Here is a 72,089-nt window from a genome sequence, read left to right as displayed (position 1 = left end):
TCATTTTACTTTTTCTTTAACAAAAAAAATAAAAAATAAAAAAAATCTTCTTAAACAAAGCTAATTTAACCAAGTTAAATTAGCAAAAAAATTAAAAAAACTATTCCCAAACAAACCTATTCTCAAATGTAATGGTAGAAATAAGTTCAGAGAACTCTACCAAACAGAGTCGTGTTTTAAGTTGATAAAAAATTAATTTTTTTACTTTTTTAATCTATATAAAAGATAATGTGCCGTTTTGGCAAGTAAACAAAAAATTGCGTTTTTCCAACTTAAACAAAACGCCAAACCCTCCCAAAACGCTGAAGATCCGGAAAAATCCAAAAAAGTCACTTAAAAATTTATCAAACTATCCTCTGGATGAGTTCAAAAAAAACTACCCTCTGGAACATTGTATTTAATTAATTCAAAAAAGTATTTTTAATTAAAAAATAAGGATATTTTGGTCATTTTAGAGTGATGTGATATTTTTAAAAAATATTAAATCAAAAATCAAAAAAGTCAATTTTTTACCAACTTTCTAAATCTCTTTCAAAAAAATCAAAAAATTAGATAAAAAGCAAAAAATTAATTTTTTACCAACTTCCCAAAACATTCCAATGTCATTCAAAAGGGATGAAAAACTAAGACTCCGTTTGGTATGACTCTCAAAATTTAGTTTCACCAATTGATTTGAGTGTGTTGTTTGTTTAGAGCTTTCAAATCATAATTTTACACTCATTTCTCAAAACTCAATTCAAAATATAATCATTATTTTTCAAAACTCATAACCAAACACATAATTTAAAACTCTTTTCAAAACTCAATTCAAATCAATATTTTAATTTTTTAAATATTTTAATATTTAAATATGTTACGATTTTTTAAATTTTTTAAATTTTTGAATATTTTAATTTTAAAATATTACGATTTTAATTTTTAAAATTTTAAAATATTTTATAAAATAAATTCAAACTCTATTTTATAAAAATATTTTTAAATATTTTAATTTTTTTGTTATGTATTTGGTTACGATTTGAGTATAAAGCTGTGAAAGTAGTATGAAATTTCGAGTTATGTGTTTGGTTATGAGTTTTAAAAATAATTTCTTAATTGAGTTTTGTTTTATGTGTTTGGTTACGATTTGAGTGTAAAGTTATTTTTAAATTTAAAATATTAACATTTTAAATTATTTAAAATTTTTGAATATTTAAATTATTAAAATTTTTACGATTTAAATTTTTTGAATATTTATTTTAATTTTTTACTTATTAAATTTTTTAGATTATTTAAATTATTTAAATATTTGTGATTTAAATTTTTTGAATATTTATTTTGAAAAAAAATTATTTCCTTTGCAGTATTTTCAATTAAAAAATTGATTAATGTTATTTTATGTTAATAATAATATTTTTTTAATTGAGTTTTAAAAAGAGTTTGATTATGAGTGTTGATTAGAATTTTCAATAGTGTGAAAATAGTTTGTTTTGTTCTGAGTTAAAATAATTTGAATTAAGTTTTGAAAACTCTTTCCACAACTCATAATCAAATAAATTTTCTTACTTCACATGTCAAATCAAACTTTCAAAAATCAATTTCACACTTAATTCAAAACGCAATTCAACACTCTATTCAAAAACCATAACCAAACAAATTTTTTACACTCAAATCATAATTTCACAACTCACAAACTCAAAATACAACTCATACTCTCGAATCATATTTACAAAATTTTACCAAATGTAACCTAAAAACTTTAAACTTTTTTTTTATACTTCCCAGAGGACCTAAATCTTTCCACCAATCTCTTACAATTACTCGTACTAGTGGTCTCGGCAAAGATGCCTCCCAACGTCTTGTGTTTGACTTTTATTTCCTGTCTTTAATCATTGACAATTCATATTCATCACGGATTTCATTTGATCATTTTGTCTTTATTATTATCGTTTTATGTATATTAATACAATAAAAATTATATTTGTATATATACGATTTGAAAATGTTATATATAATTTTAGTTTTTATTTTATTTTATTTTTTTAGACATAAATAGGTGAGTCCTATATATATATATTGATATGGATCTTATTTCTTTATATCTAAAAATGATAAAATAAAATAAAAATAAAATTATATATAACATTATTCATAAAATCTGCATTATTTAATAAAGGAAGAATTATAATACAGTGGAATAAATAATTTGCGCATTTTTTTTTAGCATTTGTGTATGATAAGAACTAGTATTTGTGTATTTTAATAAAGGGAGAATTAAATAATGTGCACATTATTTATCCCACTAAATTATAATATACAAATGTTTAATATATATATATATATATAAATTATATTGTTAGTTCTTATAATTTGATTATAATGTCATTTTGATTCGTAGAATTTTAATTGAATCAATTTTGATCATGAAGTTTTGATTTTTTCTTAAATTGGTCCAATTGATTCTAATTGTTAACATTTTTATTTTTTTATGTTTTATAGTTTATGTACATATGAACAACATGTGTTATGCTTTTAGAAGTAAAAAATTATAAACTTGATCAATTCAGTAACTTAATTTCATCCAATATAGTAAAAAAAAAATTAGGAAAATTACAAATGCACTCCCTAAGATTTACTTAAAATACGGATTGCCCCCTATAAATGTAGGTACTATAATGACACAAACAGTAAAATATAGAGACAAACAATGTAATTTGCTCAAAACAATGGTAAACAATTCAGATAATCTTTACCAAACAACTTTATACAAATTATTATGTGGCTTTGGGATATCACATGACAATACTCTCACCCATCACCAAATGCCATGTGTTGGACAATCTTCACTGTATTTAAAAAGATTTAATTCTGTTGTGTACAAAACAACAACCAGAATATAAAGAAATAAAGAAAAGGAGAGAATATGTTTGATTACAAAAATCAAACTCGAAATAAAAATAAATAAATAAAAACAAAACAGATTTTATTTTGTTACAAAAACAAAATTAAAATCTGAATAAAAAAACAAATAAAAACAACACTGAAAGTAATTAAATAACTTACTTGATTTAATTTCTTCGAATTATTTTTCTGATCAAGTCCAGTGTTTAACACTGTCTCCTTAAGACAGATTCGTCCTCTCCACGGTGCTTTCAGAATTCGGACGTCTATCTCCCAGGATGAAATGATCTTCCACAAACAATAGCAGCACTACTAATTGTTTGCCTTACGAACACACTAAGTGTTTACACTCTTTCTTTTGAAAATAAAATGCAGCAAGATGAAGAATAGAAAACAGAAGTGAAATACGAAATTTCTGAATGCAAAATATCAAATGAGGGTGGTCCTATTTATAGATGTGAAGGTGGCTCTTGGATTTGAAATAAACAGGTATGTAACTCTTGGTTTTGAATTGAACAGGTATGATACCTGTTGGATTTGAATTCAAACAGATAGCAAAACGGGAAGGGCCCTGTTTGGGTGTGCATTAATTCCAAAACAGTTTATTTCTGTTTGAAACCGGGAAGGGCCCTGTTTGGGTGTGCACTAATTCCAAAACAGTTTATTTCTGTTTGAAACCGGGAAGGGCCTTGTTTGGATGAACAAAAAATCCAAACCAATTTAATTTGAATTATGGATTTTATTTTAATAAAAAATAAAATTAAATTCAAATGTTTTTTGCCCAAAAAGATTAGAAGCCCAACCCAACCACACACCACGCACCCGCGCCCAAGCCCAGGCCCAGCCCAGCCCGCCCGACCGGACGGACGGCGGCGGCGGCGCGCGCGCGCGTGTGTGGTGATTTTTGGGTCCAATGGGTCTAGCCCATTTTGCCCATAACCTCTCCCTCTAAAACACTTGGGTACCCCTTGGGGCACACCCCAAGTATCTCACCCTAAGCCTTATAAACCCTTTCAAAACCTCCCACCAAATCAATGTGGGACAAGCCAATTTACAACATTAAGGAATTTCCACCAAAACTCCATTTTCATGGAGCACACTTTGGCTTCAATTTCCCATTCACTCGGTAATGGTTTTGAGCAACCAAATATACCACGTGAATCACAACGCGGCATAGAACGCGTTACCACTTTGACCCGAGTAAATCGACACTCGGGGCCCACCTAAAAAATAGACCGAACTTAGGAAAAAATTCTGGTTTTATCCAGAATTTTATAACCATTTCCAACAATCCCCTACATGAATGGAATTTGATGACAACGGAAATGCAACAATATGCAGACTTAACGAAAGAGTATAAGTCGAAAATATCTTGCATCAGGATAGGTAGTTTTCGGCTTTGAACCTTCCCTAGTGATAACCTATCGGACTTACTGGCTAACCAATGGACGCGATGCCTTGAATTGTTCAGCCGTTTGTGTAAGCCAAGACAATAGATTTCACACAAAATATCTTCTAACACATCGTGGTTCTCACTGTTGTGTTCATTTTGGCCTTGAACGCGCCTGGTTTTCATAAGTGTTTCTAGAGAATTTAGCCTTTGCATTCTCATAGAACCGGCCCCAGTTCAACACTCATATAGGTGATTCTTATTGGGAGTATCTCTTTATACTCGTCTTGATTTTATGCCTTAATCAAGATATAAGTAATCATTAAAAGCAAAGCTTATCCTTATACCCCTGCAGACAACATATGTTGCAGATATCACTCTCACCATAGGAATGGGTAGGAATTTTAATCCCTTGGTGATTTCTGGCGAGCCATACATAACTTAGTTGTCCCTTTGAACTTAGTTCTTGGGATCTCCAGTCATATAAGTAGGGTTACCATTATGACGACTCTTATGTAATAGGCTTTAAACCCATCCCCTTTGATGAACTATACACTAGCTCTTTTGTCAAACCTTTTGTTAACGGATCTGCAATATTCTCTTTAGATTTGATATAATCTATTGAGATTATTCCGTTTGACAACAATTGCCTTACGGTATTATGTCGACGACGTATATGTCGTGACTTACCGTTATACATGTGATTCTGTGCCCTGCCTATTGCAGATTGACTATCACAATGAATGCAAATAGCTGGCACAGGTTTTGGCCACATTGGAATGTCTTCTAAGAAGTGACGAAGCCATTCTGCTTCTTCACCTGCTTTGTCTAAAGCAATGAACTCGGATTCCATTGTGGATCGTGCGATGCAAGTTTGTTTCGTGGACTTCCAAGAAACAGCAGCGCTTCCTAGAGTAAAGACATATCCACTAGTGGATTTTGAATCTTTAGTATCCGATATCCAATTGGCATCACAATAGCCTTCGAGTACTGCTGGATATCGAGTAAAGTTCAAACCATGATCATGAGTAAATCTTAGATATCTAAGAACTCGAATGATCGCTTTCCAATGGTCTTCTCCAGGGTTACTAGTGTACCTACTCAATTTACTTATAGCATAAGCTATATCAAGACGAGTACAATTCATTAGGTACATTAGGCTTCCAATGATTTGGGAGTATTTTAACTGAGACACTGCATCACCTTTATTTTTTGATAAATAAAGATTGATGTCTACAGGTGTTCTAGCTAAATTCAAATCATCCTTGATAAATTTATCAAGAATTTTCTCAATATAATGAGATTGAGATAATGCATATCCGTCAGATGTTTTAGTAATTTTCATTCCTAATATAACATCTGCGACCCCCATATCTTTCATATCAAATCTTTTGTTAAGCATCTGCTTAGTTGATTTGATCATGTTTTGACTGCTTCCAATGATAAGCATGTCATCCACATAAAGACAAACTATGACATATCCTTGGTCAGTGTTTTTAACATAGACGCATTTGTCACATTCGTTTATCTTAAACCCATTAGAAAGCATTGCATGATCAAATTTTTCATGCCATTGCTTAGGTGCTTGTTTTAATCCATAAAGGGATTTTACAAGTCGACAAACTTTCTTTTCTTGTCCTGATACTACAAACCCTTCGGGTTGTTCCATATAGATCTCTTCATTTAGATCACCGTTTAAGAAAGCTGTCTTAACATCCATTTGATGTATTTCTAAATTAAACAACGCTGCTATAGCAATAAGCATGCGAATGGATGTTATTCTTGTCACAGGGGAATATGTGTCAAAATAGTCTAGACCTTCCTTTTGTCTGTAACCTTTAACAACAAGTCTTGCTTTATACTTGTCAATTGAACCATCTGCTTTCATTTTTCTCTTGAATATCCATTTATATCCAAGAGGTTTAGAACCTGGTGGAAGATCCACCAATTCCTAAGTATGATTTTGCATAATGGATTCAATTTCATTATTAACAGCCTCTTTCCACAAAGGTGCTTCAGGACCTGTCATTGCTGCCTTAAAGCTTTGAGGTTCATTTTCTAACAAGTATGTCAGAAAATCTGGACCAAAGGATTTTGATGTTCTCGCTCTTTTACTGCGTCTTGGTTCATCATTAGTTAAATCCTGTTGGTCGAGACTATTACTAGTCTCTTGTGTTTGATTGTCATTAGTCTCTTGACTTTGTGTACAATCATAAGTTCTTTTCTGTGAACTTAATTCCTGTCCTTTCTTGTAAGGAAAGACATGTTCAAAAAACACAGCATTCCTTGACTCTATAATAGTGTTCACATTTATATCAGGTATATCTGATTTATAAGTCAGAAACCGATATGCACTACTATTCTGAGCATAACCAATAAACACACAATCTACTGTTTTTGGTCCAATTTTAGTCTTTTTAGGAACAGGTACTTCAACTTTTGCCAAACACCCCCACACTTTTAAGTATTTGTAGGAAGGTGGTCGACCTTTCCACAATTCATAAGGAATGCTTTTTGTTTTCTTGTGGGGTATTCTATTAAGAACATAATTAGCAGACAATATTGCTTCCCCCCACAAGTTCTGTGGTAAGCCTGAACTTAGTAACATGGCATTCATCATTTCTTTTAGAGTTCTATTCTTCCTTTCAGCAATTCCATTTTGCTGTGGAGAATAAGGGGCTGTAGTTTGGTGAATAATGCCATGTTGTGCACAAAATTCATTTAATGGTGCATCATATTCACCACCCCTATCACTTCTAACCATTTTAATGGTTTTACCAAGTTGATTTTCAACTTCTGTTTTGTAGAGTTTAAACATTTCTAAGGCTTCATCTTTACTTCTAAGTAAATAAACATAACAATATCTTGTGCAATCATCGATAAATGTTATGAAATACTTTTTGCCACCTCTAGTTTGAATAAACTTTAAATCACATACATCAGTGTGAATTAATTCTAGAGGTTCGGTTTTTCTTTCAACCGATTTAAATGGAGCCTTAGTTAGTTTTGCTTCTACACAAATTTCACATTTATGATTAGGATTAATTTCAAACTTTGGTATATAATCTAAACCAATTAATCTACGCAAAGCATCAAAATTCACATGTCCTAATCTACCATGCCATAAATTTGACTCAAGAATATAAACAAAAGATGTGTTATTCTTATTTATAGCAACTTTCGGTACAACTGTCATTACATTTAACTTAAAGAGACCATCACTCATGTATCCCTTACCAACATACATACCACTCTTTGTTAATACAAACTTATCAGACTCAAATACAAGCCTAAAACCATTTTTACTTAACAAAGACCCAGAAACTAAATTCTTCCGGATGTCAGGTACATGCAGTACGTTGTTGAGGGTCAGTTCTTTCCCTGATGTCATCTTCAAGATTACTTTCCCTTGTCCAGCCACAGCAGAAGTAGAAGAATTTCCCATGAAAAGTTGTTCACCAATTGCAGCCTCATTGTAGGTAGTGAACATCTTCTTGTCCGCACATATGTGACGAGTTGCTCCAGTGTCAACCCACCACTCTTTGGGATTTCCAACCAAGTTAGCCTCAGACACCACAGCAGAAAGGTTGATGTCATTCACTCCGTCAGAGATGTAATCCAATTCTGTTACATTGGCCTGATTGGTGGTCTTCTTACTTGTACTTCCATGATTCTTTTTAGGGCGGCGGCAATCAGAAGCTCGATGTCCAGTTTTGCCACAGTTATAGCATTTTCCTTTGAACTTCTTGCTACTATCGCCTTGTTTAGGACCATCTCCAGTAAACTTTCTCTTTTTGTTATGTGGTTTATGAACTTGTTCAACCACATTTGCCTTGGACTCAATGGGATTTTTCCCATTCCTCTTTTCAGCCTTTCGGTTATCTTCTTCAATTCTTAATCTTACAATCAATTCATCCATAGTCATCTCTTTGCGTTTATGTTTTAAATAATTTTTGAAATCTTTCCAAGCCGGTGGTAACTTTTCCACTAAAGCTGCGACTTGGAATGACTCGCTAAGAGACATACCTTCTGAATGAATATCATGCAAAATTATTTGAAAACTTTGAACTTGAGATATTACCGTTTGGGAGTCTACCATAACAAAGTCCAGAAATTTACCGACGACAAATTTCTTCGTGCCGGCATCTTCTGTCTTGTATTTCTTCTCCAAAGAATCCCACAATTCTTTTGCTGTTTTCAGAGGACTGTATACATTATACAGCATATTGTCAAGGCCATTTAGGATGTAGTTTCTGCACAGGAAATCTGAATGTTTCCAAGCATCTACAGCGGCAACAACTTGCCGATCACTTTCACCCTCTTTAAGTGCTGGAGCCTCTTCATGGAGAAACCGGGCCAAATTAAGAGTTGTAAGATAGAACAGCATCTTCTGTTGCCATCTCTTAAACTCGGTACCATTAAATTTTTCCGGTTTTTCTCCATGATTGATTGGTACATGAACATGGTTCTGGATAGGGACCGATGTAGGTGTAACAATAGGAGTACCACTGCCAGATGCAGTTTCAGTTGTAGTAGCCATAATCTTTGATTTCAAAAATCAGAAAATATTAAAACACAAATTAATTTTCTAGTTACTAAAACCAGAAAATAATTATAATAACAAAATAATTTTATTTTCCTTGTTACTAAAACTTGAAAAATAAAATATCACAAGAATTTTCTGTAATACCAAATAATATTCTGAATTGTTAATGACACCAGTATCGTACTACTAGTAGTTGTCAAAGAAAAGAGACAGTATATTACTACTATCTGTCAAATAGCATAAATCACTATTTGTTTTTCCAACCAGAATATTAATTTGAAAACACAGAAAATTAAATACAATGAAGATACCCAAAAAGGATTCTGTCTTAAGATTGTTGGACAATCTTCACTGTATTTAAAAAGATTTAATTCTGTTGTGTACAAAACAACAACCAGAATATAAAGAAATAAAGAAAAGGAGAGAATATGTTTGATTACAAAAATCAAACTCGAAATAAAAATAAATAAATAAAAACAAAACAGATTTTATTTTGTTACAAAAACAAAATTAAAATCTGAATAAAAAAACAAATAAAAACAACACTGAAAGTAATTAAATAACTTACTTGATTTAATTTCTTCGAATTATTTTTCTGATCAAGTCCAGTGTTTAACACTGTCTCCTTAAGACAGATTCGTCCTCTCCACGGTGCTTTCAGAATTCGGACGTCTATCTCCCAGGATGAAATGATCTTCCACAAACAATAGCAGCACTACTAATTGTTTGCCTTACGAACACACTAAGTGTTTACACTCTTTCTTTTGAAAATAAAATGAAGCAAGATGAAGAATAGAAAACAGAAGTGAAATACGAAATTTCTGAATGCAAAATATCAAATGAGGGTGGTCCTATTTATAGATGTGAAGGTGGCTCTTGGATTTGAAATAAACAGGTATGTAACTCTTGGTTTTGAATTGAACAGGTATGATACCTGTTGGATTTGAATTCAAACAGATAGCAAAACGGGAAGGGCCCTGTTTGGGTGTGCATTAATTCCAAAACAGTTTATTTCTGTTTGAAACCGGGAAGGGCCCTGTTTGGGTGTGCACTAATTCCAAAACAGTTTATTTCTGTTTGAAACCGGGAAGGGCCTTGTTTGGATGAACAAAAAATCCAAACCAATTTAATTTGAATTATGGATTTTATTTTAATAAAAAATAAAATTAAATTCAAATGTTTTTTGCCCAAAAAGATTAGAAGCCCAACCCAACCACACACCACGCACCCGCGCCCAAGCCCAGGCCCAGCCCAGCCCGCCCGACCGGACGGACGGCGGCGGCGGCGCGCGCGCGCGTGTGTGGTGATTTTTGGGTCCAATGGGTCTAGCCCATTTTGCCCATAACCTCTCCCTCTAAAACACTTGGGTACCCCTTGGGGCACACCCCAAGTATCTCACCCTAAGCCTTATAAACCCTTTCAAAACCTCCCACCAAATCAATGTGGGACAAGCCAATTTACAACCTTAAGGAATTTCCACCAAAACTCCATTTTCATGGAGCACACTTTGGCTTCAATTTCCCATTCACTCGGTAATGGTTTTGAGCAACCAAATATACCACGTGAATCACAACGCGGCATAGAACGCGTTACCACTTTGACCCGAGTAAATCGACACTCGGGGCCCACCTAAAAAATAGACCGAACTTAGGAAAAAATTCTGGTTTTATCCAGAATTTTATAACCATTTCCAACAATCCCCTACATGAATGGAATTTGATGACAACGGAAATGCAACAATATGCAGACTTAACGAAAGAGTATAAGTCGAAAATATCTTGCATCAGGATAGGTAGTTTTCGGCTTTGAACCTTCCCTAGTGATAACCTATCGGACTTACTGGCTAACCAATGGACGCGATGCCTTGAATTGTTCAGCCGTTTGTGTAAGCCAAGACAATAGATTTCACACAAAATATCTTCTAACACATCGTGGTTCTCACTGTTGTGTTCATTTTGGCCTTGAACGCGCCTGGTTTTCATAAGTGTTTCTAGAGAATTTAGCCTTTGCATTCTCATAGAACCGGCCCCAGTTCAACACTCATATAGGTGATTCTTATTGGGAGTATCTCTTTATACTCGTCTTGATTTTATGCCTTAATCAAGATATAAGTAATCATTAAAAGCAAAGCTTATCCTTATACCCCTGCAGACAACATATGTTGCAGATATCACTCTCACCATAGGAATGGGTAGGAATTTTAATCCCTTGGTGATTTCTGGCGAGCCATACATAACTTAGTTGTCCCTTTGAACTTAGTTCTTGGGATCTCCAGTCATATAAGTAGGGTTACCATTATGACGACTCTTATGTAATAGGCTTTAAACCCATCCCCTTTGATGAACTATACACTAGCTCTTTTGTCAAACCTTTTGTTAACGGATCTGCAATATTCTCTTTAGATTTGATATAATCTATTGAGATTATTCCGTTTGACAACAATTGCCTTACGGTATTATGTCGACGACGTATATGTCGTGACTTACCGTTATACATGTGATTCTGTGCCCTGCCTATTGCAGATTGACTATCACAATGAATGCAAATAGCTGGCACAGGTTTTGGCCACATTGGAATGTCTTCTAAGAAGTGACGAAGCCATTCTGCTTCTTCACCTGCTTTGTCTAAAGCAATGAACTCGGATTCCATTGTGGATCGTGCGATGCAAGTTTGTTTCGTGGACTTCCAAGAAACAGCAGCGCTTCCTAGAGTAAAGACATATCCACTAGTGGATTTTGAATCTTTAGTATCCGATATCCAATTGGCATCACAATAGCCTTCGAGTACTGCTGGATATCGAGTAAAGTTCAAACCATGATCACGAGTAAATCTTAGATATCTAAGAACTCGAATGATCGCTTTCCAATGGTCTTCTCCAGGGTTACTAGTGTACCTACTCAATTTACTTATAGCATAAGCTATATCAAGACGAGTACAATTCATTAGGTACATTAGGCTTCCAATGATTTGGGAGTATTTTAACTGAGACACTGCATCACCTTTATTTTTTGATAAATAAAGACTGATGTCTACAGGTGTTCTAGCTAAATTCAAATCATCCTTGATAAATTTATCAAGAATTTTCTCAATATAATGAGATTGAGATAATGCATATCCGTCAGATGTTTTAGTAATTTTCATTCCTAATATAACATCTGCGACCCCCATATCTTTCATATCAAATCTTTTGTTAAGCATCTGCTTAGTTGATTTGATCATGTTTTGACTGCTTCCAATGATAAGCATGTCATCCACATAAAGACAAACTATGACATATCCTTGGTCAGTGTTTTTAACATAGACGCATTTGTCACATTCGTTTATCTTAAACCCATTAGAAAGCATTGCATGATCAAATTTTTCATGCCATTGCTTAGGTGCTTGTTTTAATCCATAAAGGGATTTTACAAGTCGACAAACTTTCTTTTCTTGTCCTGATACTACAAACCCTTCGGGTTGTTCCATATAGATCTCTTCATTTAGATCACCGTTTAAGAAAGCTGTCTTAACATCCATTTGATGTATTTCTAAATTAAACAACGCTGCTATAGCAATAAGCATGCGAATGGATGTTATTCTTGTCACAGGGGAATATGTGTCAAAATAGTCTAGACCTTCCTTTTGTCTGTAACCTTTAACAACAAGTCTTGCTTTATACTTGTCAATTGAACCATCTGCTTTCATTTTTCTCTTGAATATCCATTTATATCCAAGAGGTTTAGAACCTGGTGGAAGATCCACCAATTCCCAAGTATGATTTTGCATAATGGATTCAATTTCATTATTAACAGCCTCTTTCCACAAAGGTGCTTCAGGACCTGTCATTGCTGCCTTAAAGCTTTGAGGTTCATTTTCTAACAAGTATGTCAGAAAATCTGGACCAAAGGATTTTGATGTTCTCGCTCTTTTACTGCGTCTTGGTTCATCATTAGTTAAATCCTGTTGGTCGAGACTATTACTAGTCTCTTGTGTTTGATTGTCATTAGTCTCTTGACTTTGTGTACAATCATAAGTTCTTTTCTGTGAACTTAATTCCTGTCCTTTCTTGTAAGGAAAGACATGTTCAAAAAACACAGCATTCCTTGACTCTATAATAGTGTTCACATTTATATCAGGTATATCTGATTTATAAGTCAGAAACCGATATGCACTACTATTCTGAGCATAACCAATAAACACACAATCTACTGTTTTTGGTCCAATTTTAGTCTTTTTAGGAACAGGTACTTCAACTTTTGCCAAACACCCCCACACTTTTAAGTATTTGTAGGAAGGTGGTCGACCTTTCCACAATTCATAAGGAATGCTTTTTGTTTTCTTGTGGGGTATTCTATTAAGAACATAATTAGTAGACAATATTGCTTCCCCCCACAAGTTCTGTGGTAAGCCTGAACTTAGTAACATGGCATTCATCATTTCTTTTAGAGTTCTATTCTTCCTTTCAGCAATTCCATTTTGCTGTGGAGAATAAGGGGCTGTAGTTTGGTGAATAATGCCATGTTGTGCACAAAATTCATTTAATGGTGCATCATATTCACCACCCCTATCACTTCTAACCATTTTAATGGTTTTACCAAGTTGATTTTCAACTTCTGTTTTGTAGAGTTTAAACATTTCTAAGGCTTCATCTTTACTTCTAAGTAAATAAACATAACAATATCTTGTGCAATCATCGATAAATGTTATGAAATACTTTTTGCCACCTCTAGTTTGAATAAACTTTAAATCACATACATCAGTGTGAATTAATTCTAGAGGTTCGGTTTTTCTTTCAACCGATTTAAATGGAGCCTTAGTTAGTTTTGCTTCTACACAAATTTCACATTTATGATTAGGATTAATTTCAAACTTTGGTATATAATCTAAACCAATTAATCTACGCAAAGCATCAAAATTCACATGTCCTAATCTACCATGCCATAAATTTGACTCAAGAATATAAACAAAAGATGTGTTATTCTTATTTATAGCAACTTTCGGTACAACTGTCATTACATTTAACTTAAAGAGACCATCACTCATGTATCCCTTACCAACATACATACCACTCTTTGTTAATACAAACTTATCAGACTCAAATACAAGCCTAAAACCATTTTTACTTAACAAAGACCCAGAAACTAAATTCTTCCGGATGTCAGGTACATGCAGTACGTTGTTGAGGGTCAGTTCTTTCCCTGATGTCATCTTCAAGATTACTTTCCCTTGTCCAGCCACAGCAGAAGTAGAAGAATTTCCCATGAAAAGTTGTTCACCAATTGCAGCCTCATTGTAGGTAGTGAACATCTTCTTGTCCGCACATATGTGACGAGTTGCTCCAGTGTCAACCCACCACTCTTTGGGATTTCCAACCAAGTTAGCCTCAGACACCACAGCAGAAAGGTTGATGTCATTCACTCCGTCAGAGATGTAATCCAATTCTGTTACATTGGCCTGATTGGTGGTCTTCTTACTTGTACTTCCATGATTCTTTTTAGGGCGGCGGCAATCAGAAGCTCGATGTCCAGTTTTGCCACAGTTATAGCATTTTCCTTTGAACTTCTTGCTACTATCGCCTTGTTTAGGACCATCTCCAGTAAACTTTCTCTTTTTGTTATGTGGTTTATGAACTTGTTCAACCACATTTGCCTTGGACTCAATGGGATTTTTCCCATTCCTCTTTTCAGCCTTTCGGTTATCTTCTTCAATTCTTAATCTTACAATCAATTCATCCATAGTCATCTCTTTGCGTTTATGTTTTAAATAATTTTTGAAATCTTTCCAAGCCGGTGGTAACTTTTCCACTAAAGCTGCGACTTGGAATGACTCGCTAAGAGACATACCTTCTGAATGAATATCATGCAAAATTATTTGAAAACTTTGAACTTGAGATATTACCGTTTGGGAGTCTACCATAACAAAGTCCAGAAATTTACCGACGACAAATTTCTTCGTGCCGGCATCTTCTGTCTTGTATTTCTTCTCCAAAGAATCCCACAATTCTTTTGCTGTTTTCAGAGGACTGTATACATTATACAGCATATTGTCAAGGCCATTTAGGATGTAGTTTCTGCACAGGAAATCTGAATGTTTCCAAGCATCTACAGCGGCAACAACTTGCCGATCACTTTCACCCTCTTTAAGTGCTGGAGCCTCTTCATGGAGAAACCGGGCCAAATTAAGAGTTGTAAGATAGAACAGCATCTTCTGCTGCCATCTCTTAAACTCGGTACCATTAAATTTTTCCGGTTTTTCTCCATGATTGATTGGTACATGAACATGGTTCTGGATAGGGACCGATGTAGGTGTAACAATAGGAGTACCACTGCCAGATGCAGTTTCAGTTGTAGTAGCCATAATCTTTGATTTCAAAAATCAGAAAATATTAAAACACAAATTAATTTTCTAGTTACTAAAACCAGAAAATAATTATAACAACAAAATAATTTTATTTTCCTTGTTACTAAAACTTGAAAAATAAAATATCACAAGAATTTTCTGTAATACCAAATAATATTCTGAATTGTTAATGACACCAGTATCGTACTACTAGTAGTTGTCAAAGAAAAGAGACAGTATATTACTACTATCTGTCAAATAGCATAAATCACTATTTGTTTTTCCAACCAGAATATTAATTTGAAAACACAGAAAATTAAATACAATGAAGATACCCAAAAAGGATTCTGTCTTAAGATTGTTGGACAATCTTCACTGTATTTAAAAAGATTTAATTCTGTTGTGTACAAAACAACAACCAGAATATAAAGAAATAAAGAAAAGGAGAGAATATGTTTGATTACAAAAATCAAACTCGAAATAAAAATAAATAAATAAAAACAAAACAGATTTTATTTTGTTACAAAAACAAAATTAAAATCTGAATAAAAAAACAAATAAAAACAACACTGAAAGTAATTAAATAACTTACTTGATTTAATTTCTTCGAATTATTTTTCTGATCAAGTCCAGTGTTTAACACTGTCTCCTTAAGACAGATTCGTCCTCTCCACGGTGCTTTCAGAATTCGGACGTCTATCTCCCAGGATGAAATGATCTTCCACAAACAATAGCAGCACTACTAATTGTTTGCCTTACGAACACACTAAGTGTTTACACTCTTTCTTTTGAAAATAAAATGCAGCAAGATGAAGAATAGAAAACAGAAGTGAAATACGAAATTTCTGAATGCAAAATATCAAATGAGGGTGGTCCTATTTATAGATGTGAAGGTGGCTCTTGGATTTGAAATAAACAGGTATGTAACTCTTGGTTTTGAATTGAACAGGTAGCCCTGTTTGGGTGTGCACTAATTCCAAAATTTGAATTATGGATTTTATTTTAATAAAAAATAAAATTAAATTCAAATGTTTTTTGCCCAAAAAGATTAGAAGCCCAACCCAACCACACACCAGCGCCCAAGCCCAGGCCAGCCCGCCCGACCGGACGGACGGCGGCGGCGCGCGCGCGTGTGTGGTGATTTTTGGGTCCAATGGGTCTAGCCCATTTTGCCCATAACCTCTCCCTCTAAAACACTTGGGTACCCCTTGGGGCACACCCCAAGTATCTCACCCTAAGCCTTATAAACCCTTTCAAAACCTCCCACCAAATCAATGTGGGACAAGCCAATTTACAACCTTAAGGAATTTCCACCAAAACTCCATTTTCATGGAGCACACTTTGGCTTCAATTTCCCATTCACTCGGTAATGGTTTTGAGCAACCAAATATACCACGTGAATCACAACGCGGCATAGAACGCGTTACCACTTTGACCCGAGTAAATCGACACTCGGGGCCCACCTAAAAAATAGACCGAACTTAGGAAAAAATTCTGGTTTTATCCAGAATTTTATAACCATTTCCAATGTTGCATGCATAAATAAATAAAAAAAAGGGACAACTAAAAAAAAAAACAAAGATTTGAATATTTTAATAAAATAAACTTTGAGTTTTTAATTTATTAATTTAAATTTAAATTTTTTGATTTTTTTAAAATTTAAATCATTCATCTATTTTTATTGAGTAAAATCAATAGAAAAAAATATTTTAGTCATTAATCTCAATGTAAATATACAAAACATGCTGTATCATTTTTATTGAGTTTAATAACTAACACATTATTTTTTAATTGATTTTATTTAATAAAAATGGACAAATAATTTAGATTGAAAACAAATAAAAAATTTAAGATTTAAATTGACAAAATTAAAAATTTATTTTGATATATGAGTCAAACTTTAGATTTTTTTTTTGATTATTCCAAAAAAAGAAAAAAAAATCAAATCATGAGTCCCACTTCTCCCTCACCACCAATCATATAATGCTCCACACCTCTTCATTAGAGGTGTGTATTGTGCGATTCAGGCGGTTTAAAAGTAATATTATGAATTAAATGATAAATTGATGAATTAACGAATTAGCAAATTGGCAAATTATGATTTTGGTAGTTTTGGACGGATTGAAAAATATTCTAATTAATTATCAAGTATATGAGTAATATATAATATTAATTTGCATAATATTTTTCATATATATAACACAAATTAATTTTATATAATATTTTTCATATATATAATTATTAATTTGTAACAAATTTCACATCTTAGATCTCTCTTACACTCATTTTTATTTTGATATTTTATAAAAGGTTACAAAATATATATGTATTAACTATAATGGAGTGAAATGATTTTAAAGATAGATTATAAATTTAAAAATTTAATCTACAATTAACAAATTAATACGAATCGATATTATTATTTTAGTTAAATATGATAAAATATCACATCTAACTCATAATCATTTTTTTTTTCTCACAAAAATTAAAAAAGTCAAAAAATTTATTCAAAATAAAAATTTTTAATCTTAAATTAAAATAATTAAAAAAATTAAAAACCAACCCCGTTCAAACTAATCCAAAACCTAGCGAGTGTCGGAGATATCAAACTCTGAGCGAGTACAGCAACGATTTTTATAAGAACGAAAAAAGTGCACGGGAGCACCGTGCACACCATCAAGAGTAATGTTAGGGATACTAAATTTTTTATTAAACAAATGACTAAATATTTCACATGGGTGTGGGGTCCGCAATTTGTGGATCTCACACCATGTGAGACATTTAGTCATTTATTTGGTAGAAAATTTGAGACCTCTAGTATTTTCCCACCATCAAAATCCCATCGTACAAATACAGAGAACGTGTAAGCAAATCACGGCTTCCACGTGGCAAATAAATAAACCCACCAAAAAAGTTGGGTGGATAAGATAAGTTTATGTAGTTGGCAGCCTTTTTTTTTTTTTTCAAATTTTTATAGAGAAATAACTGTCCACTAAAAAAAATACAAGTAAATTACAAATATATCTATAGAGGTTTGTTTAAAACACAACTTATCTCTTGTAATTTAAAAAATTATAAATATTTTTTTATTAAAATTTTTTTAACAGAATTAACTAAAAAAAAATTTCATAATTACTCTTCTATACAATAATAAAATTACTTAAATAATTAATTGAAATATATTTTTAACATCATTAAAAACTGTTAATTGACTTGATAATTTATTAATAAAAATGGATAATTTATTATGAATTAAAAAGCTTAGAGGATGAAATGTAATTTTTAAAACAACGATTCGTATTTTAATCAAATTTTAAGAATATATTTATAATTTACTCTAAAAAGAAAAAAGTATAATATTTTTTAATTATTAAAATGTATAATTTTTTTCATTAATTTATAAATTTTTTTACCGTACTATTGTGCAGTTTTCTAAAAAATTATAACGTGGTGTAGGAAGGTCACATGACTTTAGGGAAATGATAGAAAGCTCTAAATATAGAGTTTTAATTTGAGCTCTAATGATGTGTCAAAGCAAAAAAAAATAAAAAAATAAAATAAAACAAGGCACAAACATCACATCAGGGTGGGACTCACCTTCCCATTAAAGCTCTAAAGCATTTTTGCATGACTTTATTCTTGACCAAATATAATTTAGGGTAAATTATAAATACACCTCTTGAGATTTGATTAATTATAAATCGCTCCTTATTATTCTGAAAATTACATTCCATCCCCTAAAGTTTCTAATTTTATAACAAATTGGTCATTTTATTACTAAATCATCAAGTCAATTAATAGTTTTTAATAATATTATAAATATATTTCAATTAATAATTTAGGTAATTTTATTATTATATAGGAAAGCAATTATGAGTTTCTTTTTTTTAGTTAATTCTATTAAATAAATTTTTTTAACAAGGGGATATTTGTAATTTTCAAACTGTAGAGAGCAATAATTACTTTAAGCAAATCTTAGAAGGTGTATTTGTAATTTATCCTATAATTTATCATATCCTTTTTGTCCCTCAATCATCTAATAAAAAATTGTAAGGCTAAGTTTGTCATCTTCAAAAAAAAATCAAAAAGTCACTATCCTATTTAAGTCACATCATCTTATTTAAGTCATATCACCTTTTTACCACATCACTTCAAACCCAACTCATATTTCATAAAAAATCAAAAAGTACACTTATTTAGAACATTCCAAACAACTCCTAAATCTCAATTTCTTCACCAATCATAACTCATTTAGAATATTACGCGATCGTGTCGTGATTTGTGCACCATTATCTCCGGACAATTAATAACATCATAATTATAAAATAATACTGACCACGCATAACATTACATTGAAATTCTTACCTCACAATCTTAAATTGGATCAAGTGTCTTACAGCATCTCCAATTCACTAGGCATATAATATTTATTAGTCAAAATGTCTAATATGACTCACTTTTTTTAACTCCAATGCATTAGGTATATGATTAGATATTTTGACTCAGCTCACATTCACTAGTTACATGTAGCTAACCTTCAAGACTAGGCAAAATATATTTAATCATTAAGATTCATTCCTTTCATTTTTGTTGTTCACGTGACATTCTATAAAGTTAATAGTATTTGAATGAATAGTTAAAATAAATAGCATGGTTGTAATAGAAATGTAAGACAGTTGACAGATAAAATAAAATGTATATTTTATAGTAATATTTCGATAGGTAAAATACTTACTACTGTTGAAGATGCTCTAGGCACACTAATCTAGCCAAGAATTTTTTGTTAATAAAAATAATTTAATTGTATTTTTATAGAATGGTAGGAGAGCAAATGAGAATTGCACCGTATATCACGAGTTTCATCTGTGCGGAATACAGGCCCACTTGAACTTTTAATTCAATTATTTAAAATTATTTCTATTTAAATGTACTTTTTTGGTAACACATTTAAAATAATATTTAAAATTATTTCTATTTAAATGTATTTTTTTGGTAACGCATTTAAAATAATCATATATAATATTTTAATTTTTGTAAATATTCATAGAACACATATAATAATCATATTTTATTTATTAAGGACATTGATTTAGTGACGGTGTAATATCATTTTGTAGTATCACTTTGCAGATTTAACTCCGACGAAAAGGAGTTCGATATCTTCTCTTATTGAGAAGGTGGTATAATGAGCATTGGACTGGGTAATTTCTTTGTTGTGGTTGTTGGGTTGAGCTAGATAGATTTTTTGAGGAGATTATTGAGTTTATAATTATTTAGTTTAATAATATGTATAATTAATTTCTTATCAATTACGAAAAAATCATACTCCCTCCGTCCCAAAATAATGGTCCCTTTTGGGGAATCCAACTTTTTTTGGTAGTACAATTATTGCATTTGAAAAAAGTTGATTTTCCAAAATTATCCTTTTGATAGTACATTTTTTGAGAATATCAATGCATAATTGTACTTTTTATGTTGTTTATTAATTTAAAAGAAGGTTAAAATAGGAAATTTATATTATTTTTGTACTTGATTTTTGAAGAGGGACTAATATTTTGGGACAATGAAAAATGGAATAAGGGACTAATATTTTGGGACGGAGGGAGTATTTTATTTATGCCAAATTTGGCAAGTTGTCAAAAAGTCAGATAGTCAAAAAGTTACTCAAAAAGTTAAAAAGTTATTACTATTCACCAAAAGTAAAAAATTACGGCTGCACAACTCTCAATCCTAATTTTTCTTTACACACTAATTTATACAATTTTTTAATACACATTTTTCCATAAAAAAGTCAAAAAATTAACCCAAACATCCATATTTTTTTCTCAATTTTTTAGTCTAAAAAGATAAAAAGTGTACTTATTTAGAATATCTCAAATAATCTCTTAGTATTATATTGGGAGAATTACTGTTCAATTGAGAGAAGGAAAAAAAATTATAAACACACGAGGCTACAAATGATTCTATGGCGGAGGGAAAGAAAGTTTGTGGGGGTGCAAAGTTTCCCTTGTAGCCCTTTATGTTTATGTAATTTTTTTTCTTCTACTTCTCTGGACAGTAATTTCTCCTATTGTATATGTCAACATTATATTGATAAAATTATAGATAAAATATGATTAAAAAATATAATATATATTATTTTTAAAGGAAAATAAATATTAGAAAAAACAATTAGTCGATGATATCAAAGCGGTTATTTTTTTTTTTTTGACTAAATCAAACAGTAAATCTAATAATTTTAATATAATTATATCAATATTTTTTTAATAAAATTAAAATAATCAGAATTAATACAAATACAAATGAAGTTGAGAAAGATACAAAATAATCAAGCTAATGCACATGGTGCCAAGATACGAAGATAACCAAGCTAAAATATATATTTTAATAAAAAGATATGATAATATATATATATACTAGTGGGTGGCACACACACGATGTGTGTGCAATTTAAATAAGTAGGAATAAAAAAAAATAATAATGAAATTGATGTTATAATGTGTACTTAGCTTAAGTGGTATGAGTCCTCAGACTTAAACCCATGGTCATGGGTTCAAGCCTTGCCCATCTCTTTGTTTAACTTTTTTTTCAAAAATAAAAAATACTGCCACATGGCATGAGGAGAGTAAAGCAAGCTTCAAGACACCAAAATTCCTGTTCACTTTATAATAGTACTAGCGGTTGGGCACACACGATGTGTGTGCAAATTAAATAAATAGGAATAAAAGAAAATAATAATGAAATTAATATTATAATGTGTACTTAGTTTAAGTGGTATGAGTCCTCATATTTAAACCCATGGTCATGGGTTCAAGCCTTGCCCATCTCTTTGTTTTTTTTTTTTAAAAAAATAAAAAACACTGCCACATGGCATGAGGACACATGGCATGAGGAGAGTGAGGCAAGGTTCAGGACACCATATTATGTGTTCACTTTATAATAGTATAGATAGATAGATAGATAGATAGATATATATATGACTAACATATAATGTATACTATTAAGTATTGTTTTCTATATGACTAACAAATTAGGAGGTTAAGTGTTACATAAGTTAAATTTTAAAAGAGTTTAATATAATTATACTAAAAATGTGAAAAATTTTAAGGGTGTAAATTCTCTCCAATACACTTTGTAGACTAGAGACGGTGCTGTTGACTTCGTGGAGCTCACTACGGGTTCCATTTCAGTTATTTGAACTGTCATGTGTTCCATTTCGATAATCCGAATTGTTAAATGTGTAAAATTCATTGAGTATTTTATCATTATAAAAAATCACGTTAATTAGATATTGATAGACAATCCATCAAAACACATTTTTGTCTTAAAATTATATTTACCATTGACAAAAACATGATTTGATCAAGGGGCTATCCATATCCAATTACTGTAATTTTTTATATGGATAAATTACTCGACAAACTATATATATTAACGATTCAGATCATTAAAACAAAACCCGTGGTGAGTCTTACGAGTCCAACACCAAATGGACTAGAGAGAAGCCTTATTTTTTTTTTTAAAGGGTTGAGCTTCTCTCTACATCTCAACACGAAAAAACTTGAGGGGCCCGTGGGACCTATCATGGGTATCTTTTTTTATAATTCAAATCGTTTATTTTGTAAAATTTGCAATGTATATCATCTGTAAAAAAAATTATGCTAATCTGATAATTATAACTTTTTTTATTTTATCGTATTTGTCTTTTAAATATATATGATATATTTTAAAAAATATATTTGTCATCTATTTTTCAGAAATAAATGCTACAAAATAAAATTGTTACAATTATCATATCAAACTAATTTTTTTTATAAATAATATATATTGATGGTATTACAAAATGAACTATTTAAATTATCAAAACGAGATTCGTAATGAATTTTTTAGGCTCCTCTAATTCTCTTGTGAACCTAAAACAAGTAAAATATTTTTTAAATCTCAAGGAGATGAAAGTTAGCGTAATTAACTCAATTTTTTTTGGAAAAGTATTTTTTAATTTTTTATAATAAAATATGCAAAAAAAAATAAAAAAAAAAATCAGCTTATTTGATTCCATTTTTCAGAAAATAGTTTTTAGAGAATTTTACTTTTTTATTTTTCGTATTCTAATGTTTTCAACGAATTTTTTTTTAATTTTTAGACACACCTAACATAAATACACTTAAAAAGTATAATATGTGTATTTTTTAAAAAAAATATACTAAATACCAAAGAATACAAAAAAAAATACATTTTTCATATTTTTGTATATTTATTAATTTTTAAAAATGTTTTTTCACGAATATTTTATAATTTAGATATATGTAAATAAGGTGTATCTAAAAAAATAAAAAAATTACTTAAAATTTAAAAAATATTCACTAAAACTAAAAAAACACAAAAAACAAAAAAATCAATTTAAAAAAAATTATATTAAAAAAACTGAAATCAAATAAATATAACCTATTAAAAAAAAATGCTAATATAGGACTAGTCAAATAATAGCTTATCTATTTTGCTTAAATTACTTGACAAACAAACCTGGCTACATTCCCGAGAAAAAAATTCGAACAAAAACTATGAAGTCCAAATTATCCATCACGTTAACATCAAAATCTTCATAATCTCTCTCTCTCTCTCTCTCTCTCTCTCTTCATACTCTGTATTTTGGGATATAACTGAAAGGAGAAGAAGCAAATGGCGGAAAATGAAGAATTGTTCATTGGTTCAATCGATCAAGGAACCACCAGCACCAGATTCATCATCTACGACAAGCTTTCTCGCCCAATTGGATCTCACCAGGTGGAGTTCACTCAGTTCTACCCAGAAGCAGGGTAATCCCAATCTCTCTCTCTCTCTCTCTCTCTCTCTCTCTGCAATTCCTCTGTTTTTTAGAGTAATCTAATTTTGATTGATTCGATGTCTGTGTAGATGGGTAGAGCACGATCCGATGGAGATTCTAGAGAGCGTGAGGGTTTGTATAGCGAAGGCTATTGACAAAGCCACTGCTGATGGGTTCAACGTGGACAGTGGTCTCAAGGCAATTGGTGTCACCAATCAGAGGGAGACCACCCTGGTTTGGAGCAAATCTAGTGGATGCCCTCTCTACAACGCCATTGTTTGGATGGATGTCCGTACCAGTTCTATTTGCAGGTCCATTTTTTGTTTTTGTTTTTGTTTTTAATCAATTTATTTTTGCAAATTGAAGATTGGGAACATTTACTGATTGTGATCATTGCCTGTTTCTTGAATTGTTTAGTTTTCAATTGGGTTTTGATTGATATTTGTTGGTTTTTTGGGAATGGGAATCTAGTTCTGTTCTGGGTATTCGTTGTTTTGGGGTTTTGATCAATACCCATTTGTTAAATGATCTACTTTGAAATGGTGTGAGTCAAATTTGGATTTTAGTAGACCCCTCTTTTGGAATTTTGCATCCTTTGTCTGCATTTGTTTTGGGTGATTATATTTACAAACCATGTTTTGTCACACTCACTATACACCATTTGTCTTGTTCAGATATCAATTTCTGAACCAGATACAAATGTTCAGATATCAACTATTGAATGGGATTTTTGTTTGAACAGTTAGTTTTTGTTGAGAAGTTGATATTTGAAAATTTTATTTTTATTTGAAAATGATATCTGAACAGTATAAATAGTGTTTGTTGAGATAAAGTATTGTGTGCGAATATAATTACCCATTTGTTCCTCCATTTTTTAACGAAGGGGCCTACGTTATGATCAAAAGGGAAGAAGGGTCTATGTCTGTAGTTCTATTAATGTAAATTTGGTGAAAAAAATTCAATTAACAGTGATATGATACCATATCATCATAGAATGACCATTCAATTCAATAATAAATTACCATGAGTAGTGAACCCACTATACAAATATGATAGTTATTAGATTGTATTGGGTGGTAGTTATATTTAAATTATGGGATTCACTCATCCGATCAGGGATGAAGCGAGATTATGGCATGGGGTGGCCATGGTCCTTGTTAACTTTTTGAAAATCCATCTCATATATGATATATATATATATATATACTGCTCATAAATATGTTGTGTTCAGTAGTGGCCCGGTCAAGAATTGGATTAAATATTAGGTATAATGGTGATATGAGTGATAATATTACCAATTGAAAATTTTCACATTACTGTAGCGAGACTATACGATTGGGTTAATGGAAGATAAGTAGCCTCCACCTGATCCCATTTACATTTTTTAATTGGCTGCTAATAACACCACGTAATCTGATCGTTACTAATTGAGGGTTCTTGATTTATTGGCTATTTATTGTTTGTCTGTAACATGCAACTTTGTTTTTTTTTTGTTTTTTCTAATTTTCTTATTGTATTTGTGTTTTTTATTCATGATGACTTCTAAGATTTTTATTTTGAAAAAAACTTCCAATTATTTTTTGTTGAAAAAAGTTATAGGTGAAAATTTGATGAATTTCTTGAAAAAAGAAAAGAAAAGAAAAGACATGTGGAGTACCATTTTCATAGTGGACCAAGTGGTTTTGTATCAAAAATTTATTCATTTATTTTTTTCATGTATATATTTACATTGAATATTTTGTCTAATATATTTTTATTCATTGAAACTAGGGTTTGAAAAATATAAATATAGTCATTTTTATTTGTCTAAATTTTACTATATAATATTTGCCCTCCAAAGATAAAATCCTGACTCCATCCCTCCATCTGATGCGTCTATTATTGACACCACATGTTAGTAATGATATGGTGTTATACTGTTGCACTCAATTTACTTTTAATTTTGGAATAAACAACTTTTTATTTTATTTTATGTACCTCGCTATTTTGTATTTTGTACAGGAAATTAGAGAAAGAGTTATCAGGAGGACGAACCCATTTTGTTGATACATGTGGTTTACCCATAAGCACATATTTTAGTGCATTAAAGTTGTTATGGTTGTTGGGCAATGTTGATGCTGTTAAACAAGCTGTGGCAAAAAAGGATGCCCTGTTTGGAACTATAGACTCCTGGTTGATCTGGAATTTGACTGGAGGTGTTAATAATGGTTTACATGTCACTGATGTTTCAAATGCATCACGAACTATGCTCATGGATCTGAAAACACTTGATTGGGATAAATCCACATTGGAGACACTCAAAATTCCTGCTGAAATTCTACCCAAAATTGTCAGTAATTCTGAGATTATTGGAAAAATATCAACTGGATGGCCAATCCCAGGAATCCCAATTGCTGGATGTCTTGGTGATCAACACGCAGCAATGCTGGGGCAAGCTTGTAGGAAAGGAGAGGCAAAAAGTACTTACGGAACTGGGGCTTTCATACTTCTCAACACTGGTGAAGAGTTGATTCAATCTACTCATGGTCTATTAAGCACTTTAGCTTTTAAGCTTGGCCCAGATGCTCCGACAAACTATGCTATTGAGGGCTCAATTGCCATTGCAGGAGCTGCTGTTCAGTGGCTCAGAGACGGTCTTGGGTTAATTGGAACTGCTAGTGAGATTGAGGACTTGGCTATGCAGGTTGAATCCACTGGTGGAGTTTATTTTGTGCCGGCATTTAATGGATTATTTGCTCCATGGTGGCGTGATGATGCTCGTGGAGTTTGTATTGGGATTACGAGGTTTACAAACAAGTTTCACATTGCTCGAGCTGTGCTCGAGAGTATGTGTTTCCAGGTGAAAGATGTGTTGGATTCGATGCACAAGGATGCAGGGGAGAAGGGTGAGGTCAAAAATGAGAAGGGGGAATTCTTGCTTAGAGTGGATGGTGGTGCTACTGTTAACAACCTTTTGATGCAAATTCAGGTCAATTTTTCCTCACATTTTCTGCTCTATGCTGAATTTCATTGCTGTTTAATTGAATCTAAACTAGGTCAGCTTAGGATAAGAATGACTGTTTTTTTTATTGATGTGTTTGAAGTTACTTTTTTATGTTGGAAAGTTATCTAGTTCTGGATTGAATTGATTCTGAATTGGAAATGAACCCAACCAATTTGATTTTAGTTTTCCCATCTACTATAGAATTGGATAATTACAAACATTTCTGCTGTAATCATATTGTTCCTTTATTGTAGTCTTAGAAAATATTTTTCCAAACTTTTTGTCGTGATCTTGTGTTATTCACGCATGATCTTCCTTAGGTAGTTAAATTATAAGTCTACTCTATTGTCTTTTTAAGTTTTTTTGGGCATATTTTCTTATCAGTTCATAAATGGCCGCTAATTGTTTTTCTCTCTATGCCAGTCATATATGTCACGGTTTCATTTTGAACTTGTGATTTGCAGGCAGACTTGTTGGGTAGCCCAGTGGTAAGACCAGCTGACATAGAGACAACGGCTCTCGGAGCAGCCTATGCTGCCGGTTTAGCTATTGGGGTTTGGACAGAAGACGAAATTTTTTCTTCTGGGGAAAAGAAGGAAAAAGCTACCATTTTCAGTCCAACATTACAAGAAGATCTGAGGCAGAAAAAGGTGGAGTCTTGGTGCAAGGCTGTTTCAAGATCTTTTGACTTGGCTGATCTATCCATGTGACTGACTCTTCTTCATTATGTTTATCTTACTAGCCTTTTCATTTTATCATTTTCTCCTCCCAGTTTACTTTCTATAATGCTTATGCAGGTGCGAATGCTAGAAACCTTACTTTGATTTTAGTGGTGAAGTTTATATCATAATAAAATGTTGATTTGGGAGTATCTCCACCATTACATCATCCAATGGTTGTAAAATAGTCCTGTAAACTTATCTTTATTTCAAATTCAGAAAAAGTCATTACAACTGATGTGGCTTAAAAGTTCAAAGATAACCCGGGTTGCATTAGCACTTGGAAGCCTATAATAATTGAGAAATTCAAGAAGAAATTGGCCTTGTGGAAGCAAAAATACCTTGCTAATCTGCCCATTTATTATCTGTCGCCATTCAAGATTCTTGTGGACGTTGCGAAAGAATTGGAGAAATTTCAAAGACAATTCTTATGGGGGAGATAATAGTGAATTGGAGAAATTTTAATATGATTTTGCTTTGAAAGTCTGGTTGGTGGGGGATGCAATGGGCATGCTGTGGCTCTTTGGAGACTTAAATGCTATGGTGGAAACTTAATTCATATTGTATTGCTAATTTGCATCATCATCATTTTCAAATAACGTATTTTCTGCAATGACATCACTAATAATGCATGCTAAAGGCGTGCCTACTACACCTGCAACTCCCATCATAAATGTCCAATTATGAAAGAAAAGTCTGTTAAAAGTGACAGAAAAATTACAAAAAGTACTTAATTTTTTTTTTGGGCGAAAATCACCTTTTACTAATTGATGGCTAATTTTTTTGTATTATCCAAATCTAACGATTAGAATTAGTTTTTGATATGGTACACATCTTTTTATTTTTTATTTTTATCAAAGAAAAATCCGCAATTGAAATTGGAGATTTCCACTGTCACGACTCAAATTATTTTAGAAATCAACGGCTCTACTTATATAGAATAAACCATGTAATCAAAGAAAATGTTATTAAGTGTTGGCATGAGTTGTAAAATGAGAGTGAGTGTGGCATGAGTTGTAAAGCAAGTGTGCATGTGGCATGAATTGTAAAGCAAGAGTGCATGTGGCATGAGTTGTAAAGAAAAGTGATTGCAGGGATTGTCTAGAATAAACTCTGTATGATAGTCTATATATATGGACTTGTATTTCATAGAAAAAATGAATAAGAGCTATACAGTTGTTCCATGTCTCTACATGGTATCAGAGCAGAGATCCTAGGCTTTCTGCTTCACACTTTACACCTTCACCAGACCTAGCCGACTATGGCAACTCCATCCACAGACCAAACATCCATTACCAACCCAACCCTAGAAGACCTAACATCCAGAATGACAGATTTACTGTCCCAGACCCTGACTCAGAACCAGACACCAACCCATGAAATTTCCGCTGCACCGATCGGCATCAAGTTGGATGGCACCAACTATGCTCTGCGGTCCCAAGTTTTGGAGATGTATATCTCCGGCAAGGATAAACTTGGATACATTAATGGAGATCTCCAGTAGCCCCAACAAACTGACCCAATATGGCGAAAATGGTGGACTGAAAATTCGATTGTGAAATGGTGGTTAATTAACTCCATGGAATCAAGCATGATTGGTAATTTCATTCGATTCCCAACGGCAAAAGCAGTGTGGGATGCCATTGCCACAACTTTTTTTGATGGCACAGATACATCGCAGGTTTATGATCTCAAGAAACGGGTGACCAAGATGCGACAGGGCGGTGAGCAAATTGAAACCTACTACAATGGCCTTCAGGCCTTATGGAGGGAGATCGATTTCCGACGCCCCAATTCGATGGTCTGTCCCAATGATATTCAGAAATTTACTTCCATTCTACAAGAGGATCGAGTGTATACCTTTCTTGATGGCTTAGACGATCGGCTTGACAAGGTTCGTAGCGACGTACTTCTCAAGAACCCGTTCCCCTCAGTCGAACAGGCATATGCCTATGTTCGCCGTGAAGATTCACGACAGTCCGTGATGATGGTCAGCACAGATGGACAGGTTGGCGCTGCTATGGCATCTCGAGGAGGAACCCGCTCCAATCCGCAGCCTCTGAAACAGCAGCTATCGATGGTCCCAACTGGGAAATCTGCAGTTAGAACTCGGCCTGCAGCTGGAACTCGGTCCGGTGCAGCGCTACCCAAATCTGGTTTGTCTTCTTCCAGCCGTAGCTCTGGGCAGCCATCTACTGAAGGTCATGGATGTATTTATTGTGGCAAGCCCAAACACACCTGTGAGACTTGTTTTAAATTACATGGGTTTCCAGAATGGTGGGACGAGTTCAAAGCCCGGAAACAAAGTGAAAGTGAAGCTGCTGTCAATAGTGTTTCGGGACGGGCTGCTTTAGCACATGCGGATCTCGAGTTGTCTCTTCTAACGTCCACAAGTACTTCTCATCTCCTAGATGGCTCTACCCCTTTCAGTGCTTCAGGTAACTGTGGTTATGCTTTATTTAATTCCACTCCGGATGCCTTTAATGGTTGGATACTTGATTCGGGAGCCACCGATCATATGACGTTTGATCCCAATGACTTTACTTCTATTACTCAACCAAAACGGGTAAATATTGCTAATGCTAATGGGGTCACTTATTCGGTTACAGGAGCCGGCACTGTTTCTCTCTCTTCCTCACTCTCATTGTCAAACACTTTACTTGTTCCATCCCTATCAAGTAAATTAATATCTGTGGGACAAGCTACTGAAGAATTCAATTGTTGTGCACTAATATATCCCAAGTTTTGTTTTCTTCAGAATATTCTCACCAAGGAGATCATTGGTTGTGGTACTAAGAGGGGGGGGGGGGGCTATATGTTATGGATGATTTCAGTCCCGACCAAGCTCATCATGTACAACAAGTGCCCAATGTGAAACGTCAACAGATTTGGCTTTGGCATCGTCGCTTGGGGCATCCATCCTTTAACTACTTAAAGCATTTGTTACCCGATTTATTTTCTACCATTAGTGAGTCTGATTTTAAATGTGACACTTGCATTTTGGCCAAGAGTCACCGTGTGCCTTATCCTTTGAGTTTGAATAAAAGTAATGTTCCATTTACTTTGGTACACTCCGATGTTTGGGGACCTTCTCCAGTTTTAACTCCTTCCGGGATTCGTTGGTTTGTGACCTTTGTGGATGACTGTACTCGCATGACTTGGGTTTATTTGTTGAAACATAAGAGTGACGTATTTCCTCTTTTCCAATCCTTCCATGCCATGATTCAGACTCAATTCTTTGCCAAGCTTTAGATTCTCTGCTCCGATAATGGTGTCGAATATATGAATGATGCATTCAAGAGTTATTTTAACACTCGTGGTCTCATTCATGAGACCAGTTGCTCTGCCACTTCTCAACAGAATGGTGTGGCGGAACGGAAAAACCGACATATCTTGGAGACTGCTCGGGCCCTTTTGATTGGTGCCCATGCCCCTCGTAGTTATTGGGCCGATGCCATTGTTACAGCAGTTTATTTGTTGAATCGCATGCCTTCCAAAGTCTTGGACTTTCAGACACCGCTTCAGGCTCTCTCATGCCATGGCTCTTTACCCTCTGTCCTGATGCTCCCACCTCGGATATTTGGGTGTGTTCCTTTCGTACATCTCCCGAAACCTCAACGTACTAAGCTTGATTCTTGTGCTCTACGTTGTTTTTTTCTGGGCTATGTAACGCATCAGAAAGGGTATCGATGTTAACATCCTCCCACCCGACGTACTTATGTTACCATGGATGTCACATTTCTCGAGTCTGAGTTCTTTTTCCCTAACCCCATGACCGATTCTCCTCTTCAGGGGGAGATACGACATAATGAAGAGCAGAATTGGGTTGTTTTCAATTTCCTAGCAATGTGGACAGAAGTAGCTTATCCCGAGCCTACCGTAGCTTCTACCACTACTACAGCCACCGTTCCTACTGATGTATCAGGAAGGACTGCTGACCCTGGAATGGAAATCATAACTACACCAGCTTGTATGGCTGACTGTAGAGAAGAACCTGGTAGAAGTCTCGACGATGAAGACCCCCCTCATCAACCTCTAATACCCGAGACTGATCAATCTCTTGAGAATATTCGTAAGGTAACTACTCCTCCTCCTGATAATGCTTGTGATACTTCTGTTGGTTATCAATTACCTTTCAGGCATAACCGTGGAAAACCACCAGACCGATACTCTCCAGATCATGTGAGTAAGAAATCCATATATCCGATTGCCAACCATGTCTCATCTCAGAGGTTATCAGATTCAAACATTTGTACGCCAGTTGTCTGTTGATCATATTCCTAACCAAGTACCCAAAGCCTTGAGTGATCCGAAATGGATGCATGCTATACAAGAGGAAATGGCGGCTCTTCAGAAAAATCAAACATGGACACTTATTCCTCTGCCGAAAGGGAAGAAGACTGTCGGATGCAAATGGGTCTTTTCTATCAAACACAAGGCTGACGGATCTATTAAGAGGTATAAGGCAAGACTTGTGGCGAAGGGGTACACACAGACTTATGGCATAGATTATCATGAGACGTTCTCTCCAGTGGCGAAGCTGAACACAGTCAGGGTATTATTGTCTCTTGCAGCTAATCTAGATTGGCCACTGCATCAGTTTGACGTACGGAATGCCTTCCTTCATGGTGATCTCAAGGAGGAAGTATATATGGATGTTCCACCTGGATTTTCATCTTCTCAAAATGGAGTCGTATGTAAACTGAATAAGGCACTATACGGCTTGAAGCAATCTCCCCGTGCATGGTTTGGACGGTTTAGCATGGCTATACGACAATGTGGTTTCAAGCAGAGCAATTCAGATCATACACTATTCCTAAAACACTACAAGGGAAAGATAACAGCATTGATTATTTATGTTGATGATATGATAATTACTGGAGATGACGTTGGGGGGATTTCTAAACTCCAAGAATATTTGGCGACCGAATTTGAAATGAAAAATTTGGGTGGGTTGAAGTATTTTTTGGGAATTGAGGTGGCTCGGTCAAAGCAGGGCATCTTTCTATCCCAAAGAAAGTATGTGTTGGATTTACTCGCAGAAACTAGAATGCTTGATTGTAAGGCTGAGGACACTCCAATTGTTCAGAATCATCACCTAGGAGAGTATTCTGATCAACTACCTGCGAATAAAGAGAGGTATCAAAGGATAGTTGGAAGACTAATCTATTTGGCACATACTCGACCGGATATCACATATGCTGTGAGCGTTGTAAGTCAATTCATGCACTGTCCTAGTAAAGATCATATGAATGCAGTTGTTCGAATACTTCGATACTTGAAATCAGCCCCAGGGAAAGGACTTATGTTCTCTAAGAATAATCATCTAAATATTGGTGGTTACACAGATGCAGATTGGGCAGGCAACAATACTGACAGAAGATCTACTTCGGGATATTTCACCTTTGTAGGAGGAAACCTTGTTACTTGGAGGAGTAAGAAACAAAAGGTCGTGGCTCTTTCTAGTGCAGAAGCTGAGTTCAGAGCGATGAATAAGGGACTTTGCGAACTCCTTTGGTTAAGGAAGTTACTTACAGAATTTGGTTTCCCACCTGCTTCAGCAATGGAGTTATTTTGTGATAACAAAGCAGCCATTAGTATTGCTCACAATCCGGTCCAACATGATCGTACAAAGCATGTTGAAGTGGATCGACATTTCATCAAGGAAAAGCTCGAGACTGGGATAGTTCAGTTTCCGTTTGTTAAATCAGAAGATCAACTGGCAGACATGCTAACTAAAGGCGTGTCAAGTAAAATGTTCTACAACTCACTCGACAAGTTGGGCATTGGCGACATCTTTGCACCAACTTGAGGGGGAGTGTTGGCATGAGTTGTAAAATGAGAGTGAGTGTGGCATGAGTTGTAAAGTAAGTGTGCATGTGGCATGAATTGTAAAGCAAGAGTGCATGTGGCATGAGTTGTAAAGAAAAGTGATTGCAGGGATTGTCTAGAATAAACTCTGTATGATAGTCTATATATATGGACTTGTATTTCATAGAAAAAATGAATAAGAGCTATACAGTTGTTCCATGTCTCTACATTAAGTGCACTATAAAAAAGTACATATGGTATTTTTTTTTTCATTTTTTTTTATCAGCAACAAAGAAATTTTATTGATGAATAATGAATTACACCATACATCAATGAAAAGGATGGATGCACAAGCATCATAGCTAAGTAGTATGATCCCAATTAAGTTGGCACCATAGAACAAGCCCAATCATCTGCAATATCTCATCAAGTTGGTGAGTGACCAACCAAAAGAAAAACCACAAAAAACACCAACAATAACAACACCACTATTCCCTAGCACTGGTGCTCCGATTTCATAACACTTCCCACCCACAGAATCTCAAAATCAGATTTACCTTCTTCTTCACCCCACCACCAGCCCACCAATGCAGCATTTTAACAAACTGACCCAATACTGCTACATCTGCTACTCACCAGGCCATTGCAAAATATATACCAAAACCATGACCGAATACTGCTGCTGCTCTCCCCCCCTGCTACAGAAATGCAGAGCAGATTATGAACCAGACCCTCCCACACTGCTGCTGCTGTTCTCCATGGATAGACGCTCCTACTGCCCAGGCACATTTACATCCTCTCTGATTTTAAATGCTTTTTTTCACCAAATGAAAGTTACTCACAATATCATTTACCGAATAAAGGCACCCAGAATTATGTGATTTTCACCAAAGTGCTAACCTTACCTTAATTGTCTCACATAACTCCACCAAATCTAGATGCTTATCAGAAAAAATACGTTCATTTTTGCATTTCCAGACAGACCAAATCACTGCTGAGGGAATAGTTCTCCAAAACATCCTTTATTTTTTATGAAAATTCCAGTTCAACTACCATTGTAATAAACACTCTACTGAACCAGGTGTTACCCACTCCAGCCCCCACCACTCAATTATGCATACCCACACATTCCATACAAAAGGGCATAGCAGTAAAATATGATTAGAGGATTCAAGTTCAGATTTGCAGAACACACAATGTAAATCCACATTTCCCCTCAATACTCCAATTCTGTGCAGCAAAGCCTTTGTTTTAAGTCTACCCTTCTAGGCCAACCAAGTAATGAATTTGGCTTTAGGTGGAGATAAGTTGTTCCATATCAGCCCAGCGGAGCTGTGTAAAGAAACAGAATCATATCACACCATTTATATGTACTACAAACCTTGAACCCACCTATTGGATCAACCTTCCATTTCACAGAATCCTCATTCTCCATGCCTATCCTAGGCCCTGTTCCCAACAAATCAATGAGTTTTACTAACTCATCTTCTTCCCAAGCATGTAGATTTCTTCTAAAACTAAAACACCACCTGTCTGAATTACAAAAAAATCACAAATTTTTTACAACATGTCTATTTTTAAGTATGCATATCATAGGTTTTCTTGACAAACAATCATAAAATACTCTTTCGTGTGAGCCTCACAACAACTGTCTAAAGTGCAACCATTAATATTTTCGTGCAAATTGACGGAGCGGGAATTTGAAAGAGCATACAAAAATGCTAGGGGAGATTATAAAAAAAAAGAACCTTTTTAAGTCTTAACAAAATGAAGTCTGAGTTTTTAATTTTATCAATTTAAATCATAATTTTTTTATTTGTTTTCAATTTAAACATTTGTTTAGCTACGTTAAGCAAAATCGATGAAAAAAATGAGTATTTTTGTCATTAAACTCAATAAAAATGGTATTTTAGACATGGTAACTTATGTATACCTCCATTGAGTTTAATAATTAAAATACTCTTTTTTCGTCGGTTTTAGTTAACGAAAAATAGGCGAATAGTTTAGATTAAAAAAAATCAAAAGATTAAGGTTTAAATTGACAAAATAAAAAATTCAGGATTTATTTTGTTATAAGGCTAAAACTTTGGGGTTTTTTGTAATTGTCCCAAAATATTAAATTAATCAATTATTTTTTTTATTTGTATTTATCATTTAATGTGATATACTCTATTACTCTTAAATATTAATAATATATATATATCAATAAAAATATAATGTGACACATTAAATTGTAAGAGTGACATACTTTATATGCTTGTCGTAGGTTCTTTCTTAAAAACCATATCCTCCTTTGCTTACTTTATTCATAGAGTTCGAATGAAAAGAAAAAGAAATGATTTTAATTAAGATTCAGTAGGGTTGGAATGCAGAAAAGGTTGACAGATTCACAACATGATTTTTTTCATTTTCACGAGGTACAAGTCTCTTTTGTGTATTGTGTCAAGTCTTTGTATGCTTACACAAAAATTCATATATAGTATAATTATTCTTTCACTATTCGACCAAAATGTAATTACCACTATTTTGTTTCGATTGAAAATTAAGGTTTGAAAAAAGTGAAACAGTGACTTGTCATACTGCAATTACGGTATAGTTCACTTATATTATTATCCACACATAGATTAGTTGAAAACAACAAAAATTGTTAATGTAACAAATTAATTTGACAATCCATCTTGCTATGTACCGTAATGACTATATAAGATGGTATATGTGGGAGGCAAAATTCAAGTTAGAAGTCACGTGATATTTGTTGAGGCTGATCAGGGTCAGAAAGGAGAGTCAGACTAGAAGGTCGAGTTAAGAAGTTGAGCTAGAGATAGCTCGTCACCAAGCTAGATTTCTCGGACTAACGGTTTGAGCCTTAACCAGGCCCACACTTACTCCACCCAACATGGATTTTTCCACTCTAAAAAATTCGCAAATGTGAGACACAATTCCCTAAAAAGCGGAACAAAATGGAGGAGTTATAGGGACCTCTCAACCGCCTCCAATGGTTGGAACACTACAACAAATTTGGGATTTAAAGACGAAACAAATTTGTCCCAAAATATATATATTTCGTCACCCAAACTAATTACGACGAAAATTTTTCGTCACCCGTTTTGTCGCCAAAGCCTCGTCGCTAAAGGGTCGTAGAGACGAAAAAACAATTTCGTCATTGAAAATGATAAATTTGTAACGAATTTTTTTGTCTCCAATACGCTCTGTTGGGAACATACTTGTAAGCAATTAGCGACAAAATATTTTGTCATTAAAGGAAGAAATTAGAGACAAAAGTATTTCGTCATAAATATAAGAAATAGAGACGAAATAATTTTGTCACGCTTAATATAAACGAAGACGAAATTTTTTTGTCAAAGAAGCTACCAATAGAGATAAAAACAAATTTATCATTAAAAATGATAAATTTGTGACCAATATTTTTGTCTCTAATACACTCTGTTGGAAACATACTTGTAAGTAATTAGCGACAAAATATTTTGTCATTAAAGGAAGAAATTAGAGACAAATATTTTGTCATAAATATAAGAAATAAAGACGAAATAATTTTGTCACGTTTAATATAAGCGAAGACAAAAAAATTTTGTCAAAGAAGCTACCAATAGAGACAAAAACAAATTCATCATTAAAAATGATAAATTTGTGACGAATTTTTTTGTCTCAAATACACTCTGTTGGGAACATACTTGTAAGTAATTAGCGACAAAATATTTTGTCATTAAAGGAGAAATTAGAGAAACAATTATTTTGTCATAAATATAAGAAATGGAGACAAAATAATTTTGTCAAAGAAGCTACAAATAGAGACAAAATTCATCATTAAAAATGATAAAATAATGTTAAAAAAAATTCGTCACACATTGAGAATAATAGTGACAAAATGTGACAATATTTTTTGTTACGACAAATGCATTTAGTGACGAAATAAAAAATTCATGACAAAATTAATCATCCACCTAAGCGAAATAAGAGACAAAAGAACCTTCTTTAGGGATGGAAAATTTTGTCAATAATTTCATAATATTTTTTTCCATATTATATACCTATTTTATCAAAATCTAAATTTTAGTTCAATAAATATAACCCTGTTCATGTTGAAACCTGTTGAATATAACAATTCCATCACAACTTAACCTAACCTGTTATCAACACATTTACGAATTAACAAAATGAAAATATCCATTCATCATCACAAATAATTTCATCCTAATACAATAAAATAGTGAAATATCCACAAAATATCCAAAAGTTATAACTTGTTCAATTTTACCAAAAATCCAACAATAACTAGTGCAACTCCACAAAGTATGTGTATCCTTATCAAACAAAAATGAACATTCAAGCAAATTAGATCATTGTTGCACGTCAAAAATGCCACCCCAATCCAATCTGCAAAAAAATAAATTAAAAGCTTTAGTAATTAATTAATTATACAAAAGATTAAAAACATTAGTAACTCATCAATTCACAAATGGTGCATCCCATTAATGTGCCATAAGTTCATATAGCTTATATTGGTCCATTTAATTCTTAAAGTGCAAGGATACGTACCAGTTTTTCTACTCTAACAGGGATTGACCTAGAACCACACCTGTGTTTTGTATACATCCTTTCTCTGTTCGCGATGTTACCCTTTGATTGCTCCTATAAGAAAGAATGACCAATATAATAATGAAATGTATCATTAGTAAGACAAATATGTTACCTTTTGATTGTTCCTGTAAGGAAAATGAACCAATATAACAATGAAATGTATCACTAGTAAAACAAATTTAATGCTTGATAATAAAGAATTGCATTGTTCATATCTATCCTTTTCCTATATATCATTTCAACTTAAAAGATGTTTCAAATTATTCACTAGTTTCATTCAATTCTTTGAAATATAGATTAGAGGACTTGTTGAGATTTCATTATAAGATGATTTTTCTGGGTGAAAAAAGAAAAACGAGTAATTTACACCGTTTACAATTAGGGGGCATATAAGCGTAGGCAAGATAGATTGTGAAAAAATCCATTTACATTTCACAAGATATCGAACAATTACTGATACCAAACTCATATCCCTTTCTTTCTTCCACAACTATATCAAATCTAAAGTTCTGTCTTAATACCCTGTATTAGTTACTCAGCTAGTTGCTTACCATTATCATGAAACTTCAGACCAAACTCAAGAACAAACAGAAAATACAATCATAGAAACTGAAATCTTAGTTCTTTATTCTATGATGTGAAAGATGCATTTTAAGGAATCATAAATTAATCTCCTATTATGTGAGCCTTCCAATCCATGTTTAATAGTTTCCCTTTCTCATTTTGCCACTTATTTGGTTTTTATTATGTTTCACTTACATGCTGAGAGGATAAGGAAAAAAGAACACATCAAATTTCACAGCAAATTAATTGTGTTTTTTCTAGTTTTTTTTGAAATCTCTCCCTATTCTAATCAAATTTTATCTAAGTTACAAGCAAAAGAATATGAAGTTGCTACAATTCATCCAAATTAATAGCTCTCTGTTGATCTTCTACCTCAATGCTTTCTGAGAGGCCTCATCACAAAATATACACAAAAGTAAAATGACACTACTACAAAAACATATAAAAATCACACTTTTTTTGTGTGATGTATGTTATTTAATCACACATTTTAGTTTTGTTAAAGTGTGATCTTTGGAAGTGTGATTAAAAGGGGTCATTTTTAATCACATATTTTAAGTGTGATTAATAACATTTAGATCACATCTTTTAAGTATGATTAAAAATATTTAGATCACATATTTTAAGTATGATTAAAAATATTTAGATCATAGCTTTTAAGTGTGATTAAAAATATTTAGATTACACATTTTAAGTGTGATTAATAACATTTAGATCACACCTTTTAAGTGTGATTAAAAATATTTAGATTGCATCTTTTAAGTGTGATTAATAATATTTAGATCACACATTTTAGGTGAGATTAATAACATTTAGATCACACATTTTAACTGTGATTAAAAATATTTAGATCACATCTTTTACAGATTTTAAGTGTGATTAATATCTAATAAAACATGTGATTAATAATCAGATAAGATCACATGTTATATGTATTTGAAGAATGTAATGCGCACTATATACTATATTTTGAATCACAACCATATATTGAATGGAATAACGTCATATATTTCATAAATGAAAGTTAAATGTTTAAAAGTATATACAAAGGAATTAATAAAAAGTTTTTAACTGTGCTTACATATATTAAAAAATAAAAAAACTTGAAAAAATGAAATTGTTGAATTCTTTGACCATATTTTGCATTTCTCCAAGAAATTTCTGACTTGAAAAATAAAAAATACAAATTAATTCAGAAACCACTAGAAGCATATGAATAAACTTAATATTTTTTGTAGAGATTGTTCTTGTCTTACAAAAGACAAAATCGAACATTTTCTCATCACACTGACTCGTCATCTACTGCATCAATAGAAAATGAATAACAACTTTGATTATTATTAGTATAAAATGTTTGGATTACCATATATAAATATGACATATACATAGAATCAATAAATCCAAAATGAAAATCTTCAATGTATGAGCAGATATTTTAAAGTCATAAAACCAAATATACATAGAATCAACAAATCTAAAATGAAATCTTGAAGTGATTATATATTCCTTACCAACTAAAGAAATTGTTGATTAGCAATTTAAATAACGGAAGTTATATCATACTTACATTGGATTTCAACTCATATTCTTTAGTACGAAATTAATCCATTCAACTCGCACTTCATCAAGTTCGGTTTCCGTGTAAGTCTTTTTTCCATTGAATTGCAAGAGGTTATTTACAAACAATTAGATAATATGAAGAAGATGTACAAGTATCATGAATATAATAGTAATAAAAGTATAGAATTTATCTCACATTTTGTTTTCCAGCTGTTTTATTGTCACTCTGATCAGAGTAGGGGACATACTGCTGAGTTTGGTGATCATAAGAATACCAAACCCCATTGTTACCATCATAATATAATCCTGCACATTTATAAAAAAAATAAAAATAAAAATAATAATAATATAATCCTGCAAAACACAAGAATAAATAAATAAATAAAACATTGATCTTCATCAGAAACTAGACCAAATTCTATTTGGTCTACTCCACTAGCACTAGTACCCGTCCAGTTCATTAGCAGCAAAATAAAGCATGCTTGCATAAAAATAGAATACATATTATCATAGATATGCTTCACCTGATCATGGCACTAAAAATTAAAAAAAATATTAATACTTTATGTTACATATTTGTTTACCACTAACCCAATTTTAACTAACAAACCATGCCTTCATTGATTAGTATTGTTTTGAATTTTCAAAGTATAAAACAGAATATGAAGATATACGAATATTTCACAAGTTTTCTCACAATTATAAACACAACAAGAAGATGTTGAAATCAAAACAATAATGACATTTTCTATCTGAAAAGTTGCGAATGTCAATATAAAATATCATCATTTCACTCTGTTTATGACAATATCATGGAGTTGGGGGTTTAAGGCTTCTTGTGGCCATGACTCCATATGTTCATGAGAAATGACATCTGTGAATGAACCGACAATAAATACACAAGAAGAAATTGGTAGGAGTAAATATTTTTTATAAAACAAAAATATTAATTATTTTCAAGAAATATTCCTCATGAAAACTTTTGTATATCTCCACAAATTAACCCTCTGTAAACCTCAAAATTTGGAAGAAAGATCCCCCATCAGTATATTGGATAGGTTTGTTAGCAGCACCCAACAAATACTGCTCTCAAAGTTGTACAATTCTATTGAGTGATGTCTCTCCTCTCATCTCTCTGAATAGTGTAGAAATATCGGGGCTCTGCTCAAAATTTGAAATATAAAAACCTTGTAACAATTACTAAAATTATATTTTCTTAAAATAATCCATACTGAAAACCATCAACAAATGCAGAGCAATCCAAGCCAACCATAAACTCCAAAATAGAAATGCTGTCACAATGTAATGGTCAGTTGACAACAGAAATCCAAACCAGAGGCCCTTTAAAAATTGAACGCCACCACAAGACCAATGATTAATGAAACTAATTATTTGATGCACACTGAATAAGATTGTTAAAGATTTAGGATGCCACACTAGTGCACCAGTCCAGTTGCATGAGAAACACATATCAGAACTTTCACTTATAGAACACAACATTGATATCACGGGGGCTATGGCTCACATGATACAACACTTGCAACATTTGCCTACATTATGCATAAACATAAAATCAAGACAGCTTTTATAGTAACAATGAGGAAAACAACAACTAAAATGTAGCTTCCAAATAAATAAATACCTGTATTTCCATCATAATAGAATCCAGAAGAAGCATCATAATAATAGCCAGATGCTTCATCCCAAACAAAGCCAGATTGTAATGAATAAGCATCCTTTGGACCTGCAACCTCTCCACCACTTGGCTCCTGCCCACTAGAGGGCTGCTTATTGTCTGGATTATACTCCTTTGGTGCCCATCCAACAGCATCATACTACAAGGATTGAAAGGAGGGAATGTATTTATTCAATCAGGTTCGTTAACAATATAGACTGATTGCATCTAACCAATACAGGAAAATAAGAAGAGATCAGCCAGGTAGAATGTGTGCATGTGTGCATACACGTGTGAGTGTCTTTGGAAGCAATCATGAGCATTCAAAGTGTTTGCTTCCTGAGTTACCATTGCAATGAATCCTCTCCTTAAATTACATAACACTAAAAACAGCTTCAGGTCAGCAAAAGGACCACAGTGGTTTTCTAGATAGCAGGGATAAAGAATGGGATGAATAAACTATGAAAAATCCAAGAACAAGCACAAAGTGTATCCTGCAACGTATATGATGCTACGTAGGGGCAGAGCCAGGATTTCTCCATAGGAAGTCATACGGCAGATCTCGCCGAGCTGTTAATGGATCGGCATGAATTTTATTCGATTAAATCATTATTGAATATTACTTAATAGAGGCCAATTGAACCAATAAAATTATAAGAGATTAATCTCAATTAAACATTATTTGTATAGTTTTTATAGTTGAAGGGATCAAAATGTATGAATTTATAGATAAGCGGTAAGGTGATATTTGCTAATAGTTGAGGGGATCTTAATGTTAGGATGATCATATTTTTTTTTTACCACAATTTGTTTATCACCTTAGCCATTCATGCTTAATACTAACGTAGAATTGATACATAAGATGGTAAACAAAACATTGTAAGAAAATATGCCTATCATAATATTATTGTAAATGTTTGAGACCACTATATGAGTTACTAAATTTTGAAAGCCAACTCTAATACAATGTAGACTTCACAAATTTTTTGGGAGTGCTACATTGAATTTGGTGGGCTATCATGTAATATGAAAAATAAAATAAAAATTAGAAATAGCATACATATGTACAAATGAAAATTTTCAGAACCTTGAAGGGGCCACAAACCCCCCTCCCTCCCTCCGCCCTTGGTGCTACACATCATAAGATCAAGTTAACTAGCACTAGAGAGCAGAAAAGAGCAGGTTGCAACATGATGGCAGTGTATATACATATAACGAAGAAGTGAACATCCAAAATTGCCACACTAACATATTTAGTATAGAATAGACCATTATACATTTATAATAAAAATGAAACAATACATGCCTACCTGTTGAGCAAATGATGCTGCCTCAATTGCAGCAGCCACAAGACTGCTTGACTGAGAAGATCCTGATGGCCCTGATCCCGGTCCAAGAATGCTTTTTGCATATGGTACTCGCAGAATCTGTCCGTTCTTTTCTAGAGTTGCCCCGTTTGTTGCTCCAAGAGCTTTGGTAGCATCCTCAACCTGGAGAACAAGAAAACACATAAAAACCATAGTTTGAGCATGAATATCAATATGTTTCAACAAACAATAACATGATAAAAAAATATTTATATTTATAAAAACCTAACTTTTATTAAGAGTGGAAAAAAATACGACAAAAATAAAAAGCACAAAGACTGAGATGACCACAATGCCTTTACAATTGCAGTTTGCATCTTACATAGTTTTTAAAGTGAGCCCCGTTGCAACTCATAAATCAGCTAAGCAGTCCCATTTGTCTAATCAAAATCAAATCAGCGTGACAAAATCAAGTGACATTTTGAGAGCAAAAATGAAATATCATATAGTCTTTATGCTGGGTCATTGTGGTAGACTTGGTAACTAATATCTGAAACTCTAGAAATGGGAATTCCTTAATTGACCACAAGCCCATTACATGGTTATCGAGAAAAATACACATAAATTATGCTCCTCAACAGTTCTCATTCTTTGACACAATTCTACGTTAAGAATTCATCAATCTAAAATTTGATTAGTGAATGTAATGTGTAATCTTTCTTGGTCTCCCTTTTCTTTTTTAAATTTCAAAAGATCACGTCTAAATTTATCACTTTTCCCTTCTCATTTCCTTTCCATCCATAAATCCCTACTCAAATATCCAAACACCATAGTTAGAAGATTAAGTCCACCCACAAATTGGAAACTACAACTAACACCAATAACTTGTTTATTGGAGTTATCGGTGTCACAGAGAGAGAGAGAGAGAGAGAGAGAGAGAGAGAGAGAGAGAGAGAGAGAAGGAAAGCATTGTAATGTGTTGTTATCAAGATAGACATGATGTAAAAGATACAAAAAAATAAAAAATAAAAAATAAATAAAAAAGCACCAGAAGACTACTTAAGCTGCAGCACTGGTTGAATGAAAATTAATTGAAGGTGAGATGCTCTTCCATGTCCCAATCTCTGTTGTTAGAATCTTACGATTCACGATTCGATTCACGATTCGGTTCGCAATTTTTACAAAATCGATACGAATCTATTGGTGAATTTATTTTGGAAGTGAATCTCTAGTGAATCGCACGATTTACAATCGATTCACGATTCGATTCACTTTCTACGATTCATGCAACTTTTGAAATTATTGTGTCCGACATATTTTCGACTCTTTTTTTCTCCATCTTTTTAGTGAAAATGGCATAATACAACTTTTAATAGCGTTTAATACCAAAATAACCAACATATATACATGATTTATTATTATTTTAGCGATCATAGAGTTTTCAATAGGATCCAATCAAATTCAATCAGACCCAATATATTTTTAACCTTTCTTCTTATTTTTTTTCTTTTAAAAAATCATAATATATCTTATAAAGATGTTTAAGATTAAAGTTACACTATAAATTATCTATTACTATTTTATTAAATTGAATATTACATGTGTGTGGTTAGTTATACTTTTTAAAATGTTTTAGGCTTTAAAATAAAAGATTCTAAATAATTCTTTCTTATTATTTGCTTACTGTTACTTAGAAAAGTATATATGCTTATTGTCCAAATATCAACATTGCTGTTAATTATTGTTACTTTGGAAATTGATAATTTGTCTATTTGGTTACTATCTTTATTAAGAATGGCTGATAAGAAATATTTAAAAAAGAAAAAAGGCAAGATGATGATATTACATCTTTATTAAGAATGGTTGATAAGAAATATCTAAAAAAGGAAAAATGTAATATGGTGATCTTACATAGGAACCTTTGTTAACTTCTTACCTATTAAACTACGTGATTATTATTCAAAATAACATTTTCATTGATTTAAGTCTAAATATTTTATATTCATAAGATATATTTAACATCTAAATGTATAGATATATATTTTTAAGTAATTTAGAAAAAGTGACTGAATCTTTACGATTCACGATTCGATTCGATTCGCGATTCGGTACAAGGCCATTTCGATTCACGATACGAATCTCGATTTGACAACTATGGTCCCAATACCTATATAGTAGCTTTGTGAAATTAAATTCAATAATCAAGCCTCCAAGTTTTGCAATCAGAATCAACAATAATAACCCACCAGCCACTTCGCTATACTTTAAATCAATTTTTCTTAGAAAAAGGTAGATGCAATGTTGATTACAAATTCACAACTGCAATGAAATGCAAAATTTTGTTTGACTTAAAAACTTCCAACCTTTGAGAAATGATTGTCACTAGCAGAGGTTCTAATGGGCTTGTTCAGAAACAAATGAACCAGCTTCAAATGATGAAAAACAGATAACCAACTTCAAAAAACAAAGAACCAGCTTCAAATGAACCCACTACAATCCCCACCATTTCATCAACCCTAGACCACAACTTCCACACATACAGATACAAATACAGTATCAACATACAAAATTCTGAATCAACATATAGTATAAAAAATAAAAAATAAAAATTCCAACTCTGATTTACAAAACCCAAATACAATATCAACATTCCCACCCAAAACCCTCATTCCAAATGAAACACTATATTTATATAATTCCAGTAATAATAATCATAATCATATACAAATATATCTTATGAATGACATACGAAAGGAGCATAAAAAAAAGAAAGAGAACAGAACTCACAAAAAGTTTCAAGATTCAACAGAGACAAAGACTTGAGTGAGCAACAATGGGGATTTTGGAGCTGCAAATAGAATTAGGGAAAATGAATCAAGAACAGAGGCAAAACATAATTGGAAAAGGAAGAGTCTGGTATATGTTTGGAACTTCTAGATCTTTTTTGGAAGAAGGCGTGTCTGCTGGAGTAGTGGAAGAGGAAAAGGCAACAATTTTGGGATATATTTTTGAATAAAAAAATATATTAATATATATATATAATCACATTTATATATTTTTTTATATATAATCACACTTAATTAGAAAGTGTGATTAAAAATATATATATAATGACACTTAATTAAAAAGTGACATAAAAAATAAATATATCACATGTTAATTTAAAAGTGTGGTTAAAAATGTATATATATAATCACACTTAATTGAAAAGTGTGATAAAAAATATATATATATATATAATCACACTTAATGGAAAAGTGATATAAAAAATAAATATATCACGTGTTAATTAAAAAGTGTAATTAAAAAATGTATATCTATAATCACACTTAATTGAAAAGTGTGATAAAAAATAAATATTATCACACTCAATCAAATCAAGTGTGATTAACATATCAATCTAATTTTTTTTATCACACTTCTAATAAAAGTGAGATATTTTCATGTATCAAAGTGTGATCTTTATCTATTTTTGTAATAGTGTGAGTCAAAAGTTCCGGACAAGTTTAACTTTGCGATCATCCAATAAACATGTTCGCTGGTGGCCCAACATAATCGACTTGTGTTCAGCTTCAGATTTAAGATTATGTATCATCAAGCTTCGGGAAATTATACATCAAACACCAGAGACACCTTAAAGAACCATCCTGCTACCTCCCTCCCTCTATAATCCTATAAATAAAAAATAAGTAGAAAAGAAAAGCACACTTATCTTTTTCTTTTCTTTTTTTCCCTTGAAATGAGTAGCAAAGTTTACAAGGGCAGTAGGAAGGGAAAAATTACTCAGCTTCTGTAAGAACATTTACCAGCTCTCCCAGCTACTCCCTGCAGTAAAATCAATTGTTCCTCCTCATCAGAAAAAAAAAAAAAGAAAAAAAAAGACAAACTAGATAGGAGTGTTGTGAGTTGCAAAATACCAGACAAATTTAATCACAACATTGTCAAAATAGCCAACACAAGAAAATCACCAGTTTATTGGGGGTGAGAATTTTGAATGCGGAAAGTTTTGGAGAATAAGGCGTAAGAAATTTGCATAATAATTATATCCAATAAATAGCAGTAGATTACTCAATAGATTAATAAATATGAAAATTATTTTGATTTTTTTTTTTTTTTGATTTTCATTACAAATGAATATTTAAATAATAAAAGGACTTTTTTTTTTTTTTTTGCAACGGAGAATGTCATTGCTATAAAAAAATTATTTTTTATTAAAATAAATTTTTTTTTGACACATAGAGAGAAAGAGAGAGAGAGAGAGAGAGAGAGAAGAGCGAGAGATAGACATAGAGAGAGAAAGAGATAGAGAAGAGTGATAAATGAGAGAGACAAAGAGAGAAAGAGATATAGAGAGAGAGAGAGACAGGGAGACAGAGAGAGCAAGAGAGAGAGACATATAGAAAAATAGAGAGAAACAAGATATGAGTGAGAGATAGACAGAGAGAGAGAAATAGAGCGAAGTTAATATGAGGGTAAGACTTGAGGGTTGGAAGAAGTTAATAAATGCTAAGGTTTTTTTATTTTTTTAAATAAAAAAATCAAGAAATTTAGATTAAGAGATTGGAGCTCCCACAAGGCTTGGGGTTAAAAACCCCCTTTTGTTTAATATATAGTATAGATGTGTAAATACAGTCAGCCAGTAAAAATTTTAAAATTAAGAATCTAAACGTTTCAAAGATGGAAGATGTTTACAAAGACATGGAAAGGTATCCAACAAAACTACCTAGGTTAAATTGTTATGAAGATTTGCATTTAAAATTTACATTGGATCTAATGGCTGCAGAAATATATATATATATATATATATTTTTTTTAATTATTGGTTTGCAACATCAAATCTTATCACAATATCTTTCCATAATCTCTGTAATTTAGGTGTCTAAAATCAACAGAAACATGTGGAGCACCATGGTTATTCCCATTTCTGTCTAATTTAAAGTTTGGACATAGTCATTATTACTATCTCATGACTAGTGTCATTCAACCGAGTTACTGAAGATGAAACAAGGCCTCCCTGATATTTCCTTAAGAACAAAACAGAAGCAAATTAGAATATGAACACAAACGCAAAGAGGTGAAAAAGCTCTGTAACTTGTAATTTGTCATAAGTTGGTATTGGCTCAAAACAATCCAAAGAACATATAATTGGTTGATCATTGGTCTTGGGTCAAAACAATCCAAAGAACATATAATTTGTTATAATCAGTGAACAGATAAAAGAAGAAGAGGTTTGAAGAACTACGAAAACTTGCTAACATTTTGTTTTCCTTTTCCTCCATAAAAGATTTGCTTAATTTATAACTCCCAAAAACCTTGTGAAACCAAAAGCAAACCAGGCATGCAACTAAGGGATGTTTCATCTTGGATTTGGGTAGAATTTGTTCAGTTTTTTTGTCACCTTTCCCTTTCCCTTTCCCTCCACAAAACTCTATACAAATCCAAAATCCAAACAAACCTGGAGTGCAAGACGTGAAAAATGATAACTGATCAATAGAATTAGAGATCTTAGATTACTACAATCTGGAATGTTAAACACACATTAATTCAGGTGTACAAACCACAAAAAGCAATCAACAGAGGTAAATTATCAGATGCAAGTCTCACATATTCATAGAAACTTAGCACAACATTTTTTAAAACAAAAGAACCAATCACAATCAAACAAACTGAAATCATGTAACACTACAGGAAATTCGTTCTTTAGCGGCGTTTTTAAAACGCCGCGAAAAGCCTGAAAAACGCCGTAATATCTTATAGTGACGTGTAAAACTTTCGCCGCTGATAGGGCCGCCTCAATAGCTACCCAACGTTTAAAAAACGTCGCTAAAAATATTGGACGGCGTTTTAAAAAACGCCGTAAAATCTTTGACGACCGTCTCATCCTCCGTCCCAAATTAACGTGTGACGTCACAATAACGTCATTTAGTGGCGTTTTTGAAAAAACGCAACTGTTTTTTTTATTTTTTTAATTTGTGCTACTCCCTACAATGACGTCATTTTGTGGCGTTTTTTTAAAAAACGCCACTTTTTTCATTTTATGGCATTTTTTCAAAAAACGCCACTTTTTTCTACTTTTTTTTTTTGTTTTTTTGGGTGGGGGGGTTCCTGCTACTGATGCAAGAATATGAAATAAAATACCATTTTGAATGGTAAAATAAATCCATTCAAAATATATATAAAAAAGAGTAAATAAAACGTGATGGTCATTATGATTCAATCATTGATCATAAATTTTGTTGAAAATTGATATTACAGAGTTATGTGATTACTAAGACCAAGAAATCTGTGGGTATTGTTATTATTCCCTCTTTTTCTTCTGTTTGGTTCTTCATTTAAGAAAAATAAATAAACAAAAATAGAAGTCACAAAGTGAAAATAAAACCACCAATTTCCAATCAAAACATAGCTGTCACTTTTGGTACTTCAAAGAACATCAAAACATCTTGCTCTTCTCAAGCCATTCTTTAGCAGGAGCCTCGTTCATTGAACCTACTTTAGCAGCAGTCTCTCCCACTGACAATAAGAACTCTACAAAAAAATATTTGAAGAGACCCAACTTACTGAGAATACTAAGAGATAGTTCTGTCACCATATCTTCAACCAGCAGGCAAAATTCCCCAAAACCTGTTCAAAAGTTCAATGATGCAAACATAGAAGATGTTCCGGCTTTTTCTCTGTTCTACACTCTGCATCTTCTCACCAAAGAGCTCCTCAAAAGATCAAACCACCCTCATTAACACATCATTATTCATTCTTCATCACTGTCACCTCCGTTTTCAGCCACATTCACCCTCTCCATAGCATTGATATCTGGTTCATCTCCTAAATAGCAAATAGATGTATCTGAGGATGATCCAACAAATCCCATTTCATGTGGTGTCAGACCATGGGATGATGGGTGAGGAATTGATTGTAAGAAGTTGAAGTAAGCATATTTTACATCGAACTGCATATCATACCCTGCAAGATAACATGTGCGTTAGATTCTTATACTCCTTTTTTTAAGTCAAAGCAAGAAAAAGGAAGAAGCGTCAAATTCGTAATTACAATAGTTCATTGCGATGGTGCATGTCCTCTGCACCAACAACCATGAAAAAAAGGGAGCAACATGTCACAGTTGTCTAAATCCACCAAGCAAATGGTTGATATAACCGCAAAAAGTGGGAAAAGCCAATCACTTGTAACATCCTTCAATCTCCTGCACACATCTATGGAATGAATTGTACTATTTATGCCCATGTAATTCATTATAAGTTATCTTAATAATCTAAATCGTTTTTTTTTTTAGTCTACGATAGTATAATCAACGAACAAAATTTTGATACAGAGTTCCGATACAAAATGGGATCACGACAGTTAAATGGAAACAAAGATAATAACTAAGATTAAAGGCACACTACTTTTAGAATAGTAGTTTCTGACTGACAAAGATAATGAAAAAAAAATGTTAACATCATCAATAAAAACCTTAAGAGAAGTTTCTGACTGAATGCTATATACCCCTTAAAAATGAACTTCTCAACAAATTTTCCTTTGTTGTTTTCCCTGCCTGTTTTCCACATCATTTTTATGTATCTTCTCAACAAACCATCACACTGCAATTATCAGAGTATAATCCGTTTAGTGAAAGCACATGATCAGGAATATCCCTACCTGTGCTCCAGAGCTTGAGGCTTGCTTTGCAACTTCATCCAGAAAATTAGTTGGAATGTCTTTTTCTGAAATAAATCCAAAATTTAAGCTTTTCAAAAAATCCAGAAATCACAGACAAACAAATCAATTCAATGGAAATTAACCACTAGTGAAAAAGTAAATAACGCAAGTAGTGCAGATAGTGTGGGAAACACAAAACAACCTTGCAAAAAGCTTCAGGATTGTGTTCAAGAGCACTGCACAATGGTTTCATTAAGCACATAAAAAAACAGTTCAAAATAAGTAAGTTTGGTTGCTCTGCCTCTTGTTTTGGAGCCAAAAAATGGTAATGACAATATCAGCGTGTGTATATATACATATAGATATGCATACATAGATCCATCTTCGTTTTAATTCTCATTCTTATTTTGTGAGAATAAAAGTTGATGATTTTCATCACCATGATTGCTGTGATATAAAGATAATGTTGTGGGATTCAGGAATAGAACCTGTAGTAATCAGGATTTGGAACAAAGGTGGTAGTGTTGAGTAGGCCATAGTTTCCACCTATCAATGTTTGTCTACAGTATGTTTTGGTATCATAAGAGGCTGCCATCCCAAGTTGATCCAAGTACCTGTTTGGTTAGCATAAAGATTAGTCCTAAGCTGAACATACTATCTGAGAGTTGAGAAAAAAAATGATCTTGAAAATAAGTCAGATCTTACGTACCAAAAGCTAAACACAAACGCATTAGTGACAAGATTACGGCCACTGTTATAAGCTCCACCGGCGTCACCAACCCATGCTACTGTTGAAGTTCCAGAGGCTTTTAAAATGCTTTGGAGGTTGCTGAATTGCTGGGATTCACCATCAAGATACGATGGGTCAAGGATCTTGGCAACCAGGTGATCATCAACACCTATATATAAGAACAAGGAGAGTTTTTCATTTAAAATGCTTTTATTCAGGGGTAGAAGACACTTAGTTGAAAAAGGCCCTAGGAAAGTGTTTTTGGTTTGTCAATGTACCTGGACCGAGGTTGTAAATGTGGTGGGTAATCACTTGGAGAGAGTTTGGTGTTTTATCTACAAATTCAGTGAACCAGTTAGAATCAAAGAATCCTCCTGGCCCAAGGACTATAGGCTTGACCTGAAAACCTTTGTAGGTGTTTTGCACTATGTTCTGGAGAGCGATCACATCTGACACAAATTGGATTGCTGCAACCCTTGCTCCAACTCCGTTCCCACTAAGTTCATTTCCTGAAAAGAAAACAGTAGTTACACATGAGAACATAAACTAAAAATAAACCAAACAAGTTTAATTCCTCTTCCATATTGCTAAAATTTTACATTTGACAAACAATAGAAGAAAAATTGTAACATTTCCTACCTATTTATATTTAACCACAAACAATAACCCAAAAAAATGTTAAAAAACCATCAAAATATTGAATAACTCATTCATAGGCCAATGCTTATTTCAAGGAACAAGCTGGCCAATGCTCCTACAGAAAAACACTGGAATCAATCAAAAAAATAAAGAAGCTAACCCAAAATAAAATAAAAAGTTAACAAATTATAATCATTGCCAATAATAAAGTTAACAAAAAGTTAGCACATCAATCGCAAGTTAGGTTCAAAACTCTCACCTCCACTTGCACACACCCACATTCAAACTTCACGTTCATCACATAAATATATACTCATAAGAGAGATTACAGATAGTTTGAGTATGGAGAGTACCACCTGATGAAATAATACTAATAAATAGAAAACCAACATTCTCTTTCTTTGGACTGTGTTCTTTGTCTTAATCCTACGCTAAACTCTTATCCTCACATCACCAATCAATGAAAACAAATTTTATCTTCAATTTTACTTTCAAAGTTTCTCTTTATGGCTACAGATAAAGTAAACGTAATCTTAATCCAATTAGTCAATTGCATCACCAAATTTCTATTTCAACCTAACAATACTGAAACACAAAACAAAATGATTCACATAATAAAACAATGAGATTGTAATGATGCAAGGATCTCCAAACAAAATGATGCAAATAACACATCTTGTAATCAACCTTTATTGCATAGCTAGAACTAACCCCAAACAGTGAAAAATTAGATCCAAACATGAAACCTGTGTGCTCTGACTAATCTGATGAACTTGGTTTGATAGTCTATCACTTCATCAAGTTGGCTCCAAAAGTGATATAAAACCTCTCCAAAAGCATTTACTTCTGAACTCTCATCAATTTATTCATTCCTAGTTCTATCCTTGCCCAACTTATAAAATATCCATCTCAATGTTCCCATTCTGGCCATGCTAGTTTACGAACTTGTTTTTTAGATGCCAAACATTTAATCTGATAAAAAATGGCTGAGCTTTATCAGAAGCACTGCTCCTCTAGCAAATTTTAACATCGTTTTGTGTAGTTGTAGAATGTCCAACATCTGATTTCTAAAAGCAACAAGAAGCGTATAAGATAACACATCCAAAAACAAAAGCAAAATGGCTAATTAATAAGTTAATACTGCAACTACGCAGGATGTTAGACAATTGATAACTAGAGTTGAGAAAAACAAACTTCAGTCATAGAGTGCAGAAGAAAAAGCTTGAACTAACCCTAAAACAAGAGTTGTCATGTTCATGAGCCTAATCAAGCTTGTCAAATTTGTTCATTTACCTATTCATTCTAATTTCCATATCGAAAGATATTCAACTTCAATTGCAATTACAAGATACTCCAAGAGCTTATCCATATTTTTGTCATATCTAAAACGCAAGGTACTTTTTCCTTTTTGTCACAGTTACCAAAGCCATATAAGTGTAGCGCCAACTTTTCATGAGGCCTCAAGTAAATCCCAATTTCAATAGAGTTAGTTTGTGGAGCAATCTTGCCCAAAACCTAAGCTTGAGCTTGGTTGTGAATGGGCTTCTTAACAAGCCCAGTATGAGATGCTTATGTCAACATTACTTTCTTTATAAAACCCTGTTTGAACTTAAATTCAAGAGGAAAGTTTGATAAAGCCTCTAGGAGGTCATACCAGATAGTTCAAATATTCATATGTTAACCATCTAACAAACTGGGTTATCTAGACAACCCTCAAATCGAACCATACCACCCTTAAGAGGGTCTTGTCATAGACTCATAATCTTTGTGGTTCATGAGTGAAACATCTCAGCTGGCTCTAACAAAATGTCTCATTTATATCTTACTACCCCAAGTTCTCAAAATGTCTCATTTATATCTTATTATATTCACTCTAGGTTAAGTACAAGAAATCTGACTCTAGTTCACACCTCTCAGTAAGTTCTCAAAATGATACAAAATGATTCACATAATAAAACAATGAGATTGTAATGATATCAAGGTACTTCCAAGACATGCTGTGAATATGACAATATGAGATGCCCGAATAAAAATTTAACTGATCGAATACATCATATAGAATATATAGAGCATTACCACCCAATAAAATCCGTCCAATGCTTAAAATCCTTTGAAGACTTCTTCCTAAGAACAAACAGTTTACAAAATAGTTTGGCATCTTAAATTGGAAAGCTGGATAAAAGAACCATTCATAATAAACAAGTAACAAAAGAGGAAACATTAATGCCACCAAGGGGACACCCCATTGACTTGGGTCACATGCCCCTGATAAACAGACACAGGTTCCAGTCTCCTTAACTAACCTATTTAAAAAAATAAAATGAGAGAGAGGGGGAGAGAGAGAGAGAGGGAAACATTTATTTCTTTAGTTGATTATTGAGGAAAATTACAAATCAGTGGCATTCAGGTCAAATTATGACAAATCAATAAGGAAAAAATATATGTTTTGGGGTTTTACAACAATTTGAAGTATATTACATGATATAACAAAATGCTATTGAATGTAAGTTATTAACTTCTGCTTGCTCCTGAAAGGAATGAGTACAAAATATTTTAAACCCAGATCCAGAGTAAAAAAATACCCTCTGCCAATAACAAAAGAGAATGAGAAGTTATAATCTGAAAATAAAGAGCAAATCCCAAGTAATATTGCAATTCTAACAGCATATATATATATATATATATATAACAGTACACACAAAGAAGAGAGAGAGAGAGAGAGAGAGAGAGATCTAATAAAAACTTACAGATTTGAGAAGCCAAATCTCAAACAGGTTTCATGTAGATTAATCGACCAATTGATGAACGATGAGATCTAATAAAAACAGAAAATCAGAAGTGAGAAGCCAGATCTGAGTTAGAATGTAAAAAATCTATTAAAAATAAAAAACCTAAACAAATTGAAACTCACAAAATCGAAAGAGACAACTGCAAATCTGGAGAATCAACCTTCGAATCTTCAAGAATCAACCTTCGAATCTGATGAAAAGATGAGTACAGAGAGTGAGAGTGAGAGAATTCGAGCAAGAGCGAGAGCGAGACTGCGACAGAGAGAATTCGAGCGAGAGCGAGAGTGAGAGAAACTGCAAATCTGGAGAATCAACCTTCGAATCTTCAAGAATCAACCTTCAAATCTTCAACAAACTTCATAGATCTGATGAAGAGATGAGTACAGAGAGTGAGACTGAGACTGAGAGAGAGAGAATTCGAGCAAGAGCGACAGCGAGACTAAGACAGAGAATGAGAGCGAGAGCGAGAGCGAGAGTGAGAGACAACTGCAAATCTGGAGAATCAACCTTCGAATCTTCAAGAATCAACCTTCAAATCTTCGACAAACTTCCTAGATCTGATGAAGAGATGAGTACAGAGAGTGAGAATGAGACTGAGAGTGAGAGAGAATTTGAGCAAGAGCGAAAGTGAGACTGAGACTGAGAAAGACATCGAGCGAAGGTGAGAGTGAGAGAGAGTGAATTCGAGCAAGAGTGAGAGAGAGGGAAAGAGTGAGATAGAATATGTAACGGCGTCAGATGTGCACCCACAACAACACTGTTTTGAAATTTAATTAACACAGCACTGTAGTTTTTAATTTTTAATTGATCAATGATGGCGTTTTAATAAAAATGCCATAAAAAAAACGTTGCCGTAGCTTCTTTTTGTTGTAGTGTAAGTAAGTCACATAAGAGTCTATTCCAAATTGAAGTTTAGACCATAATTACCTTAATGCCTATCTTTTCACTTGAAAACTGCACACCACACAATGAATATGATCTCTTCACCTCAGCAAAACCTTAAATAATAAATACCCAAAACCCAAATAAGATTTACGCCCATGGACTCTCCCAAACTAAGCAAAGTGCCAAAATCAGTAACAACCACGGTAACTGAACAACCTTTTCATTATTAAAAAATGAAAAACAACTTATTAAAATCAGTCTTAAAAAACAGTACCCCTTTCATTAAAGTTCATAAAACGTCTGTTTAACAAACAACACATATAATAACACACCAAATAAATGACTTTCTTTTAATATTCCAAAACAATCTTGCAAAAACAATCAACAAAACCCATTACTCAAAAATGGGTTTTTAACAAAACCCAAGTCACAGAAAATGCCCAAAAATCGAATTTTCAAATAAATCAAGCAAACCAACCGAAGCTCATAAGCAAAACCCAAGTCACAGAAAATGCCAAAAATCGAATTTTTCAAATAAAACAAAGCAATCATATCTTAGTTGGTGGGTTGAGAGTGATAATGGGGGTTTATATCACGAGAGTTTTACCAATTTTGGGTCAAAAAAGAAAGCTTCAAAGATCAGAAACAACGTGCTCGGTTGGTTCACAAAGCATTGAGTGAGATTGAAGACATGGTTTAGAAGTCTACTCTTTATAGAGACCTTGATTTGAAGGAACATAGTTTGTGAGATAAACGTGCTGGTACCTGATTAAATGGCCTCAAATCAGCAAACAAACAAGAGGGTGGTGAAGAAGCGTGAAGCACCGCAGGAACGAATTCAAGAGAGAGAAATAACTCCTTTTGAAAGAACAATTTAGGGGTTTCTCGTTATATATTAGTTTATGCTGGGTCATCTGCCTTCACATGGAGTTAATTTTACTTTTCACAAATAGGCTAGGTTTGGCCTGGATTTTTTTATTTTTTATTTTTGGTTTTTTTTAAGTACAAAAAGATAAAATAAGTTAAAAAATTAATAAGATAAAATATTACATTCAAATTATAACTATTTAATTTTTTCTTTTACAAAAGTTAGAAAAATAAAAAAATTCATTCCAAACGAGACTTTTTAACCCCAAACTAAAAAAAGTTAAAAAGCCAACTTACATCACAAACGAAAGCATAATATGACAATATCACTATTATAAATACTAGCATATCACCCGTGCTATGCACGGATTGTATTTACAATTATCTATATATATGAATTGCGATTTTTAAATGTCTTCTTTTTTAATTTATTTTAAATGTCTTCTGTTTTTCCTTTTTTATATTATATTAAAGTTTATTATTTTGATGATAATCATATGTGTTAAACTTTTCAATGAATTAAATGTCTTTTTTTTTATTATATTATATTAAAGTTTAATATTTTGATAATAATCATATGTCTTGGATTTTTCAAGAAATTTTTTTTATGCTTGTTCTTAATGCATTAAAGTGTTATTATGAGGGACAATAATCATATGTGTTGAGACTTTTCAAGGAATTCATATGTGTTGGATTTCAAAGAATTTTTTTTATGCTTATTTTTAATGCATTAAAGTGTTATTATGAGGGTAAGACTTGAGGGTTGGGAGAAGTTAATAAATGCTAAGGTATTTTTATTTTTTTAAATCAAAAAATCAAGAAATTTAGATTAAGAGATTGGAGCTCGCACAAGGCTTGGGGTTAAAAACCCCCTTTTGCTTAATATATAGTATAGATGAGCAATACTAGGTATCATGAATTTTTTTTTATGAAAATGATCATGAAAGATTTATGACTCTTGGATTACACTTAAAATAAAGCACCACACACTAATCAAGGTAATCCAAGGGTCATAATTCTTTTATGATCATTTTCATGAAAGTTTTTTCATGATCCTTAACTTTCTCTATAATATATAGATAGATAGATAGATAGATAGATATAAATATGGCACATAACGTTTATATGACACAAGGACCAAAGTATCGGGACAACTGCTGCAATTTACCCTCATCTAAATTAAAGGGATTTAAAAAGTAAAAAAAAAAAAAGAAAAAAAAATTATAATATTAAAAAATGTTCACTAAAAAAATATAGATTAAAAATCAAAAATTAATTATTGAAAACTGCATACTAAACAAGGTAATGTTTTTTTATTAATTTTGAAAATTAAAAAATTATTATTAATTTTTCCTCTGTTTTTTTTTCTCACAAAAAAAAAAAAGTTACATTAATTATCTTTTTTTTTTTTTTGTGGAAAGGGGTTTTGACCTGCGATTTTTCTAAAATGTGTGTTCTAGATGGAAATGGTAGAATTGGTTTAGACAATGAGAAAAAGTACTTATGCAAGGGGCACCTTCACTATGAGAAAGAATAGTCGGTTTTGCATAGGGTGCCTTCTTGGATAATAGCTTTCAATACTGACATGCATGAAGGGCTTAAGTGTGAGACATATGAGAGGGGCTTTAGTGCGAAAATAAAAGAAATGGTTTACAGAGTGTCTTCTTGCTTCACGACTTCAATACTTGTGAGAGAGGAGTAGGCTCAAGTGCGAGAGAGAAATGAGGGTTTGTAGGAAGTGTCTTCTTGGGTCATGACTTGAGTGTCCGTGCACATGAAAATGAGTGATAAGGGTCAGAGTGTGTCTCTTGGGGTGACGGTTTCAGTGCTCCAAAACACAAAATCATAGCATTTTAATAAAAAGAAATAATTAGTGATAAAATATTTTTGTCTTCTTAAATACAAGAACAGAGAATTTATTATTGGTGACGAAATATTTTTGTCTTCCACAACATAACCTTATGAGATGAAAAATATATTCATCGCGCAATCAATCAGAATTTATTAGTGACGAAATATTTTCATCTCCCACAACTTATTTTTCAAAGATAAAAATATATTTGTCGCCCATTTAATAGAAAGATGAAACGACATCGATTGCATGATGGAGTGTTTATTGGTGTTGAAATATTTTTGTCTTCCATAACTTATCATTCCCAGACAAAAATATATTTGTCGCCTAATAAATGGAAATATGCAACGACATTGTTTAATAGGTAGGGAATTTATTGGTGACAAATTACGTTCGTCGCAAAAAATATATATATTTTGTGACAAAAATGTTCATCTCCAATGAGCTAAAATAATTCGAGCCAATGCAAATGAAATTGGCACGTGAATTTTGCAGACGAAATTCTTTTTCGTCTCCTATACGTTTGAGAAAAATTAAAACAAACGACAAAATCAATATTTTGTCATCTTTGGGTTAAATTTTAAGATAAAAAAAATTTCGTCACCAAATTTTGTCACAATAATAGCCTAGATTTCTTGTATTTTGTTTCCTTGTTTAATTATTATTATTATTATTATTATTATTATTATTATTATTATTATTATTATTATTATTTTCTTTTTGTGGAGAGGGGTTTATTGTGAGAAAGAATAGTAGCTATGCACAAAATGTCTTCTTGGATAATAATGTTTGCATGCACAAATGGCTTAAATGTGAGAGAGAATAGAGGAACTTCAGTGCAAAATAGAAGAGATGGTTTATAAAGATTGTTTTCTCGAGTCACAGCTTCAATACTTGTAAGAGAGGAGACTCAAGTGTGCGAGAGAAATGAGGATTTGTAGAGGGTGTCTTTTCGGGTCACGACTTTAATATTTGTGTGTGTGTGAAAGTAAGTGATTAAGGAGGAGTGTCTCTTAGTTTCTGACGGCATTTTAATAAAGAGAAATAATTAGTGACAAAATATTTTCGTTTCAAACTCATATGTTCATTGCCTAATCAACAAAAATACAAAAACAACGTTGTGTAGGGATGGAGAATTTATTGGTGATGAAATATTTTCGTCTCCTTCAACTTAACGTTATGAGACGAAAATATATTTGTCGCACAATCAATCAAAATGCAACACGACACATGGAGAATTTATTAGTGACGAAATATTTTCGTCTCCCAAAACATATCCTTCCGAGACAAAAATATATTTGTTGCCTAATTAACAGAAAGATAAAACGAGCATGAAGGGTTTATTGGTGACAAAATATTTTTGTCTCCCATAACTTACCCTTTCCAAACAAAAAATATATTTGTCACCAAATAAATAAGAAAATGAAACGACATCGTCTAATAAGTTTGGAATTTATTGGTGATGAATTCCTTTTGTCGCAAAATACTTTAAATTTTGTGACAAAAATGTTCGTCTCCAATGAGCTAAAATAATTGGCGCCAACAAGAAAAAAAATTGGCGCCTCTTTTTTTTTCTGACGAATTTATTTTTTCGTCTCCTATAGTTTTGAGAACAATTAAAAGAAACGACAACAGTAATATTTGGTCAAGTTTGGGTTATGTTCTAAAACGAAAATAAATTTTATCACCAAATTTTAAAAATTAATTATTGAAAACTCCATACTAAACAAGGTAATGTTTTCAATTAATTTTGAAAATTACAAATTTTTTATTATTTGTTTCTCTGTATTTTTTCTCACAAAAAAAATAGCTACATTAATTATCTTTTTCTTTTTCTTTTTTTGTGGAGAGAGGTTTTGACCTTCGATTTTTCTGAAATGAGTGTTATAGACGGAAAGAATAGAGTTGGTTCTGACAATGAGAAAAAGTGCTTGCGTGCAAGAGGGGCTTTCACTGTGAGAAAGAATAGTGGGTTTGCATAGGGTACCTTCTTGGATAATAGCTTCAATGCTAGCATGCACGAAGGGCTTAAGTGTGAGACAGAAGAGAGGGGCTTTAGCGCGAAATAGAAAAAATGGTTTACAGAGTGTCTTTTTGAGTCACGACTTCAATACTTGTGAGAAAGGAGTAGACTCAAGTGCGAGAGAGAAATGAGGGTTTGTAGAAAGTGTTTTCTTGGGTCATGACTTCAAGGTCCGTGTACATGAAAATGAGTGATAAGCGTCAGAGTCTATCTCTTGGGGTCACAGTTTCACGGCATTTTAAAAAACAGAAATGATTAGTGATAAAATATTTTTGTATCCTTCAATACCAGAACAAAGAATTTATTATTGGTGATGAAATATTTTTGTCTTCCACGACTTAACCTTATGAGATGAAAAATATATTCGTCACGCAATCAATTAGAATTTATTAGTGACGAAATATTTTCGTCTCCCACAACTTATTCTTCTGAAACAAAAATATATTTGTCGCCTATTTAATAGAAAGATGAAATGACATTGTTTGCATGATGGAGTGTTTATTGGTGATGAAATATTTTCGTCTTCCATAACTTATCATTCCCAGACAAAAATATATTTGTCGCCTAATAAATGGAAATATGTAACGACATCGTTTAATAGGTGTGGAATTTATTGGTGATGAATTACGTTCGTCGCAAAAAAAAATTATATTTTGTGACAAAAATGTTCGTCTCCAATGAGCTAAAATAATTCGCGCCAATGCAAATGAAATTGGCGCCTCATTTTTGCACACGAATTTTTGTTTTCGTCTCCTATACTTCTGAGAAAAATTAAAACAAACGACAAAATTAATATTTGGTCATCTTTCGGTTAAATTTTAAGACAAAAAATTTTGTCACTAAATTTTGTCACAATAACCTAGATTTCTTGTATTTTTTTATTGATTTTAAGCATTTGGTGACGAAATTTGGTTTTCCTCTCTAAAAATAATACATTTAGAGACGAAATTATTTCCTCTCTAAAATTTTTTACAATGGTGACGACAAATTTTGTCTCTAAAATGGCGCCAAATCTTCCACCAAATTTTCCAAGGGCGGGAAATTGTTTTGTGACGAAAAATAAAATTTAGAGACGAATAAAATTTTTGCCACCTATTGTTTTATTTGATTTTAAGCATTTGGTGACGAAATTTGGTTTTCGTCTCTAAAAATAATACAATTGGAGGCGAAATCTTATTTTCATCACTAAAACATGCATATTTGGAGACGAAATATTTTTTCGTCACGCATTTTCGTCACAATAGACCTTTTTTGTTTATATAAGCAAGACACCTAAACTCGAAAGGTACACAACAACGGAAGCTCAAGCTCTTACCTTTTGATGCTTATTTTCATTATTGACTTAGGTATTAGAGAGTCTTTTGGCAACTTGCTAGCCAATATTATTCTTTTGAGTATTTTTTAAGTGATCCGGCCTTCAAGTTAGATCAATCTGACACCATTACAAGTTGTGATAAATTTTTCTCCATACAATATAATACCTTGTATTATTTGTTTTGTGGTGATATCTATATCTGACTCAACTTCTACCATGAAAGCATAGGAAATTTACTTCTATGCAAAAGATTAGCACAAGTAAATCAAAATAAAAATGGCATTAATTTGGATGATGATCCCATTACTTGGAATTTCCTCCAAGACTACATTTTTAGAGTCGTCATTAATCAACAGGTCATGAAAGTCTTAGACGTCTCTGTAGACATCCCCGAACGCCCTGGGAGGGATGGCTCACCCGTTCCGTTCGTATTGGGCTCACTACAGTTCGGACTCTCAAATTGTCACGGTTCTAAATCTGAACCAAAGAGTCCAAATCCGGCAAATCGTTTTGAGAAAACAGATTTTGAAAGAAGTGCCAAACATGGACTGCTTTGCCAGATACAGAGTCGCCACCTAAATGTTTTATTTTGGAGAAATTTAGGAAACCCTGACTCGTTTGCCTAAGGCCACATGTCCGTCATCACCAAAGTTGCCTCGGCTCGGGAACTTGGGTACGATTGGGGAACGTCACTTCGTGAGCACCCCCACTCCCCCGATCAAAGATCGGCCTCTACTAACCATGATATCTATTTTTGAAAACATTATGCGTTCTTATTCCGGTTATTAGCCTAGATTTACTATGTGATGCGCACAACATACAAGTATAGACTGGATCGTCTGAATTAGAACAAAACATCCCGTGTTTGTTTATTTGAAAGTGGTTTGCTACTCGCAAGTAGGCTTAAAATGCAGATTTTGCCACCCTCGGGTGGTCTTAGAAAACATGGTTTTGCCACTATATAGTGGGCTTAAAACTCACAGTCAACGAATTGTTCCAATCCAAATAACCCAACCTTCACCCACAAGCATTCAGGCAGTTATATCACATAAGCATATAGCCTCATGGTAAGCATGCTATTCATGGCTGCCACTCACACGCATGCAAGGATGCTAAAGCAGAAAACTTACCGAGTACTCCAAGCCAAAACAGAAGCTAATTAGAAATCCATGCATGATCCTAATTATACAGAAATGCCTAATGCAACACATGCAAAAGTGCAACTATAGCAGGCTCGGCTATTCTAAACATGACTTATGAAATGCTACAGCTAACATGTATTCAACTTGGAATTGAAAATACAATGCAGTTAGTATGATGCGCCGAGCCCGGTGGATGCAAAACAGATGAATGAATGCAAACATGCTGTCATACTGTATGCTAATTGAAACATGCCCTAATCTAACCATCATAAGCGGGTAAATGAAAGGGAGAAAGACGTGGGGTTGGAAGACAAACATCACACACACGCACACTTATTACACCATTGCCCTCGCGCAGAGGGTCCGAATGAATAATATACAGTCCCAAATGAATAATTACAGTCCAAATATGTACAAAACCCTAAGTAATTAACAAATTAAATTAGGAAAGCAATAAATTGACATGCAAGCCAGAGACTGCCTCAAATCTGCTTTGGATGATGAATGATGCATGCTCGAGTTGCCTTGTGCGGAGAATCTCTCGCGATGCCCCGGTTTGCCTCTGTTTGCAATTGTTCTTGGAATGCGTGTCAAGCTCCAGAAGCCTGTCGATTTCTGATTTACTGCAACAGAGAGCAACAAAGGGGCATGGCAAAATATTTTCATATATGTATGCATGACTACTCTTCAGGGAGTGTAGTCCTCGATCCTCGTGCCACCAATCACGCATATCGATGCATGATGGCCGAGGAGTCGAATTGCACGACTCAATATGAAATGAATGCACGTATAAACACAACAAGACCTAAACTCCATCATGGATAATCCGGAGTGTCGGTGACTGGGAATTGAGACACGTTCCGTCACTCGAAGTACGAAACGTCCCTCGTTTCCCGTGCTCGGGCTAACTCCTATCCCAAACACAATGCAATATGCATGACATGCATGAATGCAATTCTAACATGCAACCTAGCATACACAATGCTATGAAATGGCATACACAATGCACGAGGTAACATGGCATACATAATGCGCTAACATACAACCTAGCATACATAATGCTATGAAATGAAATGGCATACGCAATGCACAATGGACTTACACCAACATGAGTGGACCTCAGCCACACTCACATCAGTAGCCATGAGACGAAAATGAGACACTCGAAATGCGTGCACACATGCACGCAAATCGAGGACCAAGCCTAAGGCATCAAATGCCACTCTACCCAAAGCATGGCAAGGCATGGAACATGATATGCAAACATGCAAATTTCAGCGCTGAAATATGATACAAAATAGCCCCGAAACATGGAAACATGGCACCCGATGCATGGAATGAACCCCGAAATTCGAAACTAGGCACATGGAATGACTTACAGCTATACAACGCATGCATTATTTGATCATGAAGCATGAATACAGATGCAATACAGCCCCAAAACATGCATATTTCTAGTTTATAACAAGCCTAAAAAATGAACACAAATAGGGCTAATCTATCATGCAAGAAAAGGCCTAAAATAGAGATTAAACACAAAGGGACAGCAGCTGGCCCCAAATGGCAAAGATCCCTTCAACAAAGTTGAAGAGGGGCTCAAAAAAAGGAACTTTACAGTTTATATCAAGCCACAAAAATAATCAAAAATAAGGCCAAACTATCATGCAAGAAAAGGCCTAAAAGAGGGGTAAAGAGACAAGTGGTAGCTTCTGTTCTCAAACAGAGGAGAGCCCTTCAATAAAGTTGAAGAGGGTCTCAAAACAAGATATTTCACAGTTTATGGAAAATTCCAAAACAGCTCACAAATAAGCCTAAAATACTATGCAAAAATAGGCCTAAAAGAGAGTTAAAGAGGCAAGTGATAGCTACTGGCCTCAAACAGAGGAGAGCCCTTCAACAATGTTGAAGAGGGGCTCAAAAAAAAGATATTTTACAATTTATGACCAAGTGCAAAACAACTCACAAATAAGCCTAAAATACTATGCAAAAATTGGCCTAAAAGAGAGATAAAGAGGCAAGTGGTAGTAGGAAACCTCAAACAGCAGGAGGTCCTTGATCAAACATGAAAAGGGGCTCAAAATATGACTATTTACAATTTGGGTCGGAGCCCAAAAATGCTGGAAAATATGACTTGTAAATGAACCAAGAAAAGGCTAGAAAAGGGAGGAAGAAGACTCACCCTTGTAGAGCAGCAACACAGCAGCTTTTGGACCAAGAAATGGTGCTCCTATCCCCTGAAAAACAGCCTCAAGTTGCTGGAATGGAGTGTAGATTGATAGGCTAGGAGTTGATGTAGAAATGGCCAAGAACCAAGGTATTTTGAAGCTTGGATGAGAGGGATAGAGAGAGATGTGTATACCAAGCTCAAAACAAATTTTCTCACCCTCTCAAATGCAGCTGGAAGTGCTGGTTTTATAGGGAAAGGAGTGGAGAAAAGGGGGGGAAAAACTAATTCAAATTTCCCCCCAAAAGGGAAGACCTTCGGACAGTGGGTCAAATGCAGAATAGCTGGCACAGCTGGAACACACTCAAGAGGGCAAAAATGGCCGGCCAGCTCAAAAGGGCCAAAGTGGTCAAACGACCAGGTCAAAAGGGTCAAGGTGGTCGGCCACCCCCTAGGATGAAGCCCCAGAAGTTAGCTTTCCAACGCCGCAAACCTTGCATCAAAATTCCTCCTGTGCAAAAAGTTATGCCTGTTTTGGTGAAGCCGCGCAGATTCGGTCCAAACGGACTTTAACCAACCATATCTCCCCCACCTGAACTTGTCCTTAGGATATTCTTGAGTGAAAAATGAAGCCCCAGAAGTAAGCTTTCCAATGGTGGTAACCTCATATCTTAAATCCAAGTATGCAAAGAGTTATGCTCGTTTCAGTGAACCCGCGCAGTGTTTTCCTCCTTCCCGGATTCATGCTGAATCACTTTTGACAAAAAAAAAAGCTGGTTTTTCAGAAAAATTGCTGGCCTCCCACTCTCCTACGACCTTTCTAACAACGAAAATAAGGTCTCCACCAAAAATGAACCCAAACCGATGCAAAACGAAGGTTCGGGGGCCAAAACACGCGGTCTGGGGGCCCGAAAACTGACTGTTAAGCACCGGAGGTGGCGTTTGACCACAAAGTTGGTCTTTTAGACCACAGTGTCCCTCAAAAGGGAGGAAATAAGGTGTATGCCAAAAATCGGAGCAAACGGAGGTGGTTAAGCGGTCCCGAACCGAGGCACATGGCCGACGGCTCCGAAAAACTAGAAACCGGGCTCCAAACGGGAAAAATGGCCTACGACCGCGAAACGTAGCCTACGGCCACTGAGAGATGGTCTACGAGACCTCTCCCTCCCTTCGGGAAGAGAAAACAGAGAAAACAGAGCCTGGTTCGTAAACCGAGGCAAGGCACAAAAGAGTCCGAAAGTCCGGAGGTAAGGCTCGCAGCCGAGACTCCGCAACCTCAGAATGAGCACAATATGCGACATCACCAAGCGCTCAATCGGTGACGTCTGAGTCTTAAGGTCGGTCAAAAATGGGGTGTCTACAGTCTGCAATGGGATATAAAAAATTGTATAATCAATAATATTACACTTATCTTTTTATACTACATTCAGTATATTATTTCATATAATACAATCATAATCATTGGATATTAATACAACTTATGTGGAATCCATTACATTAATGGTTGTGATTGAGGTACATAATAGGGTATATCAAATGTTTACATAAGAAGATAGTAAAAGTGTAACATTTGTTATTTAATTATTTAGGTATGAGTTTAGTAAAATTCAATTTAGAATTTGTAACACTTGACTAATAACATAAACAATAAGTGATTGGTCTATTTAGGTTGTGTTTGGTATATGGATTTAGGTAGGAATTTATAAAGAGAAAAGAAAAATGTGGGTGAAATATAGTTACATTTCACACACTTTTTCTTTTTTCCTTTTCAAATTCCTATCCAAATCCATAAACCAAACACAACCTTATGAATAATGAGTGGATGGTACTTGTTGCCAAACATGACATAATCTCAATCTTAAAGAAAAACATTTCTAATTTGTAATTTCAAACTTTTCATGTCCTAGACATTAGTTTCTCTATTTTAAATTGATAAGTAGCTAGCTAGTCACACATGCCAAAGTAATTGTCAATCAAAGAATTGAAACAGATTTCTTATATATGTATTGTATTTTTGTCAATTTTTTGATATCCAATGAACTTTTTCATATATCCAAATTATTTCAAAGTATAAAGGGAAATGCTATACTTACCAAAAACCTTACAAACTTTGCTTCCAAATTACATATATACATATATACATATATATATATATATATATTTTCTAGGACCCTATATATGTTTTCATATATACATACATATATATATATATATTTTCTAGGACCCTATATATGTTTTCATAGCAATATTTCCAAGCAGCTTGAAATGAAATGAAAACAAGTAACCAATAATGCTTAGTGTGTCTCCATTTATTCATTCATAAGCAACATAAAGCTAGCACTATTACAACATTTGCCATACTTGTCCATGGAAACAAACCATAGCTAATATAATACAAAAGGCCTAATAGCTTGTAAAACGAATCAGAAAACAACATTTGCTATACTTGTCCATGGAAACAAACCATAGCTACTAATACAGAAGGCGTGATATCTTGCAAAGAGAATCAGAAACAAAATAGTAACTAGAATACATACCCTCCTCAATCAGATAGAACCACCTTTGTCTCCAATACGGGTTGATGTAAAGAATAGCAGCAAATCCAAACAAGAAAGTGATGTATGTTCTGACAAAACTTGCAGAAAATGCCACTAGATCGATATCATACCATTTCCCCCAATTTCATCTCAGGATACTGTCGTTGGCAAGTGTGGTGAGTCAACAATGGCTGTACAAATTTTCTCTAATGGCTGTCCACAAAGAAATGGATTTCCCTCATAACTGCTCGCTTCAAAGGTCCCAAACTGTGCTTTCCTATCTAATATTTTACCTAATAAATTGTTGTGAGCCACAGTGAACACTTCCAAGAAATTTAGATTGATTAGTTCTGTTGGGATGTTGCCGCTCAAACTGTTGTAAGAAAGGTCCAAACTCTCTACTTGGGTAAGGTTTGAGAAGGTCTTCAAGATAGGTCCAGTCAACAGATTGTGAGATAAGTTCAGTGCATGAACATTACTTAGATTTCCTAATTCAAAAGGTATGTTACCTATTCGTTTGTTATGTGACAGATCCAATCCAGACATGAAATTAAGGATGTTGCCCTTGTAAGAGTTACTCCTACTTTTTGTGACAAACTCAACTTTGTCTACTTCATCAAGGGGCACAACTTTGCTCTCAATTATACCTCTGTATCGGTAAGTTGTAAACCCACCAAAATTATTTAAAGGTTCTTGCATTAAGGGTCGGTCACTAGCCTTTATCGTGCCAAAGGTGATAGTATTGAAACAAGGAGGTATAGAACCATTGAAATAGTTATTGGAAAGGTCCATCAAATTTATCTGATTTAGTTGACACAATGGAATTGGAATTGAACCGCTTAGTTGGTTCCCTCTGAACAGAAGAATTCTAAGTTTGGAAAGTAGTCTGATGGAATCAGGAATGCTGCCAAAAAAGATGTTGTCTCTAATATCCAAAGTCAAAAGATATGACGAATTAAGGAGAGCTATTGAAATTGACCTTGTAAACTTGTTACCTTGCAAATGCATATGCTTCAAGTGTTGTAGGTTTGGGTTTGAGCAAGAAGGAAGTATTGATCCCAAAAATGAGTTATAAGAGATGTCCATAAACGCACTTGGAACCAGTGCACATGGAAAATCACCATTGAATGAATTATTTCGCATGATTAGTGTTTGTAACGATGTCTTGTTATCCATTGAACTTGGAATCTTACCTGACATGTAGTTGTTGCTAATATCAAGGAAATTCAATTCAGGCAATTTGGAGAGCACATTTGTCAGAGGTCCTGTAAATTGATTATCATTCAATTGCAAAGCCTCTATATTAGCCAAGTTGAAGTCAATTAAAAAGATTTGACCACGAAAATTGTTATTTGATAATTTTAAAATCCATAAAAATCTACAATTCCTAACTAACTTGTTTGACACCTCCCTTGAAAAATTATTAGTGGATAAATCCAGAACAGACAACTTACTCATCTTACCAAATGAGGATGGGATACCACCTTCAAAAGCATTCCTGGATAAGTTTAAGTACTGAATATATGGAAACATATCCCCAATATTGGCTTGAATTTTCCCACTTAAGCGATTGTTAGAGACGTCAATTCTGTTAGTACTTATATAGTAGTATTGTGGCAAAGAAAATGGATTAACAAAAGAGTTATTCTGCAAGAATAAAATTTCTAGTCTCATGTTGTTCACCAGTGGCCAGGGAAAGACCTTCTCAAGTTATTGTGGGAGAGATCAATGAACATTAGCTTGTTTTGGTAAAGGAGAAATTTCGGAACATCGCCAGAGAGCTTGTTCAGATTGCAGTTTGATAGAACAAGGACTTTCAACCGAAACATGGGAATCCAATCTGTCAATTCAGTCTCTACCTCAAATTTGTCATTGTTACTTATCAATTCAACCACCTCAAGGTTTGAATGGTTTGCAAATGAGCTGAATGAGAATAAACCCTTGAAACGATTATGACCAAGACCAATGTACTCGAGGGGGTAAAGGCTTCCAAACAGAGATGGAGAAATGTTTCCTGTGAATTGGTTTAGAGAAATATCAAAAAACTTGAGAGATCTCATATTGCTTAGGCATGGAGGAAGGATCCCTACAAAGAGGTTATAGCTGAGATCTAACTCTTCAAGTTTCTTCAATTTGCACAAACCTACAAAACAAGAAGCTTATGAAACACGTATAGTTTGTAATGCCATAGATTTATATAATACTCTGTAATAAAAGTTCCTATTATAATATGTATATAAAGTGCTGTTTGGTAGCACAATTCAATATTTAAAACTAAATGTATTAAATAAAAATCAATTACATTCATTTGATAATCACAATTAATATCACTTAAAAATTCAAATGGGTCTAAAAATTTACGCTAAAAGTTAATTTTTTTCTAAATGATATGAAACTATATTGACTGAATTTATAAATACATAAGCACAAGCATCAACATATACTGTTATAACCTCACTATCATCACCACCACCACCATCACAATATAAAATTTGAAAGATACAATTTAAAATAATAATTTTCAAATTTAATCTTCTACATATCAAACAATTCAGCATTTAAATTTTTATCAAACAACTTTTTAATTTAAAGAATTCAGTTTTCAATTTTCAGTACTTAATTTTCAACTTTTGGGAAACACTACGGTGCACACCCTTCAAAAGTGTGCATGATATGCACCTTATAACTTAAAAGAAAAATAGCATAATTTTAATTTTTTGAGTCATAACTAAAAAAATGAAAAAAATATCATAATTAAATGCAGCCTGAGGCATAATTAAAGAACTCATGTGTCATAACTAAAATAATGTCATAACTAGAGAAGAAAATTAGTCATAATTAAAAAATAAAATGACATAACTAAAGAAGTATAGCGATCTCGGGTTTACCCTTGTTGTATAGTGATCCAGACTTGTGTCTGTAGATGTTGGTAGTTGACTATTATCTTGTTTGCATCCTCTTTACTTCATATTTGAGTTATGGGATGTGTTGGGTGGGTTTGTTTCAGGTTGGTTGAGTTTAGAAACCAAAACTAGTTGCCCAGATTTTTGGCCTGTCCGCTCGAGCGTAGATGTTGGCGCTCGAGCGTGGAATACACCCATCCAGTATTTGTTGTGCAGTGTTGTACGCTCGAGCGTAGGGTTGGGAGCTCGAGCGGAGGTCTGGTTCTGCAAAAGTGCTGAGCGAGTGCATTCTGCGCTCGAGCGGGAGGTTGGCCGCTCGAGCGGAAGTCTGTGAGTGGCCGCTCGAGCGGGGTGTTTTACGCTCGAGCGGAGACCTGGGTTAAAGTTTCGAAATTGTGACTTTTCAAATCACTTTTTGCTTTCTCTTCTCTCTCTTACTTTTCTAAAAATCACCATTGTTGAGCCTCTCACTCTAGACTCTACCTTCTCTCTAGGTTTTGATCTAGTAGGAGTGATTTGCTCATCTTTGGCCTTTACAAAAAAGTTGTTGATCGTCGAGGGCTTCCTTTTGATCAGAAAATTTCGAGGTTTGGAGCATTTTGGTTTTGATCTTCATCTCCTTTGAGGCTCCGGGTTTGAGGTAGGGATAACCTACTCCTCTCTATGGGTTTTGTCTTTAAATTTTGGTATTTTGAGATGTTGGGCTTGGTTTGGTAATTTTGTGAAAGTTTGGGGCTTTTGTGTAATTTTACAAAAGTTGGGGTTTTATTCATAATAAACCTAGATGCATGTTTGGCATGGAAAATGGAATTAATGTTGAATCATTGATGAAAATGGGACCTAAGGGTTGAAATGTTAATTATGGGAATTGACCTAATTACATTGTTTAATTAATTGAGATAATTAATTGAGAGGAATGAAGGAATGAAATGTTGATTGAATATCCATTGTGCATTTATTTTCTATTTAGAAATAACTGCTTTGGGCTATCGGTGGAGGATAGTCGTGATTGTTGTAGACAATGCTTGATGATTAAGTAAACTGAAACTAATCAATGAAATGTGTCATGGAACTTGACGGTTGATAGAATACATTAATTATATGTATTGTGTGATTGTATATAGAACCTTTGTGTTTGTATACGTTATGTGTAGAGGAGGAGATAGGGGATGTACTCCGCGGTTTAGGGGAAGATAGGGGATGTACCTCTAAACCGGATAGGTATTAGGAGGAGATAGGGGATGAACTCCGTAGACAGAGCTCATATGCTTGTCTAGAGAAGTGAAGATAGAGCTCATATGCTTATCTTTGTGAAGTGTGGATACAGCTTGTATGCTTATCTGTGGATATTGTTGATATACATATCTGTTGTAGAATGTGGATACAGCTTGTATGCTTATCTGTGGGTATTGTTGAT

At 33.5% G+C, this 72,089-nt stretch overlaps 5 protein-coding genes across 12 annotated transcripts in view; 2 read left to right on the top strand and 3 right to left on the bottom strand.

Moving 5' to 3' along the window:
• Positions 1-23,599: 23,599 nt before the first annotated feature.
• LOC114270127 (glycerol kinase-like) lies at positions 23,600-27,891 on the top strand. The gene is made up of 4 exons (XM_028211524.2): positions 23,600-23,947; positions 24,045-24,266; positions 25,957-26,923; positions 27,403-27,891. Exons 1-4 carry the CDS (start codon positions 23,811-23,813, stop codon positions 27,646-27,648), a joined length of 1,572 nt encoding a protein of 523 aa, XP_028067325.2. The 5' UTR covers positions 23,600-23,810; the 3' UTR covers positions 27,649-27,891.
• Positions 27,892-29,236: 1,345 nt separating this feature from the next.
• Positions 29,237-30,532, top strand: LOC145812928 (uncharacterized). The gene has a single exon (XM_082908167.1). The coding sequence runs from the start codon at positions 29,237-29,239 to the stop codon at positions 30,530-30,532; it is 1,296 nt and encodes a 431-aa protein (XP_082764293.1).
• A 7,103-nt stretch (positions 30,533-37,635) lies between these two features.
• On the bottom strand, positions 37,636-56,264 carry LOC114309304 (SUPPRESSOR OF ABI3-5-like). Its single transcript, XM_082908166.1, has 7 exons — positions 56,261-56,264; positions 55,912-55,982; positions 43,177-43,356; positions 41,834-42,026; positions 40,388-40,497; positions 38,026-38,118; positions 37,636-37,863 (listed from the first exon to the last, which is right to left on the bottom strand). The coding sequence occupies exons 1-7, from the start codon at positions 56,262-56,264 to the stop codon at positions 37,840-37,842; spliced, it is 675 nt and encodes a 224-aa protein (XP_082764292.1). The 3' UTR covers positions 37,636-37,839.
• LOC114300831 (heparanase-like protein 3) lies at positions 49,988-52,648 on the bottom strand. 6 transcript variants are annotated; one of them, XR_014356497.1, is made up of 7 exons: positions 51,835-52,627; positions 51,536-51,725; positions 51,315-51,440; positions 51,029-51,062; positions 50,674-50,891; positions 50,221-50,371; positions 49,988-50,133 (listed from the first exon to the last, which is right to left on the bottom strand). XR_014356497.1 is itself a non-coding variant. In XM_082908855.1 (7 exons), the coding sequence occupies exons 1-6, from the start codon at positions 52,097-52,099 to the stop codon at positions 50,227-50,229; spliced, it is 825 nt and encodes a 274-aa protein (XP_082764981.1). In that variant the 5' UTR covers positions 52,100-52,114; the 3' UTR covers positions 49,988-50,133; positions 50,221-50,226. The 6 variants fall into 6 exon arrangements, 2 of the variants coding, with proteins under 2 accessions (XP_082764981.1, XP_082764982.1); XM_082908855.1 differs by having other exon boundaries at positions 50,827-50,891; positions 51,835-52,114; XR_014356499.1 differs by lacking the exon at positions 50,221-50,371 and having other exon boundaries at positions 51,835-52,628.
• Positions 56,265-67,498: 11,234 nt separating the features above from the next.
• The window catches only part of LOC114273634 (cuscuta receptor 1-like), a 21,397-nt gene continuing 16,806 nt past the window's right edge, over positions 67,499-72,089 (bottom strand). For all 3 annotated transcript variants that reach the window (XM_082908951.1, XM_082908950.1, XM_082908952.1), the window contains one exon: positions 67,499-69,912. In XM_082908951.1, the coding sequence (XP_082765077.1) occupies positions 67,920-69,443 (1,524 nt within the window). In that variant the 5' untranslated portion in view covers positions 69,444-69,912 and the 3' untranslated portion in view covers positions 67,499-67,919. The remainder of the gene's footprint in view (positions 69,913-72,089) is intronic.

The sequence above is a fragment of the Camellia sinensis genome, chromosome 15, assembly GCF_055761805.1.
Source record: "Camellia sinensis isolate YWXY chromosome 15, ASM5576180v1, whole genome shotgun sequence".
Taxonomy (NCBI): Eukaryota; Viridiplantae; Streptophyta; class Magnoliopsida; order Ericales; family Theaceae; genus Camellia; species Camellia sinensis.
This window is presented reverse-complemented; position numbering and strand designations above follow the sequence as displayed.

Bases quoted from the DNA above. Each gene is read 5' to 3' on its own strand.
- LOC114270127 (XM_028211524.2), top strand. From the start codon at position 23,811: ATGGCGGAAAATGAAGAATTGTTCATTGGTTCAATCGATCAAGGAACC. The intron at 23,948-24,044 runs GTAATCCCAATC...ATGTCTGTGTAG, and splicing joins CAGTTCTACCCAGAAGCAGG to ATGGGTAGAGCACGATCCGA. The intron at 26,924-27,402 runs GTCAATTTTTCC...TGTGATTTGCAG, and splicing joins ACCTTTTGATGCAAATTCAG to GCAGACTTGTTGGGTAGCCC.
- LOC114300831 (XM_082908855.1), bottom strand. From the start codon at position 52,099: ATGTTCTCATGTGTAACTACTGTTTTCTTTTCAGGAAATGAACTTAGT. The intron at 51,441-51,535 runs GTACGTAAGATC...CTAACCAAACAG, and splicing joins GCGTTTGTGTTTAGCTTTTG to GTACTTGGATCAACTTGGGA. The intron at 50,892-51,028 runs GTTGTTTTGTGT...GATTTATTTCAG, and splicing joins ATCCTGAAGCTTTTTGCAAG to AAAAAGACATTCCAACTAAT.
- LOC145812928 (XM_082908167.1), top strand. From the start codon at position 29,237: ATGGAATCAAGCATGATTGGTAATTTCATTCGATTCCCAACGGCAAAA.
- LOC114309304 (XM_082908166.1), bottom strand. The intron at 42,027-43,176 runs GTAGGCATGTAT...CAATCCTTGTAG, and splicing joins CAGCATCATTTGCTCAACAG to TATGATGCTGTTGGATGGGC. The intron at 40,498-41,833 runs GTATTTATTTAT...ATAAATGTGCAG, and splicing joins CTATTATGATGGAAATACAG to GATTATATTATGATGGTAAC.